A 72,089-nucleotide genomic window follows, 5' to 3' on the forward strand; every position below is an offset into this window, starting at 1 on the left:
AAAAAATGGTCACCCTGTGACGGTTTTTCATGTGCCGTGACTACAAATCTTAAGTTTTCTCATTTTTTCTTTTGTTACGGAACCTTGAATAACCCTGCTATCAAATGCATTCAAAAATTTTAACTCAGCTGCATCAGTTTTAAAGAAAATATTACTTTTTTTAGGTAATTTTTCCATATTATTAAGGTTCTGAAAGGGTACAAAACTTAAATGATATGGAAAAATTACCTCATAAACAAGTCGGATTTCTTAAGAAAAAAAAATTTATCTCGGTTATTTATGAAATATTCCCAACAATGTTATACCATTTTGAAAAGAGAATTGAACACACCAACTTTTGAGGCAACTTGCCGAAACATCGTAGTGCATTTTTTTTACACTACTTCTCATTGAATTAGAGTCATGTAAAATTTTTTAGTACTAAGTTGGGTAAAAAAGTACTAAAAATAAAAAGAAAGGTAGACCTAAAAACTCCTGGTACAAGCAAATGCAAAAACACCAGCATTCAGTTGGCCTTAGAAGCGGAACAATACAAAACCGGGAGGCTTGCCGCCGATTTCTGAGGTCAACCCGGCGAACCCCACAGGCGGATCACTAGTGTGAAGCAGTAACGTGGGAAGGCTATGATCCCCTCGACATCGAGATCATAACAGAGCCGAGAAAAAGGAAGAAGAAGAAGAAGTTGGGTAAAAAAGTAATATTTTCTTTAAAACTGATGCAGCTGAGTTAAAATTTTTGAATGCATTTAATAGCAGGGTTATTCAAGGTTCCGTAACAAAAGAAAAAAATGAGAAAAATTAAGATTTGTAGTCACGGCACATGAAAAACCGTCACAGGGTGACCATTTTTTTTTCAAATGCCCATAACTCTCAAAATATATGGCTGCGATTTTTTTTATTATTTTTCTGATAACTGTCACCACCTACCCTATCTACCGTTTTCGTTTCGACGTTAACTTTTGGGACACCCTGTATGTTTCGTTACTTCAGTACCCAGTAACGAAACATGCGAGTAACGATACTGTTTAGAAAGTAACGTTTCGTTACTCGTTACTGAAGCAAATACCCGCATTTTAGTAGCGAATACATACGATTTGCTACAGCTCTAATAGGCATCACCTTTCCTTCCTAAATGATTCACTCAATTTTGATTAGGTATCTTCAATACTCGAGACATTTCAAAGAAATATTTCAAGCAACTTTAACAAGAAACAACTCCATGCAACCATTTCTGATCCTTAATCTAGATTTTTTTTGTATTTTGATGGAGGATATCCTTTTCCCCCTTATGACCCGTCCATATCGCTAAAACCCGGTGAATTAAAATAAATTTGTTCATCTGGCATTCCTTACAACATCCGGCCAGTTTATTACTCAAGACATCAGCTACCAATAGATAAACCCAAACTCAAAGTAGACACAGGGTTTTTTTTTCGTATAGAGGGAATAAATGTCAGAAGCATTTTTCTTCTACTCAAAAAAAAACCCTAAGAAGAGTCGATATAAAAACGAAGAAATATGGAAGAGAAAAGGTGTGATAAGAGATGCCGAACAGGAAAAAGGGATTAGGTGAATTTTCGCTTGTGGATATCTATTTGTTATAACTGTAATTTTATTTTATGGACCATCGTCTTCAACGACCGATGAAACGAAGACCGTGGACCGAACAACCGACCGGTTGTTGTATCTCAAAAAGTGGATTTATAAAATAAAAAAAAAAATGACTACTAATAAAAGAACAGATCATGGCACAAAGTATAGCTGAAATTATGGCTATAAGCTTTTTTTTTAGTAGATAAGGGTGTGTTTTTTTTTCGTTTTGTTTTCTTGTCCAATAGCCTTAAGGATATTGTTTGTGCTTACCTGGGCTTAATTTGCTTATTTTTAAAAGTTCTTAGAAAAAAAGAAATTCTAAAAGCAATCGTGAGAAAAAAAAGCCTTTACTTTTTGCTGTGCAATCATGAGGAAATTCTGTTTTCTTTTTTTGAAATTTAATTCCAGGATCATGGATATTTATTTCATTTATGTTGGAAATGTTAAGAGCCAAGAGGGTTACATGAAAAGGTATTAAGATTGAGAATTTTGTAAAATGGGGAATGCATTACTAGCTTACAGAATGTCATTAAAATACCTAGCTAAAATTAGAATTCGGAAAATCTTTCGAAATAAAAAAAAAATGTTTTATTTGATTGTTTGAAATTCTATATCTTTTGTTAAACACAATAGCTTGTAACGTCATCAGATTATGGCTTAAAAGGGTAAACGGTCTTTGCAGGGATATCTACATCTGATACATTAAGACCAAACTAATCTAATTTCGTGTCTCACTCGATGAATTTGTAGAAAATTTCTGAAAAAGGTGTTCTTATTTGGCAAGGTTAAAAAAAAAAACAAAAAAAAAAAAAGAATTTTCTAAATTTTTTACATGAATGAATTATGAACTCATTTCCTTAATTAGAAACCTGTTTCGAGGTTTTTGTCAAAAGTTATCGGCTTCGGTATAAAAACAGACAAAAAAATGCTTTGTTGGAAATATTTCAGGAACCAGACCCCCAAAAGAATTGAGTGGAAGAAAATCTAGTTTAATCTGGTTGTGATACTGGTCTACAATCTTCTTGCATTTTTAACTGGTTTTAGTGGGAACATGGAGATAACAGACCACATAAAATTAAGCGGATCCTACCTTAAAGTAATCGGATTTCTGCATGGTGTTTTGCTAAGATGACTTCCACCATAAATTAAGATGACGTATTATCACATTAATTTCTTTAATGCGCAAAATAAAATAAGGCACTGGCAGCCACTGGGGATCGAACCTGCAACTATTGGGTCACTAGGCGAGTGCCTTACCATGTGCTATCTCACTGTTGGAAATAAGCATGATAAACTGTAACTTGAGCTTAAGTGTGACTATAATTTTAAAATTTTTATTTTTGGTCGGTTTTTTTAGGATGAACATTCACATTAAAATAAGATGAAGTTCACATTAAATTAAACTGAGTTTGAGTGGAATCAAATTATTTAAAGCGGATATCACCTTATTTTAAGGTGGTGAAATTTAATGTGCGCATCATTTTATTTTAAGGTGTCCTTTACCTTTTCTCCGTGAAAAAGCCCTCCGTTAGTACCAAAGTACGATGTCGGAACTCGGATATTTCATCAATATTGACAAGTGCGATAAGTGACAGTTTGTAAAATGAAAACCTAACCGCAATCGTAAATCGTGTTCCATAAAAAATTGTCAATTTTTTAGAATTTTTGGTGAATTTGTGATTAGTTTTTAAGATTTCAGATCATAAAACATTATCTTGCCAGTGAAATTTTGAAGAATTTTTTTTTTGAAAAACTGGGTGAAAACAGAAAAAAACTCTTCAACGAAAATACGTCTGTAAAATTTAATATTCATTTAATCATAAAAAATAAAGGAATATATCTATATTTGTTATTTAAAGGTTTTTATGTTTACCTACTCTAATAAAGCCTTTAAATGTTTGATCATCCTATAAATCTAGTTCACTTCAAATAAAAATTGAAAACAATTCATTCATCTTAAAGTTAATATACCATCTTTTTATCACCTGACCCATTTTAAGGATTTAGAGAAAAATCCTTTTCAAATATCCAAAGTTCTATTAATAAAAAAGAAAAAATTTACTTTGAAAAACATAAATATTTATTTACCTTTTCACCAATAAACCTTATAGCAAAATCATTAAAGAAAAAACTGAAAAAGAACAAACTTCTCCTGACAATATCAACTATTACTTTCTATCCTCCCCCTCTAAACTCTTAAAAAACTAAAAAAAAAAAAAAACTACTTTCAAAAACTCATTCAAAATGTATTTGAAGTATTTTCAAAGACTTTTACCCACAATACAAGTTCTGTTTGAATTGAAAACAAAAGTAAAAAAAAAAATATAGATACATTTTTATGTATAGTTAGATAGTTTTTAGGACGAATCGATTGGATAGCATAGTAGTTAGTTTGTTGCCAAGCTGGAAGCTGCTGCTAAAAGACTGAGAGAAGCGAAAAGCGATGAAAACAGGCATTTGAAGTGTGTTTCGACTGTGTTCGAGTGGGTTTTCGGTACACAATTTATTGTTAACAGTTCAATGGGTTTGCTGAGCAATTGAAAATACACTACTAAGGCGGGCTGCTTATTGAATTTCCTCCACAACTAAATTTTGTTTGGTATTAAATGTCTTTATTATATCTAAGAGGATGGTGTACCATTTAGTTTAAGAGTGTGAGGAAATAGACCCAAACTATTTTCTTCAACATAAAAAAGGAGAAAAAAAGAACTTTCATTTTTAATTTTTAAGCTGTTGCAGTTAGTAGGAAAAATGTTATGAAATAGTTCCTCCAAAAGTAAAACACATTTATCAGACATACCAAATTACATTTTTGGGACCAAAATTAATTGCACTTGCCATATGACTAAAATAATAAAAGTTATTTTTCTCTAAACGGCTCTAACGATTTTGATAGTACGTGAACTGTGGCAGATGAAGTACCTACTACTTCTTAAACAAAAAAAAAGTATATTTTGGACCCTTTCTTGATTACTGACGTTCTCACAAACGACTAAGCCGATTTCAACGAAAATTTGTATATAGATTCTAGATGACAAAATATTTTTTTTAACATTTAAAATTTTTTTTTTGAAATAATAATAATTTTTTTTTAGAGTTTTGTTTTTATGTGTGGAATATGTAGTATTTTATTCAGGAAAGCATACCAATTTTTTAAATTTTCATTATTAAGAAAAAAAAAGATGTTGTCTGTAAAGCCGGTTTACGGACGATGATTTTACATGATAACGTCGTAAGAAAACAGGTTGTAAAAAAATACCTTTTTTCTTTTCTCATTATATTAATTTTTTTATTTTAAAAGCTCACAAAAAAAATTATACCATTAAAAAGCCAAATATTTCTTCTAAATAATAAAACCATTTTTAAAGTTTTACAATGAGCAAAAAGTATTAAAATAATTTATTTAAAACAATCATTTTCATCAAAAAAAGCAAAGAAAACATGTAAATTTATCTTCTCACGCTATTAAATCCATTTTTTTTTTGTCTATTGTCTTAGCTTAAAATATATATATAGATCAAGTCTATAAGACATCTACAAAAAGAGCTAGAATTTTTTAAACTCGATGAAATTTCATCAAAAAAGCAAAAAAACATTTATTTTTATGTTCTCATGCTATTAAATGAATTTTTTCCCTAACAACCTATAAAAATTTTTATACCATGTGAAAGCTGATTGTTTCACCATTCAAATGACGTATCAATCTAATATCAAAGATGTCTACAAGAGAAGTTAGAATTTTTTAAAGTCAACCATGTGGAATTTCCAGACTGAGATTACGGTACTTCCCACACTGGTGGCTGTTCGTGTTCATGGCGCAATAGATCTCCACTGGTGGTGTGGCTTGTAGTTAGTCTAGCGTTATGTGTGATATACCAAATGAAAGGTAATTGTATCAGGATGCTCATAAATGTTTAATCAAATTTCTATCTGCTCTTGGTAAAAAGTTATAATCTGTTGAATTCTAAAATTTTATTTTACCGTTATCTTAAAATTGTGGTTACGAAAATGATTGAAATTTCGCACAAATATAGTCGTAGTCATGGTCTATCATTACTCCATATATAATATTCCTCTATCTATTAAAGAAAAAAAGAATAAAAAACGATGAATATCGGTTAACATTGCCAAAAAACGTGTTTTTTAAAAACTTATTTTTCTCCGTATCCGTATTCAGTCAAAACTCTTTTAACGATTCCAATTTTTTGCACATGTATGCGCATAAAACTTGTCCCATATAACGCCCTACATGTCCCATATAACTTGAGATTTTTTGAACGCTACAAAAAAAGCTAATAATCAAAAACTACTCAAAAATACCCCTAAAAAAGTAGGTATTTTTCAAAAATTCATATTTCGAAACGCAGAGTGTTGGTTCCTAAATGCAGTTATCCTTAAATCAGTCTCCTCTATCTATAACAAAAAGAATCAACTCTCTACGACCACGCGTTTAGATTTAAGTCCAAATTTCATCTTTCCGTTTTACCCCTGTTTACCCTATTAAATGACGGAATTTTTAAAAATCCTTCTTTTGGATTAGGCCTTAGATTAATAACTTTCAAATAAGCTTTAGGAGATATTTGTTTCTCTAATGGTTTATTTTTAATTTTGAATTTAAATTTTTTGCCGCACTGCGAAAGTGCGAGAGTGTAACGCTAGAAAATGGTGTCACTTTTTTTGTGGTGGCTGCCATGGTTCATCGATTTATAAGACGTTATCACGTCAAAAAGTTAAAGAAAAAAAAAACGTTTAAAAAAACGATTTAAAAAAAAAAAATCAAATGTACCTAAGTTTTAAGACAAGGTCTATTTTTAATAAAAAATTTTTCCATAGGTTCTTTTTTTATCCGATTTTCTCCGAAACTACTGCTTCGATTACAACGAATTTTCATGTAAAAAAGAATTTATGTAGATAATTTTAATATAAGCCAAAAATAAAATTTCTAAAAAAATAAGTTTTTGGATTTTAAAGAAAAATATGAAATTTAGTTTTTTGAAAAATCATATTCTCGAAAACCGGAAATTAATTTTTTTTGAAATTTTTATTTTAGATGTTTTTTTTAAATTGCATCCAAATTTGTATTAATTTTAAAATTAAATACAAAAAAAAAAAACGACTCTAACGATTTCAGATGTTGTATTTTTCCATAATCGAATTTTAAGTTTTTTTTTTTTCAAATAAGTTTTTTGCACTTTCCATTGATTTTTTTTTCAATGCAGAAAATTTTTTATTTGCAATAAAATTTATTTTTTTATGCAAAATATTTTTATTTCCAATAAATATTTTTATTTAATGCAAATATTTTTTAGTTGCAATAAAATTTTTTTTGAATGCAAATTTTTTTCAGTTTCAACAAATATTTTTTTATCCCTATGCAATTTTATTTTTATTTGTAATGGAAAACAAATACATTTTACAACCCTGATCCTGAGCAACTTTTACCTAAGAGCAAGTATTTTACTTTTTTAGGACATACATTATGCCTCTTAACAACAAGAACATTCGTTTAATTTCAAGTGGTTTAGGAAATTAAACAAAAATATATTTCAAAATTTCGAAACAGGTTAAAATGAACCATGAATATTTCATCGAGTAGCCTTGCTATTCCAGTATTCTTCATCTCAAGGCGTCACGGAAACTTAAAACATATATATCCATTTCAATTTAAATTGCATTGCTCTCAAATAAACACGTATACAACAATATGATGGCCGGCATACATAGATCTAATTCAAACTAAAGAACTCCTAAAGTTCTATAAATACACGAAGAGAGTTCGGACCTAGAGGATGATAAATATCTAAAAGTATGACCTGAAAAATTTTTATTTTTATAAAATTCTTCTTACTGTTGTCCATCGACCGAAAATTGCTCATTTTGAAGATAAAGTTTGATGTACTGTTGTCTGGTGTGAAGTTTATAGCGACAATTTAGTGCCCCAGGATATAGCTAGTCCTGGATATGCTGGTGACTGCACGTAGCTGGTCTGCAGGCGGCAATCTCGAAACTCTCGCTCACAGTATATGATCTGAAATTGAACGAAATGCATGGAATATTAACTACTTTGTTCTCTAGTACACATACACACACAAAGATATATCGTATATTATTCCTTGAGCCTTTGAAAAGACGTATACAATATGTAGATCGAGATCGGAAACGACAGGATATAGGATGGCGAGTTATGGGTGTCAGGATAACTATAGAGTGGAATGTGTTATGAGGGCAAAACTATATAACCAGTTCGCTATCTCTCTGACGATACTACGCCAAAGGAGGATGAAACAATAATAAATAAAAGTCTTCTTGTTGTTCATCGTCCTTTAACCCGCTTTTAACCGTCAAAGTGGGTGGTGGGTTGGGGCGCACAGTGCTATAGGGGTGATGTGTCATGAATGAACGATTTATTATTCTTCTCACAAAATAACTTAGTATTATGTTTGTCTGGCTGGAATAAGGGTTGGAGAGAAGCGCGCAGAACGAATCAAAGCCAAAAAGGGGTGGGTGTTGTGGGAGTAATATTTAATTTCATAAGTAGATACATAAATGATGGTATACATTAGGGTGGGTCAAAAAAAATCGAAATTCTTTTTTTTTTTTCGGTTTGTACTAGGAAAAATAGATTGCTAGACACCTTTAGAATACACACACCAAATATGAGCTCTTTATATTAATGGGAAGGTCCTCCGCTTTGCAATTTTCTATTTTTACATCAAACTTCTACTAAAAAAATCATTTTTTTATAAATCGACTTTTTTGCAAATTTCTTTACATATTCTTGTAGGAAATTGAACGCTCTACAAAAAAGGTCTCACATATTTTTTTCGTCCGAAAAACCGTTTAAAAGATATTTGAGGTCCAAAAATGCAGAAAATCTTTAAAAATTCGTTTATTGTTCTTAATTTTGTAACAAATTGAAAAATTATAATAAATAAAACGCGAAACACATATTTTTGTAGGAAATTGATTGTTCCATTTTTCATTAATCTAACCATTCTAAAGATATTTAAGGTCAAAGTTTAAAAAAATTACAAAAACGAATTTTTAAAGATTTTCTGGATTTTTGGACCTCAAATATCTTTTAAACGGTTTTTCGGAGTACAAACTCAAAAAAAAAAAAAGAATTTCGATTTTTTTTTACCCACCCTAATATACATGTTTATTCATATGTGTTGTATATCAGAACATATGTAAACAAACACCGATAAGTGCAAACGATATTTTCTTGTCTTTATCGTAAGTTAAAATAATGGCTAGCCATTTTGCTTACACACATGAAAGAATTTATCAATTTCGGGGATTTGATTGTATTTATTTTGTTTCGTTAACATTTTGCATTACAAGTGGGTATAGACTACAGGAATATGTTATGTTGAAAAGATTACTCTTCATAAAGCAGAATATGGCAATATGCGTGGAGAGGTGTCTTGAAAGACCAATTTATTTCAATCACTTCATTAGAATTGAAAAATCAAATACGTCTGTATATTCAGTTTTTAGAGGTAAGTTTGAGGTGTGAAATTGTTATTTTGCATATTTCATCAGGTGTTAGAATTTAGTAATTCATATAGGAATTCATTTGAAAGATTTACTGCTTTAATATTTTTTCAAATATAAAGCACAATGTCCTTATGCATAAATGATGAATGAAAAAAAATTAAGTTTTAGTTTTATTTTAATATCGCACACTCATGACGATCGAATTGTAAGAAAGAGCTGTAGTTATTTTTTAGCTTAAATTAGTCCTTTACATCAATAAGAAATGTGTACTTTCGTTGAGTATGCTCATGCCATACGTATTTTTATTATCTTGACTATTTTATGCTGTCCAAAAAATATTTTAGACTAGAAGTCGATGAGAAAAGTTCGATACTCGCTAGAATACAAGTCTAACGTTAATTTGTTCAATACTTGTTTAAACAAAAAAAAGTAGGTACACCAAATCGACAAAAAAGTGTATCAAATTATAGGTTTATTTTTGGTCTTGGGATGAAACCAAGACGATATTCTCAAAACTGCTGTCGCTGTACCGATTTAACTTGTATTCAGTATTATCAATAAAATTCCTACTTTATATTTGGCCATGTATAGAGTTCATAAAATGCAGGATATTAAGAGGATTACTAATCATTAATAATCTTTTTTATCAAAAAACAAAACCAATTACAGATTTTACTGTCTCTTCGAAAAAAACACCCTTTAACCAAAAGTTTTCTTATGAAAACTCTTTGTTCTTGCTTTCTATCCCAAATTCAATGTTTTCACTAAATTTCATTAGGGTGACCCATCATTTTTGTTTTCACTCAAAAAAACACACTCGCAACCATGATATTTTTATAGACACTTAAGATTCTTGTTTCTTATCTTAAAAGTAACATAATTGCTAAATTTCAATAGGGTACCACTAATATTACTCTAGTATTTCACACTTTTTCAAATATACCCATATTTTTTTTTACTTCTAAAAAAAACACCCTTTCACATAAAAAAAATTTATAGACTTACATTATTCGTAGTTCCCATGGGAAAGAGAAAATATTCAATGAATTTTGTAAGGGTACCATTTATAGAATTGATTTTATCGGACTTATCGCGGATTTTTCCCTATTTCCCAAAAAAACACCCTTTAACCTAAAATATTTGTATAGACTTTTTTAGTTCTTGCTTTCTGTTATAAATGAAACATTTTTACCAATTTTCATTGGTATAACAATTTTTTCCCAGTTTTTGTGGTACTAATTCAGAATTTCATTATTTCTTGAAAAAAAACACTCAAAATAATTTTTACTTTTTATAGATTCTTAATTCTTATACCAACCAAAATTATTTCATCAAGTTTTAAAAATTAATAAAATATAAGCTAGCTGTTAGATGCCATTCTCACACACAACTTAACCTATCAAAAAAACACCCTTTCACCCAAAATATTTTTAAAAACTTTATGAATCCTTTGTCCCTGTTTTATCTTAAAACTTCATCTCAAATTCTGTCAGTGTAGCATGTTTTTCACATGGGTTTCGGTTATATTTTACCTGTTGAGGTCAAAAAACAAGCACCCTGGTTTTTAATCGAAAATAACTTTTCTTAGAGCAATCGTATTGACTTTATTTTTATGTCATTAGATTCGGCATCAAAAAATACCTTGAAAACATGTGTCATAATATGATATTCAACAAACAATTTTTTTCAGTATATTTTTGACCTTCACCCCCTCCCTCTTGTCCGCGAAAAAACACCCTTCCACCCAACTTTTTTTTATAGACTTTTTTTGTACTTGGTTCTTATCCCAAAAGCAAACTTTTTAACAAGTTTCATGAGTGGAACAATTTTTTTTTTAATTTCTTGATTTTATGTACTATTTTACCTGTACTATATAGTACCTACATATATCGCAAGTAAAAATTGATATAATGAGAAAAAAAAGGTATTTTTGTTTAGCTTTTTCTTGTAAATGATGAATACAGTTATTCCGTTTTTCTACAAATCATAGGTATATAAATATGTAAGGTCTTAATCTTTAGCTTAAGTACTTTACTATAAACTTTATTATCTTATAAATTTTTTTACAACAAAGTTGATCATTATTGATCATCAGTAGATCATTTTGTTTTTTTAACAAAAGCACACAGCCTGTTTTCTTAAGAATGACTTTGTCATGTAAAATCATCGTCCGTAAACCGACTTTACAGACAACCATTTTGTTTTACTGAGAGTAATGTTAGCATCAAAAAGAAGATTTCATGAAAATATATTTATCCCGTCCACTTTTTATCAAGAGGAGTATTATTATACAGAATAAATGAAAACCATTTAGGCTTTTTTTCAGTCCAGCTGAGTCTCCATTCAAACATGATTTTCAAAACATGATTTTCTATTGTTTTCAACTTTTAATTCCAGCTTAAATTTGAAAGACCGTATTATAAAAAGTTCTGATTCCATTTCGCAATAAAAATCATGTGAAAATTGAATATGATAATATCCACAAATTATCACACTTGCATGGGTATAATCATTTCATTGAGTGAGAAAAGAAAAACATAAAATAAACGTAAAATACACACAGCATCGTATGACACTCAGCCTTGAATTTGAACTATTACGATTATTATTATATTTTATATATATTTCCATAAGCCATAACTCAAATTGGTAGTCATACTGTCAGTGAAAAACTTTCAAGCCAACTACGTTCTAACAATAAAGTTTATGTTCTCTCAACATCCTTCGTCGTCATCGTCTTCGTAGTACTCGAATCAGGATATAAAATATATATTTTCCCATCTATTTATATTTATAAATGCAAAATCCGTATCCCATTTTATGTTGGTATACACTTTTTGGGAGGTATACAATAGAGAGAGGGAAAAACTGTTCTTTCGAACAATTGGTAAAGTTTATTTTACCGCGACGTATGATGACTTAACAAAAACTTAACTTAGACAACTTAGACCATTCAACCGCCCCCTTTCTTTTTTTTTTCTTTCCTTTTCATCTTGTCCTTCTCTTGTTCTCTGACGTAGGTAAAAAACTTTTTTAATTTCACCAAATAAAAAAAGCAGAAAAGAAAGAATAAAATAAAATAACAAGTTTCCTTGAAGACAGGAATAAAAAAAAAAAAAAAACAGAAGAAAAAAAAGTCAGTAACGACATCAAACTTTAACCACACTACTTCAGAAATTCCGAGTTGAGAATAATTACACATAACACAACCACTACAGACAATAACAACAACAACAACAACAACAATACGAAGAGTACCACCCTCAACGTTCTTTATACAACTTATTTAAAGGAGATCTCCTCCAAAAAGGAACCACCACAACGATTTGTCATCCCTTTATTTGTCTTGAAATTTGTATACATTTGAATAATTAATGCGTTAGGGTGGGTCTGTAGAGAGAGAGGGTTTTTTTACAACAGGACGTCAAAGGACATTTCAATGTGAAAAACTAAGATATCATTCTTCAAAAAAAAAAAAAAACAAATAAGATATACAAAATGATGTCACAGTCCGCATAAATCAGTGATGCTATTGAATTGAAATAATGATTGTACGTATAATCCCTAACGACATCACTTCCAAAAAAAATATAAAAAAAAATCATTTTGTGAATAAGGACCCAAAGTCGAAGAAGTTATGTTTTCTTTATTATCATTTATCAAGAGAAGATTTATTTTTTTGTTCAAATTTTTTATTAAGTGAGGAATTTCTGTTATAAGAAACAGAGATAGAGAGAAAAAGGGGGGTGGGGGAGAAGATTACCCAAAAGTATAGAATAGACAATGATATTTGGAAAATTTTGGGTTAATTTATATGTCAACAACAAAGGGTTCGGTACGGATACCGGACTTACCCTTGAACAATTTCACCTCTTCTGTTGGGATAAAGCTCTGGATGTTGGCCATAGCGCAGGTTAACTTTTATTTGTTGATCAGCTCTGGAATAGAAGGCAAAGTAGGTCTGAAATTGTAAAAAAAAAATATAATAATATAAAGTTTTTGACAATAAAATATATAAGGGTGTGAGTTTTGAATTAATTCATAGAATAACGACAACATTTTGACAACAGGCTCGTATAACGTTCACACAAAAGCTTAAAAGCAGTTACTACTTAATTACTATAATCGACTTATCAACTTTAAGATTAACTCACAAGACCTATAAATATGATTTTATACATTACATATATTTTTCCTAAGAATACTGTATACGAATAAAAAGAGTTATGGCGCACAGAAAATGAAGAAAATTTACTACTATCTAAGTTAGAAGGAAAATAATGTGCAGAATACTGATATGAAAAAATGTTTGAATTGATTTAAGGACGTATAAGCTAAAATTGGTATTCAAGCTTTTTTTATTTATTTCGTCAAAATTCTTAGATAGTAACGAACAAGTGTCACGTTATTTTCAAAAAAAAAAAAAAAGTTTTTATGATTTCTACATTAATCGAAAGGTATTTTTCATTTGAAAAATTTCAAAAAAATTTAAAAAAAAGTTTGTGAAATTTGTTCTCTGTAATTTTTTATTCATTAATAATTCAAAAATTAACATATGCATAAATGCATTTTATTCAGAATAATTCTCATTTAGTTAAAGTCAAAAACATGATGGAATTAAACAAAAATACGGCTTGATACATTAAATCGAAACTTTGTAAGGCTTCTGTAGAGGTATATTAAATTGTATAAGAGTCACAACCAACATTAATCGATATTTTTAACTTTGCGTCCAATTATCTTAAAATCCACTGAAAAAAACTATTTTTATTTATTTTTACTGACTTCCAAAGAGGAGGAGGTATTCAATTCGTCTGCATTTTTTTTTGTGTTTGTTACCTCATAACTTTTAACTGAGTGAACCAATTTTGATAATTAATTTTGTATTGAAAAGCTGGTGACTGCAATGTGGTCCCATTTTAATTTCTTTTAGTTCTGGCCATAGGAACTATTAGAAAAACCATAAAACCATGGATTTAGCCATGGAAGGTTTAGTTTTTTGATAAAAATGATTATTCAAATTATTCTAAAGAATTTTTCATCGCAGCATCTCAAAACTAGAAAGTTAAAGCTATAATTTTTTTTTTTCATATTCTAGTAGGTACAGAATTTTTACCAATCACTAGAAAAACCTCAAATTGGAATTTTTTGTCATCAGTCATCCCTTAATTTCATAAATAAAATGCGCGAACTTGCTCTTATAGTTCAAAGAACCCATATATGTTAGCTTACCAAAGCTAATTTAAGCTTTAAGATATAAATAGGTACAACGGCCACATTTAGCAAAAAATGAAAATTTTTGAATTCATTTTGCTTGACAATTTTTTCGACCGTAAAATTTAAAACAATGCTAAATTAAAATCAAAATAAGACCTATATAACCAACGACGAATATAACATTTATTAAAAACAATGATGCAAAAAGCTTAGTTTTTTTGGTTTTAAAACAAATTTTGAAGTTTTTTCCAAAATTGCAATGCGATTGAAAGAAACAAATTTTTAACGTTTTTAAATTTGCCCCTTTTTACAAAAAGTGGCTATTTTTGTTATATCTTTATGCCAAATTTTCAAAAAAATCAGAATAAAAATATTTTTATTTTTTGCCGTAACTTTTTTTTGAATGTTTCAATAAATTTTAACTTAAAAAATGTTATGAAATACCGGTTTGTTCTGCAATAGTGAGGCGTTCAGAATTATTAAATGGGTCATGTCCACTTCTCTATAAGTCGGATGTTTTAAGATCTTTGTTCAATTATCTTTAGATAATTTGGAAGAACAAATAAATAGCGACGCTAGGTCACTTTGATCCCTTGCAAACATAACCGTAATTACTCAGAGATTGTGTTTTATGACACACATCTGTGAGCAATATGGCTGTAATAAAGGGATGTATCGTATCTTGCGTCGTTATCTATTTGTACACTTATTTTTAGTTTAGAATCCTAAGAAAACTAGTGATAAGATAATTTAAGTAGATGTAAATGTATTTGTAAAATAGAGATAAGATATAGTTATAGAGTAGAGTAGATTTAATTTGAATAAAAGAGAATACTTTTTACCACCAAGCTGTCCGGTTGTTTTTGCGTTTAATGCAGTTGTCGGTATTTTTCATGGTGACCCCTAGTGTTTTATCGAGCACACAATATTAATAAAAAAAAAAAAATGTTCTAAAGTGCGTGTAGTCGAAGTTTAATAAGGAACAAGTCCTTATAAGTTCGTGTTTTGTTTCTTTCTTGTCCAAGTGTTCCGCGTATAAATTAAAAATATGTCTCTTGTAAAACTCCAATATATTATCGGGCAACATATTTTAAGCTTAAAAAGGGAAATGCTTGAGGCCAGCCTTGAGGAGAGAGGGAATCAATTAACTGAATGGAAACTACAACTGGACCACTGGGATTGGCTGTTTGAGGAAACCGACTCAGATTTACGAGCCAGTGGTAACATGCAATACTTTAGGACGAACTGCGCTGCAAAGGTAAGAAACAATATACAATCGGGTAAGAACCTTTGGAGTAAATTAAATGAGGCTTCAAAAATAAGTAAGGTGTCGAGCAAAGTGATTAGTAGGTTCAAACGAGCCATTAAAAACTTTGAGGAAGTTTTGGAGGACTTCCTAACAGGCACTGAAGGCTTAAGTTCTCTTCTTAGGGCAAGAGATTGCGCCGAACAGTTATCTGATGAATATGTGTCAGAAACTGGATCGGAGGATGAGACAACAGAACACCTCAAATTTTTAATTAAAAAATCCGAAAGAATTCTTACTAATTCAGTTGGGGATTATTCTTCTTTTAGAAACATCCTAAGTATTTCAGATACATATCTCTCATATATGCGAGAAGAAAAAAGGAAACTAGTTCCTTTAGAGGAAATTTCACCTCAAGGGCCATTACTGAGAAACTGTACCTTTGGTAAAAGAAGCGGGAATTTTGCATCCAATTGCCCTTCTGTAGAAACTTCAGACACAGCTTCAAATGAAGAGTGTGAAAATACAAACTTTACGTTTGGTTCCAAAACGCAACTCTCGAATGTTCGAGAAGAGTGTATGTTGTGGAAACCCCTTGTAGAGTGTTCTTCTCAAGAGTCAGTAGAAAATGATTTTGACTTGAGAAATCCTGAAAAAGCTACAGAAGAAAAGCGTTTTGTTTTCGAAACCCGCCAAACCAAGCTCTCAAATATTGCAGAAGTTCAAAGGAAAAAGGTTCCTTTGGAGGATAGCTTATCTCAAGTTTTAAAAGCCCATCAAGAAAAAAAGCCTATTTTAAAGGCATCTTTACCTTCAATCGATAATTGCGCTATGGGATGTGATTCCTTTCATTTCACTCATCAATGTGCCAAATTTATTAAATTGAGCTACAAGAAAAAGTTGAAGAAGTTAATCGCAAATAAACTTTGTTTTAAATGTTTGAAAGGCAAACATTTAAGCAAAAGTTGTGGCGAAGGTTCTTGTGATATTTGCAATGGCAATCACAATACTTTGCTTCATGCAGAAAAAAAGGTTCCTAGTACGGAAACTGAGATTATCCTTAGTGATTCGTCATTTGAAGAAGAGCACTTACTTTCGAGCGAAGCATGTTCTTACGAAGAACAACATGACGTGAATCTTCAAACTAATAAAAAACTTGTATCTTCCAAAGCGGAGGAACATGATGTGACCCTTGATGGTCCTTTGGTGAATGAAAAGCCAATTTTCAGTAAAGAAGTAAACAGGATCCTTAGTGATCCAATCGAAATTAAAGTTCTACCGATTTCGAACTATGAAGATTCCGATAAGGAAGAAATTGAAAAGGTCGAAAGGGTAGATTCCCTATTGATTTGTTCTAAAACAAAACAAAGTATGATCTTTGGTAATCCAAGTGAGACTCAAGATCTACAAATTTCAGAATTAAATCTGATATATAATGAAAACGAACTTGATGGGATCGCTTACCCATCAGCAGTAGAAATAGGTTCTAGTTGCTTAAGTTCTGATGAACAAAATTGTATAGTTAAAGTTCCATTGGAAAATCAAACTCTAAAATTAATAGGAACATTTATTAATTCCCTGAGTAATTGTACGATCAAGGAATTCAAGGATTCCGAGGAACAAAAAGTGAAGAAAATCGTAAGTGTTCCAATTTCAAAAGTAAATGTACGCAAGGGATTATTTAAAAATAAACACAGTAAAATGCTGAAAACAAAATATGATGTTTTTAAAGATTATTTTTTTGATAATATTGATCAAAACCTTCAATTTTTATTTAAAATAAATGTAAAACATAAAATAAACATTGAAATCTCCAATTTTACAAGAGTTGGTGTTTTGAAATACTGCTTAAAAAGTATTTCTTACACTAACCTTTTTTATTCGAAAATAAATGAAGATCTTCCTACGTATTCTGTCAAGATTTCTAAACAATATTTTGGTATGTCCAAGGAAATCATTATGAAATGGATATTATTGTTGTACGATAATCGTTATTTGCTTGTTGTGATTTTAAATAAGAAATCTTTCCTTTATCTTAAAATTATAAAATGGCTTACTATACGTGGAAAATATTGTACTAATAAATCGAACAATAAAGTAGGAATACGAGTATGTCCTCAAAATAATTTTAATAATTTTATTAAAGGTGTTTTTCTAACTTTCAAAATACTTATTTTAATTTCAGGCTTCCAGAGAATGTTCATTGTTTATTTTAAATCATGTATTAATATACATTTCCACTTTTCAGGATCCCAAGCGCAGTGTAGAAGCATTGAACTTGAAACAGGAAAGTTCATAGTTACCTTGCATCCTCAAGGCAATTATTTAAATATGAACCATCACAAATCAAGATGGTTAAGTCTGATTCCAAAAGATTTAAAAGGAATCTTTAATTTTAATAAAATTAATGACACTTTGTCGTTTTATTTAAATGAAACTAATTCATTTCAAAAAATTATTTATACCTATGCCCTGGGAAAGTGGCAGGGAATCAAAGAATATCTTTGGCTAAATTGGCCTCTATCCCACACTAGACGCAAGGACAAGCAATGGGACTTCGACAAATTCAAGTACATTGCTCGTCCTTTTCCTAGGAAGGTTACAAAACAATTAGTATATCTATAACTGAAAAATATATCTCGCATTTATAAATAAATAAATAATAATAAAATAAATAAATTAACTGAACAATATAATATCCAATTAATTATAAAAAGTTGTATAGTTATTTGAAAAAGAAATTAAAATATGTCAAACAAAACATTTAAATTTGTATAACATATTATAATGTTTAAGAAAAATATCTTGTTTATGATTTCATTGATATAGTACATGTTAAGAACAATAAATTCATGTAGGTATTTCGTGTTTTTATAAAAATTTATAAGTATTTTGGTTTCCTAAGTTCATGTTCCAAACAGGTTCAAAATGTAAAAAAAATCGGTCTAATTCATTGTAATATCTTGAATAATTGAAGAATTTATAGACTTTACCTAAAAATTGCTTGAATTTAAATATTGTAAAAATTGTAAACTGGCATTATTTATTAAGTTTTATAGTAAGAAGAAATATAATAACATTATCTTAGAATTACACCTAAATTTACCGTCGAACCGAAGGAAGCATTGGACGGACCAAAAAACAACTACTATGGACTATGGAATTGGTATAACTACAAGAGTTAAATGGTTGATTCAGTGAAATTGTATGCTGATGTGATATCACCAGTGAGTGCAGTGGAGTATTTGATAGAATCATCTAGGATTTACATACTGATAAAATTCGAATCCAGTAAAGACGAATGTTCAAGAGATGATGACCTTGGTTTGCTCCCAATTTTCCAGTAATACCACACTTGCTTAAAAGACTTAATCACCCTTGATCGATATAATGACGAGTTTAAATGGTTAATAAACGACGATGAAGAATGTTGGATATAAATATTGACAAGGGTCTTATTTATCGACTATTCAAATCCCGATCGATGTACCATTGGCAACCAGATGTTAGCACTTGCATATCCTAGCAATCGGATTGAGTTCTGAAAGAAGAAAATGGTGACACCGTTTTTAGCATATGAAGTCAAGGACTCTCGCAAAAACGGCATATGAAGACATCACGGTGCCTCCTTGAAGTAAAATTAAAATAGGATGAAACAACTCTTGAAGATACTGGTGAACAATCTCAAATCGTTGTATCCAGTTGATATATCCTGCAGAAGCACCACTTGCGGCATACAGCATCGTCATAAAAGCGAATCCTACCACAATAATTCTACCAATTTCCAACGACGACGTTTCTGAAGATCAGCATAACCCTAACACCATTAAATTGCCACATTTTCAATGATGCCAATGGCGGGAGTATGTTCAATTATCTTTAGATAATTTGGAAGAACAAATAAATAGCGACGCTAGGTCACTTTGATCCCTTGCAAACATAACCGTAATTACTCAGAGATTGTGTTTTATGACACACATCTGTGAGCAATATGGCTGTAATAAAGGGATGTATCGTATCTTGCGTCGTTATCTATTTGTACACTTATTTTTAGTTTAGAATCCTAAGAAAACTAGTGATAAGATAATTTAAGTAGATGTAAATGTATTTGTAAAATAGAGATAAGATATAGTTATAGAGTAGAGTAGATTTAATTTGAATAAAAGAGAATACTTTTTACCACCAAGCTGTCCGGTTGTTTTTGCGTTTAATGCAGTTGTCGGTATTTTTCAATCTTAAAAGTGTCTAGTCCGTAGATTTATCTTCGGATTAGATTAATATGTAATGTAATGTAAGATCTTAAAAATTATATGTTTGTTTTTTTTTTTTTTTTTGTTATTCTGAACGCCTCATATGTATAAGCGATTGACCAAAATATATGGCAATTTTCGCAAAAAACGAGAACGATATAATGAAGACCAAATTTAATCGAAATTGGTGGAGCCGTTTCTAAAAAGCCTATTGTAAAAAACTTCAAGCGAACACATTCAGGCTTTAGATCAATGATGGACGCACATACTTTTTTTTGAAAAAAGCAATAAGGATTGTGATGAAAAAAATTTAAATAATTTTTAGGAAGTTAAACTTTTTGATTTTTTTCTTTCGAAAATCATTTTACTCCCCAAAGAATCTATCTTACTATTTGCTATAGAACCGTATTTTTATAATCTGAATTCCAAAACGAATAGTTCAGTTACAATAAAAATTTTAATACAAATGTTGGGGTGCTTCTTAAAAATCAATTTTCGAAATTTTAATGGGATACCCTTTCATTTTGTTCTTCCTGCCTTAAATATAAATTGAGTAAAATTCGGTCCAGTTTAAACACGTTCTAGGGGTCGCTACCACAACTCAAAGTTTTGAAAAATACACTAAATTTTGTTTTTTTTTTTCTCAGAAAATTTAAAAATTTGTAATCAGAATTAAGTACTTTATATTAAATCTTTAACTGTTTTGAAAGAAGTTTTGATAAAAATACAGCGGAATAAAAATGAAGTTTAATTTTGAATATTTTTGAATTTGACATTTTTTTGTGTTATTCTGTTGAATAGCCTAATTGAAAAATTCAATGATTTTATCTGATTGTTTATGAGCCTAATATCTTTATTCGACAGACAGTTAACTGACTGTTTATTAGAAGATTGAAAAATCGGGTCTTAAACGTACTTTGTATTGTAACAAAAAAAAATTTGTTGAAATTGATCTTTTTTTTTTAATTAAATCTTTAGTGAATGGTAGCGACCCCCAAATTTTAATATTAAAATCGGAAAAAAATACCATACACTATGCTTATATGGTAGAACATAATGCAGGGGTGTCCCATTAAAAAATCTAAAAAAAGATTTTTTCAACCATATAAGAAGCACCCTAACAAATATATTTCTATTATGTTTAAAATTAATCAAAAAAAAAATTGGAATTTTTTTTTTTGGAAAAATTTATTTTTTAATTAAACAGTTCAATATATTTAAGTTGGGCCCTTCGCATACTACTAAATTGTTTTAGATCCTTTTTCTGTCACCAAAAAATCAAGGTGCCTGTACAAAAGAAGAATCCTAGAATCCTCTAGGACACCTAGAGTTTTTGGTCGCAGGACCTCAGGTAACGTTTCTCTATTTTTGAACACCAGAGTATTTCACTTCACCAGAAACAAGCGCTTAACTTTGGAACTATTCTATTTTTAATTTTAACCAAATACAAAAGATGAAAAACCAGAGTTAGAAGTTTTTGTCAAGAAATCAATAACTAAACTAAAAAAAGAAAAAAAAAAGAGAGATGGTCCCAAAAAGGAGACATAAGGCAACCCAAAATATATATGATTTATGCTGCCAAAAAAAAAAAAAACTAATTTCCTAAGCCAAATAACAAACATTTAAAAAAATATCTATGTACGTTAGGGTGTCCGTTATTTCCCAAAGTGATGTTTTCGGGGGAGACACCCCCCAGATCGAAAGCTTAGGGCCTAAATAAGGGGAATTTAGCACAAAAAATTTTTTTGGAGGTCATTAACCCTTGCCTCTAAGGTCATACTTTCCCCATACAAATTTGTATGGGAAATTTTTAACTCATACATAAATTTTTTTTTTCTCTCGAGTTAAATCATCTATTTTTAAAATGTTTGTTGATTCTGGTTGGAAAATAGTTCCTTTAAAAGATTACATTCAAAATTTCCCGTTAAAAATTTTTTTTATATTTTATTTCGGTTTTTGAAATTATTAGCTGTTTTCGTAGTTTTTGCTTTAACCTATCACATAATTTTAAATGCAGTTTTATTGGTTTTTAATTCTTTTCAAATATTGCATTCAAAAATTTGTGTATAAATCAAAAATTTTAATTTTTTTAAATTTCTATTAGAAATTTTTGCCGTTTTTATATTAAATAAACATTATTAAATACTTTACCCTTTCTTGTTTGCAACTTTTTTGATGTCATTTTTTAGGTGAATAATTTTTAAACAAAATTCAATAAAAATATTGTAAACATATCTTTTGTAGTTTGAGAAAAATAAATTTAAACGTATATAAAAATTAAAATTTTTGATTTATACACAAATTTTTGAATGCAATATTTGAAAAGAATTAAAAACCAATAAAACTGCATTTAAAATTATGTGATAGGTTAAAGCAAAAACTACGAAAACAGCTAATAATTTCAAAAACCGAAATAAAATATAAAAAAAATTTTTAACGGGAAATTTTGAATGTAATCTTTTAAAGGAACTATTTTCCAACCAGAATCAACAAACATTTTAAAAATAGTTGATTTAACTCGAGAGAAAAAAAATTTATGTATGAGTTAAAAATTTCCCATATAAATTTGTATGGGGAAAGTATGACCTTAGAGGCACGGGTTAATGACCTCCAAAAAATTTGTTTTTGCTAAATTCCCCGTATTTAGGCCCTAAACCTTTGATCTGGGGGGTGTCAACCCCGAAAACATCACTTTGGGAAATAAGGACACCCTAGTGTACAATGTACAATATCCTATGAATATCTTTTACACAAAAAACAAAAAAAAAAACAAAACAAAATCATTCAAAGCAATAGTTCATCTAATATTTACACTTCCCACATTGTGAGCATAGATGCATGAAGCATCAGTAGCAACAAAAACAACAAAAACAAGAACTATTTATGAAAAGTTTATCTTTATCTTTAGCTTTGTCGTTGTTGTTTTTGCTTTTAACCTAAGACTAACAAGTTTATTTTTGTGAAAATATATATTTAAAAAATACACACATAAACAGAGAGAAATAGAGAATAGAGTAGAAGATTGTATGAGTAGGTATATCCTCAAAAGGTAGATAGATACGTTTGTGGACCTCTATATCATCAACATCATCATCATATGAGTAAGTCCAAGGGCGGATCCAGGATTTTTTTCTGGGGAGGGCACAAGGGACGGATTGGCAAAAAAATCAGCAATAACAGTTAGAAATAAAGTGAAGTATCATACGACTGACTGACAAGCAGCGAATTTTAACGACGCACAGTGCGGTATTTTAGTCTAAAACCTGGCCAAACATATTTGGGCACATTTTCCACATCAAATAGGTACCAAATTACAAAAAAAATATTCGGAAGGAAAAATTTTCATTTTCTTGGTACAGTAAAAGCCACTTAAGTGCTTACCCACTTACCTCCCGATTAGCCGGGAGAAAAAAAATATTAAAAATCATAAAATGCACGTATAACCCTGTACTATAACTTTTCTTAAAGTTCGTTATTTATTTTATTTTTTGAGTCAAGTTGTTTCATTAAGGCCCATTTGCTGAAACGAAACTTAAATAGTTAAGTAAAACCTAAAGAGCTAAGTTTCACATAACGGTTTGATCGAATTTAAAACTAACATAACTTAGCGGGAAGAAATTTAAGAACGTAAGCAGTTAGTGTTCTACTTAAGTATTTTTATTAAATAAAAAAGAAAAGAATGCGGCTTAAGAAATGGATGTATGTAGTCAAAAATTACATCAATTACACTGGTTTACAAAATTAAACTTTTTTTTTGTTGCCGGAACAAAAATATACTTTTCTGAAGGTTTTTGGTGTGCTGAACTCGAATCCGAAGTCAAAAAAATTCTAGCAGCTCCCGTTTTTGAGATATTACCGTTAGAAAATGCAGCACTTCGGACCTAATTCTTTTATATAAGGAAAATTGTTTGAGCATATTTAATGATGGTTTTTATAAGAACTATTTTCCACCTTTTTAAATCTGTTTAAATCTTTCCGATATCTTTTTTACTGTACGAGATATCCTCAGTTGTTTGGTATTTTTATAACGTCATTATCTACTTTATGATATATGAAGCCAAACCCACTTACTTCATTTTAAGATATCTCGGGCAATACAAAAGATATTGAAAAGATTTAAACAGGCATCGAAAGATGGGAAATAGTTCTTATAGAAACCGCTACTAAATATGCTCAAACAATTTTCATTATACAATAGAATAAGGTCCGAAAAACTCAAAAAAACGTTTTTTTGCATTTTCTAACGGTAATATCTCAAAAACGAGAGCTGCTAGAATTTTTTTGACTTCGGATTCGAGTTCAGCACACCGAAAACCTTCAGAAAAGTATATTTTTGTTCCGGCAACAGAACCCTTGTTAACCAATGTTATCAATTTAATAGAAATTTTTTCACTTTCATTAGCATTTACCATCTACAGATGGAAAAACTTTCAACACAAATTTTTGAAACACTGTTTACTTTATGTTATCATAATTTTCATTCTTAGTTTTGTCAATCGCACACATTTAAAAATTAAATTCTTTCAAATGAATATTTTTTCAAAATTAAATTTAACATATATTTTTGGTCACTTTCACTGTTGAATCTTTTTTTTCTGTAATAAAAAGACACACACTTTTCTTAACAACAAATTTGTTGCATTCTAACTGCTTAATTTTCTCAAAAACAATTCGAATTTTTTGACTTTTCTATCGATTTGACATTTGGATTTGAAGTTCTCAGCGATTTATATCATGAAAGAAAATCATTGCTGAGTTCCATATAAATATTTTTTAGCAACGTAGAATAAAATAAGAAGAACTTAAGAACTATGTTGGACCTATGTAGTTAGGATTCAAATTTATGACCCGTATGAGCAAATGGGCCTACATAAATAGTTTTTGAGAAATTAAGTTTTAAAGATGAAATGTAGAAAAAAAAATGTTTTCGTTTTTTAATTGATTTTGTATAAAATTTTGCAATATTATGGACATATTTATACCATTTTTTAATGACCTCGTAGTTTTTAGTCAAATACTAGAGACTTCATTCTAATAAAAAATATTAAAGTTCCTAAGATTAAAAAAAAAAAACTGAAACATAGGTAGGTACTTTTTTTCTGGGAAAAGTTTTGTTGTTTTTATTTGCAATACATTTTTTTATATCTCAAGAATATTGGGTTCAAATTGTAGGTCTATTGGAGCCAAATTGACCAAGTTATGAGTATTTTAATACTTCGCTTACGAACGTTTTAGTCCAGGGTTCAAAACTTATTAAATCGTTCTCCCCACAACTAATGTTTTCAAGCCGGTGCCCTTTATAACTTCAAAACTACTGCACCGATTCTTTTGAAATTTGTGGCGGGTTGCGCTATTTTAAAAACACTAACGTGAGAAAAAAATAACGAAAAAAGTGCAAATTTTTTAAGTGTGTATTTCAACCCCTTCGTATGGAAAAATAGAGTTGCATATACAATTAAATTTTTTTTAGAATACAATTCATACCTTAATTGTCAATGTCCATATCAAAATTTTTCACCAAAATCACTTTGAAGTTAAAAAAAAAAAACACTTAGAAAATTCACTTTTTTTTAAATCGAAAAAAAAATTCGTGTTTACCCAACAAATAGTAGTTTATTTATTTGTGAGGTGGATCAACAAACAATAAAATTCGCATTTTTAGCCAGAAATAGACAAGAGTTTCACTTAAGTTCTTTCTGTTATTATTCATATATTTTAACAACTCTTATAATTTGATTTGCTTTAAGTATGAACCAGTTCTGGGGGGGGGCACGTGCCCCCGTGCCCCCCCCCCCCTGGATCCGCCGGTGAGTAAGTCTACACTCTTGAAGAAAATTGCTTTATCCAAAGACCTCTTGAAACAATACTCTTTTCTATTCTGCATCTCAATCTACTTTTTTCTTTTATAAATTTTTTTTTTTTTTTCATTTTTTGTTATTTCAAAGGACAAAAAGCAGAAAAAGCAATGCATATAAAAGATGGAATAAAATAAAAATAAATTTGATGAAGCTGTCTTTCATGGAAAATGCAGATGCGCTACACACAAGAGACAAGAACATAAAAATTAAATAATAACATGCATTCTATAACTCCTTCTTTGTCTCCATATACACACAACCGGTGTGGATGTGGGGTAGTCTTGTTGACAGAATAGCATGTTATCTTCATGTGATCCTGACCGCATAAACACACACCCACCATTCCACCCACCCAGCCAACACACAAAGAGAGAGGGCATCATCGCTTCGTTTCGTTTGAATGAAGCTCGAAAGATATGGAGAAAGTACATAAAGACGTTTATTTACTCCACTTGATATAGCTACTCAAAAATATTAATGAAATTCTTATGAGTCTTGGCGGCATACGTGGCGTATGAGTATTATTTTTCTCAACCGCTATTAATGACATTCTCCTTCTCTTTCGCTTTTGTATTTATCAATCTTCATGATGAGTTCAGCTGGTGGAAAAACCAGAAAGTAGCAGATCGATTTGAAACTCACCTTCGTCCTTAAAAGATGAGAAGGTGTATATTTTTGATTATTTAGTTCCACTTCCGGCCAATTTGTCAAATTAATTTACATAATTATTTCTCGTATATTTAATTCAAAAGTCTTACATCACCCAACAGTGCCAAAGCCAGTGTCAGTGATCAATAATAATTGGCAATTAAATAAATTTGATATTATTATCTTTGACTGAAGTAGATTTGCATGAATCCTGCACACACACAATGAGAGTGTGATGATTATAATTATGCTAATTAACTGCGGCATATTATAATGAAAAGCCTGTGGAGTCAATTGCTACAAATTGACTCACAATCAGGTAAATTTTTTTATGTATTTGTTGTTGTTTGAATAAAATGGTAGTAGAATTAACACACAGTAAACAAACCTTTTGAACTTACCAACACAATGAAAAAGATGTTTCAGGGACACATCAAACCGCCAACGCGCGTGAGAATGAATCCCTAAGGTGAAACTTGAAGCTTCACGCGCAAATACCCAAAGCACTTATTTCGCTGTCGAACCTTTTCAGTGATTTGTATACTCGCTTTTCAACAAGCCGCCAACGCGCTACAGCCGCCACCGCCAACGACTCTATATGTCCTCAAGGATCTTAACCTCTTTCTCTGTGAAGTTCACTCCCTTTGACGTTGAAAAATGTTTTAAAAATACCTTGAAAAGACACAAAAAACCAAGCCAACAAAAAAAAAAAAAAAAGAAAATTCACGACAGACATTTTGACGTGGTGTTATAGTTTAAGGGTATGTTCTTTTCAACAGCCTGCTAATATCGCATTGGCATAAAATTCTGCACCTGATGGATTCCCAAAGTGACAGCAGCAATAAAAGGGTCTGTTATATAGCTGCAGGACACATTATGAAGCTTATGCTTTTGCTTGCTGCTGCTCTCTGTCAACGACACGGGGCTGTGAAAAGATTTTTCATATATTTTTTCTACATCTCTTTCTCTTAAAGCTATTTCTATTTTTGTATTCATTCTTTTATTTTATGACAACGACTAAGGTATAACGGTATATTATGATGATGTGTCTAGAGTTAGTCTGATGATGGGAAAATTGTGCGGAATATGCATGAGCATAACACAAGTTAAAAATAAATCTTCTTTGTGTGTGTGTGTGGGTGTGTTTTTGGTTTTAGCGCGTTGGAGGAAGAATTGGGATAAAAACGGAAGTGTTTTGTGTTCTTGTGTGGACTATGTAATACATAATTTAACAGGTTCATTACTTAAATGACTTACAATAAATTTTAATGCGGAAGTGGTGATCCAAAGTTATTATGGTATAGATACCCATGGGGGTATGTTGGTGTGGTACCATGTTGCTTATTTTAATCTTGTGATGAAATATGTACTAAGAATCAATCATATAAAAAACTGGTGTATGGCTGAGATATTCGATGAAAGCATAAAGTATATAGAAGATAAATAGGAACAGTTTTATATGAAATATAGGTAGTGTTATCATATTCTGTCACATTTTAGAGTTATTTTTTTTTTTTTTGATAAATTCTAGTCTCCACAATTTTTTTCAGATTTATTTCCCCACTTTGCATATTTAATTCACTTCACTAATTTACAAAAAAAATTCATCGTTTGTACTTAAAAAAAAATATATTAGTAGAGTTAGTAAGGCAAATTATTAGGGAACACGGCCGAACAGCTTTGACTTTCACGATTTTTAAAGTGAAAACTTCTTTAGTATCGTAGTGATTTGAAACAAGATGAAACGAACAGCTTTGACTTTCACGATTTTTAAAGTGAAAACTTCTTTAGTATCGTAGTGATTTGAAACAAGATGAAACGAAAACGCGACACGACTTCAACTTGTTATAACTTTTTTTTTAATAGATAGATGAATGAAATTTGTACTGCAGATAGGTAATTAAATAAATTATAATTGTACAAAATTTCAATTAATTTCATATTCAAAATTCGGAGATAACGGTAAAAAGATGTTCTTTTCCAACACACTTTATATCTTTTGATCTAGTGCACATACACATTTTATTTAACTTTAATACGCATGCTGATAACATTACCTTTTATTTGATATATCACACATAACGGTACGTGCTCTACAAGTTACACAATCTTAAATTGAAAAATACCTCAAAACACCTGTGGAGATCTGTTGGCGATGACCAGCTACCAGTGTAGGAAATTCGACATGGTTGACTTTAAAAAATTCTAACTTCTCTTTTAGACTTCTTTGAAATTAGATTTATGCATCATTATACAAGGTAAAACAATGATCTTTCACACGGTATAAATTTTTTTATAGGTTGTCAAACAAAAAAATTGAATTAATAGCATGAGAACATAAAAATAAATTTTTTTTTTTGCTTTTTTGATGAAATTTCATCGAGTTTAAAAAATTCTAGCTCTTTTTGTAGATGTCTCATAGACCTGATCGATATATATATTTTGAGCTTAGACAATAAGCTTTAAGATGATATAAAATTTATATAGGTTGTCATATAAAAAACAAGGTGATAGAATAAAAATAGGTAGATTTTTTCTATTTTTTTTTTTTGCAAAAAAATGATTTTTTAATTTTTCACTTCTACCACGTGTGAATTGCACACATGATTTTTTTTTTTTTTTTTTTGCTTAAATTTCATAAAACAAATGATAGCAAAAGATGCTCTTGGTAATTTAAGAAAAAAAAAAATATAAGGGAGTAAGGGACAACCTTCCATCGTTTCAGCGATAAATGCACTTTTCTCATAATCTGACTTCAAACACAAAAAAAAAAAATATTTTGAAAACAACGGCAACACCTACAATATTTTAAAACACATTTTTAAAATGTTGGCCATAAATATTATCAGTTGAATTCCGAAGCAGAAAGGGTAATATATATCACACTTTTGAAAACAAAATTAAAAATTACTATAATTTCAATGGTTTTTTTTTTTTTTGATAAAAACTGAGTTTTTGCATTGAAATAATTAATTTTCTCAAAGATTTTGGTAAATAAGAACTTTAAATCAAAACGGAAACACCGGCAATTTTTAATCTATAGACTTTAAAGTATTTTTAATTACCGACGTTTGAAAAAAAAGATCATCACAATCTAAGCTGTTCGGCCGGGTTCCCTAATATTGCCAATTTTTGAGCTTTAGTTACTCGATTATATTTGTTGATTTATTTTCAAGTTATTCTGTTTGACTTGCAAAGGGGTGAATTTGGTTTGCAAATTAATGATTTTAATAAAAATAAATTGCACGACTGGGGTCGCACGTACTTGCTCTTAGAGTTAAAGTTGCTTAAATTTTTAAGACTTTTTATATTAAATTTGGAAAAAAAAAAATAAAATTCGTTTAAAAAAAAAATAAAATAAAATCTGAAATTGAATTGCCCTCCAAAACATGATTGATATATTAACATGCATTTTTAGAAAAAAAATTTTCAAAATCGTTAGAGCCGTTTTTTCTTCACAAAAAGTTTCGTTGAAATCGAATAAGCAGTTTCCGAAATAATCGGATTTGAAAAAAAACGGTTCTATGGCAGGTACCGTTAATAATGATTTTCAAAAATTTTTTTTTTTCATTGAAAGATAGACCTTAGCTTAAAACTAACACTTGAATTTTTTAAACAAAATCGTTGGAGCCGTTTTTGAGATATTTTAATTTTACTAAAATCGGTATATGACAAGTACCGTTATTTTTGGTCCAAAAAAATTAATTCCAAAAACCCCTCTGGAGAGTCGCCAAATAACGCTACATACCAAGTTTGACATTAATCGGTTTATCCGTTTAGGCTGTAGCTTCTTATACAGACAGACAGACAGACAGACGGACTTCCGGGACCCACTTTTTTGGCATTGTCTACCATCGTAATGTCATGGAAAAATGTTATCTCAACTTTTTTTTTTGTACGAATGCATAACTTGATATATAGTACCGTATCGCAAGTAAAAATTGTTGAAATAAATTGGCAAAATTATTACGTTAATTCTTAAAAGCGTGCACTAAATGTATTTGTTGATTTATTTCCAAGATTTACAAAGAGGTAAATTTCGTTCGCAAATTATTGAGTTTAATAAGAAAATTGTGGAAATAAGTTGGAAAAATCTGACGATTGCATCTACGGTCTGGCCAAGAAGTCTTATTACCTACTAAGAGTTATTAAGGCGGGAATTAACAGGAACGGTGTAATTTTAAACCAACTTAGAAATAAAAACCTGAATTCTTTTATTGAAGCTGCAGGACACGCGTTGGAGTATAAAGACTTATTTTTTGAAAACAATTAGCAAGTGGCGCCATCTTGCGCTTATAATAATTGAATAGTTTATTTCAGAAACAGCATGTCCATTTTTCCCAAAATTTTTTTTTGGAGATTTCTCATTTAGGTATAGTTATTCATCTTCTGGAAAAAAATTAATTATGTCAGACCCCCCCAAATACGAAAACTGAAAGAAAAGGGTTCAAAATATATGGAAATATTTCACCCGGTGACAACATTTTTGACTGCTAAATACTTGACTTTTTATCAGTTTTAAGTTATTTTGGCAGCAATCTTGACACACACACCCTTTTGTTATACATCTTTAAAAAGGTAAGGAATTACTCTATCTATATCTATTTAATTCATTAAAATTTAACTCAGGGTTCAAAAGTTATAGCCAGATTTCCTCGCGGTGTCAGCGTGTTTTACTCTTGAATATATGACATTTTACCAGTTTTTAATTATTTTGCCAGCCATCATGACAAGCAAGCTTTAAAATTATACATCAATAAAGAGGTAAAGATAATCTATCTACTGCTATTTGATTCATTAAAATCAGACGCAGGGTTCAAAAGCTATAGCTAGATGAAAACAAAAGTTTTACCAACAAAAAGTAGTTTTGAGCAGAAACGACATAAGTCCAGCGACTTTAAAGGCTTAAAAACCCGCTAAGACTTGAAAAAAAAGGTTTATATTTTAAAGGTTTTTAAATTTGTCTTTAGCTAGATTATAACTCGGCATACTCTAAATTTGAAGTGTTGTGGAGTTCTAACATAAAAAACAGTTTTTTACCGACTTCAAAAGGAGGAGGTATTCAATTCGTCTGTATTTTTTTTTTTACCGCATAACTTTGGACTGAGTGAACCAATTTTGATAATTTTTTTGTATTTTAAAGCTGGTGGCTGCAGTGTGGTCCCATTTCAATTTCGTTCACTTTTAGCCATATTAACTATTTTAAAAACCATAAAACCCAGTTTTGATCCATGGAAGTCGGTTTTGTTTTTTTGCTAAAAATGATTATTGTTGCTCCTGAAAAGTTAGTGCTCATGGACTTATGCTGTTTCTGAAATAAACGATTCAATTGTAAAACAGTTTTCTTATGGTATGAACTATGAACCTATCTAATGGCTTCCATTTTCTTTTACGTTTTTAATACAGTTTGATTAAAAATTAATTTTCTTGTATAGCCCAGTAATTTTAGGCATTTTTTACCCCAATCTGCGGAAAAATTCCTACTGGGCTCGATTTTGCTATAGAACTTCGTTACGGCGTTTTTATGAAGATGTGAAAAATCGACATTGATATCGCGTCAATTCAATACTGTCTAATTTTAGGTATATCAAGTTTAATTTAGTTCACAAATTCTTAAAACTAAATCCATAGCACTTATATCGCAAACACAAATTGGATACTTTTAAATTAGAGGGAATTGACAGTTTCAGGGAATTGTTTTGTTCGCTAATTTCATTATATAACAATTTTTAAATAAATTTTATCATAAAAACAAATTATAATTTAAATTAATTTTATATTAATTGAATTTTCATTGGAAATTATTTTCATACTGTTAGTCATTTTTGTGTAATAATAAATTTTCAAAAGAGAACAAAAAAAAACTGAATTTTGCCAATATAAAAAGCTTAAAAATTAACAGCATACAAACTAGCACATATAGCTAATTATAATTTAATCAAAATATTAACCAAACGCATATTATAATTTTTATTTTTTCAAAAACAGAATTCTAAGAAATAATTACTATTACAAATCCAATTAATTTTAAACTTTGCTTTGTTACCAAATCAAAATTACTGTAATGTGACATTTATTTTTAACCAAAGGACCGCAATTAAAAAGGGTAAATATTCACCCAAATGACATTTCTATATTACACAAAATGCAATTAAATAATGGCCCTGAGGTTATAACACAACATAAACGCTGAAATATTCAAATGCAACTATACACAAATATTTAAGGAAACCAACAGACCAGATAATGGGTCTCGTCATATACTCATACCAATCTCGTACCCGTACAAACCCGAAACGTAGCAACTTTTGTTTCGATTAACCCATTTCGTGTTTATGTTGGACATTTCAACTGTTTCAGATTTGATCATAGTATTTTGTAGATAAACAAACCACACAGCATAGCCTTGTTCAAACGATTAATTTAGCCGAAAACGTTGCTCGCTGGGAATGTTTAGATCAAATCATACAAAGAGGACAACCTGATATCTCTGGGACTCATTTTGGCAGCGTACGGGTACGAGATTAGCATAGAGCAAAATTATTCTCAGGTATTGAAATCTCCTTTCAAAAAGACCATTTCGTCAACACAATTTCTGTTTAGAGACTATTTGAAGAGCAGCAGCTGGGGTTTTGGCCAAAAAGGCTTTGAGGTAAAATAAAGCCTTATTATCCAAAGGCTTTATACATGTTTAACAAGCAAACGATATGTTTGTGTACAAGTAAACCGTGAAAGGGTGTTTCCTGTTAAATATTTGACATCCTCACAAACACACTAATAGATACCACAGCTTGGAACAGCAACAGTCATAGCACCAATGTTATAGAAATGTGAACTTACCTGATCCGTGAAAATATCGGTATGGAAGAGGACTTTGACATAGCTCGTTTCACTAATGAACGTTTGTGGTTGTTCGGCTCCACCGCAAAACATTTCCGGTTCTCGTCGATTCGATACGTCCGTTTTGGCATTACCATCAACAATCTGTAAACACACACAAAAAGGGATACTTTCAATTTTTATTTTTGTTTTTTTTTTCTTGGACTTTGTAAAAGGAAAAGGTGAAAAGTGGCTCATCAAAGTCTTAATAGTGCTGTAAAGTTGTTTATTTTTTTTTTTTTGTGCACTGAGAAAACTGAAAGAGAACTCTGATTAGGACTAATAGCTTTGGTGTTGGTAAACAATGATTTTGTTCAAAATTTGTTTTACTAATTCTACTCTATTTTTTTTTTTTTTTTTTTTTGAAAAAGTTATGTTTTTGTTGAATGTGGAAATGTGAGACGTTTTTAGTAGTGATGGGAATTCTCGAATAATTTGAATTATCGATATTTAGTAACTGTATAGTTTGAACTATCGAATAGTTCATTCATTCATTTATTCATTCGAATAAAAACTATCGAATAAAACTATCGAACAAACTATCAAATAAACTATCGAATGAAAACTATAGTATAAAAAAAACTATTCAAATGAAAAAAACTATCGTTTAAGAAAATTATTTGAATGAAAAAACTAAGGTTTAGAAAACTATTTAAATGAATAAACTATCGTAAAAAATTTTTCATTCGATAGTTTAGTTACTATTTTCATTCGAATAGTTTTTTCATTCGATAGTTTTGTTATTAAAATAGTTTTTTTTATTTGATAGTATTTTCTTTTGAACATTATTCTTATTCGGTAGTTTTTTCATTTGAATAGTTTTTTATACGATTGTTTTTATTCGATAGTTTGTTCGATAGTTTTTATTCGATAGTTTTATTCGATAGTTTTTATTCGAATGAAAAAATGAATGAATGAATGAATGAATGAATGAATGAATGAACTTTTCGATAGTTCAAATCATTCGATAGTTCCCATCATTAATCACAGTATTGTCTGTATCTGCATCTAAAGGATTTTCTTAGAAAATTCTCTTTTAGAATTGCCTTCCAGGTTCTTCGAAAGTTCATTAGGGGAGAAGGGGGTACATTTGACATTTAGTTTTTAAAGGTCTGTATTTTCGAAAACTGTTGATGTTTTCCAATGTTGTGTTTTTTTTTTATTTATTGACTATTCAATTAAAAAAATAATGTTTTCTAAAAAAAGTCATTTTGTCAAAAGTGCCCCGGGACCGGGGCACATTTGACTTTAAAAGGGGTACATTTGACAATGATGGATTCAACCCCACATGGTGTGCATTATTTTTTAAAAACTATCATCGGATCTTGCTCGTCTATTGTTTGATTAGAAAAAAAATACATTTTTGGTTTTAAACAATCTACTAAACAATATAACGAAAAATATAAATCAAAAAATTTATTTTCTAAAAAGAAGAAGAAAAAACAAAAAACCATAAAATATTTCAAAAAATCCATCCATTTAAATCTTAATCAAAATTAATCGATGTCGATTTAGATTAGATCAGATCAGAAATACAGAAAACACGAAAACACGTGGTACTCCGTGAAAAGTTAATGAAAGACTGAGAAATTTCACAAAATTTCTTTAAATCAAATTAAGCTTCTTTCTTCATCCAAAATATTCTTTATTAAGGGCACGATCATACCGAAAAACGCAAAGTCAAATGTGCCCCGGTGTCAAATGTACCCCCGCTTACCCTAATCTGACGAAGGAAAATTTGTGAGAAATCGCAAAGATTCTCAATTCCAACCTTTTACAGTCAGTCACGTAAACCATGTTAAAATAAAAGTATAACGGTTTTCCAAAACACAAAAAATTGTTCTTTCACGTAAAACTCATTTTTCAAAAACCCTTTTTGTTCTTTATATATCCTTTAGTGTTCTTTTTCGTCAAAACACGATTTCCATTTGTCAATAAATTGAACATTATGCCAAGAATTTTCTCATTAAACACACAAAAAATAGAGCAAAACCAACCCATTCAAGTATCCATTATTACCTGTAAAAATCCTCCATCACAGTGGTGGCATTGATGATAGTGGCCAACTTTGATTTTTTTAAAACGTAGCTGAAGGACAAAATCTCTTGGCGAACCATGTAGACTACGAAAACGGTACCAACATGCTAAAGGACGTCCGATATTCTGATTGGTGACATCCGATGAAGTAACGTCCTCGAATATGTCTACAGTTTTGTTGCAATGGTCTTTGGATGTAACAGAAGATCCTAGTAAAAAAAGAAGAAAATAGAAAGAAAGAAGAATGTATTATTAACACTTTTAATTATTCGCAATTTGAGTTTGACGGAAATTAAATGCAAATTTTCACAAAAAAAAAAAAAAAAAAATAACAGAAAGAAAAAAAATCAAAGGCTTCTGGGAAAGAATGTGACAAGAATTGGAGAGATACCAAACAGAAAATTAAATGATGCAAAAACTAAATTGGTTGCATGAATTTACTCTTGTGACTCAAGGCTGAAAATGGCTGCTTGGTTTTTATTTTCTTAAATTCTTTAAGGACTAAATCCCAATTTTTCAAAAGAGGCTAGCAAAAATATTTAAATATCAATATTCTATTACAATTTCATATTCCTACACACACATATTTGCATAAAATATTGTGGTCGATAAATAATATGCACATGCACACATATAAATATATGAATACATTATTCTTCTACTTCTTGGAAGTTCTTCACTTTCCCATTCAAACATAATGACTATTCTTAAAAGCACTTTGAGTGTACCCTGTATATGCCTGTGCAACATCAAGAGTTGAGTGAAAAGTTTGAAAAATGTTTTTCCTGTTCTTGAGATGTTGGGTACTTATAAGAAGGTTTTAAAGTCTTACATACTTCGTGCATCTGGTCGAAAAGTGCTTATGGAATGGAGAAGAAAACCATTGAAGATGTTGACAAGTTAGTATGCAATATGCGTACATTAAAGTTAACTGCAAGTTTCAGAAATGTAGGTACTCAAAGCTTCTCATTAGTGCATCAGTTAACTTTTAAGACGAAAAATCTAAAGTGTATAGGAGATAAAATGTAATTAGACAAGAACATGTGGGGGTTTCAAAAATTGTACGTGAATCTATACTGGAAGCTGAATTGTTGCTGAAGAAGTTGTTTTATTTCTACTTTCTTGTCTACACTCCACGTTATTTAATAATAAGGTTAGTAAGGAAAACATGTTTTATGTTTAAGAGCTTTAAATATTTAAAGCATTTATTATGTGTCAGAGTTATTTAAAACCTCTTTCAGAAACCCCAAATATAGCTTTTTTTTTAGATATTATTATTCTTGGGCAATGATTAATGTTCGTACTTTATTCGAAAAAAAACCACCCTTAATATGAAACTTGTTCAAAGCAGCGTCCAGTTGAAAATTTTAAAACCGTAGAAAAATGTTAAAAATATCAGATAGCCACCATTTTTTTTAACAATAATTCCAGTTTATTTTTATTTCTGAATATGAAATACTTATACACTACTCTTTTAAACAATGCATCAATCATTTCCATACCTACCAGGAATCGTACCATAAAAAAAAAAAATTTTGGTGATTTTGAATTTTTGGTACTGCAAATATTTTAACACAACATATTGACATATTTGTTGATGTCATATTGAATGCCAAATTTGAGAAAAATTCTTCCATCCGTTTAGACTGTAGATTAGTGATGGGAACTATCGAATAAAAACTATCAAACTATCGATAGTTGTAAAATATTCATTCATTCGAATAGTTTTTTCGTTCGATAGTTTTTTATTCAATAGTTTTTTCATTCGAATAGTTTTTTCAAACGATATTTTTTTCATTTGAATTTTTTTATATTCAGTTACTGTTGTTTTCTTTCAGTCTATTAGATTGTTTTTTTTTTTATTCAGTCATAATTTTATTTCTCTACTATTTTCTTTTTTCTCTTGACTTCACAATTTAATTGTAAATGATTTTTGTATCTGTATTTGAAGGAAGGACTGAAAAGGAAGATGAATGATGATACACATATTGTGTGATCTTCCAAATGATATCTGAAAGTTTTTCAGGACTGAATTTATGTGTTTTATGTTGGAGTGCCCATATTTTCAAAACAAAGGCGGTAAGGAAGAAAAAGAAAGGCGACACGGTGCATGAAAAGAATAGAAGTTATCTGTCGTACAGTGCGGTGTCATAAAAAAGTGACAAGAGAGAAAAAAATAACTCTTTGACCTGGAAAGCGGAACATGTTCATTGTTTAGCCAGTGTATAGTTTATGATCCTAATTAGTGGGAAAACCCATTTTTCATTCACTTGACGAGGCATGGCACTGGAAGAAGCAAAACATTCGCGCACGCACAAACAGCAGGTATCTGTGTCAACAAATAGATTTTGTAAATTGTTGTTAATGGGTTAGACAAAAATATGATGCAACTGTGTGGTTGGTTTGAATTATTATATATACTTTTGATATTTGCAATTTTGCATGTGGACGAGCAAAAAAAGAAAGTGTAAGAAAAGGAAACAAATCCTTTCCAGTGGTCATTTCTCGACTATTTTTTTTCCTTTTTTTACTGAATATTTGATAGTATTTATTCTATAGTTTATTCGATAGTTTTTATTCGATAGTTTTATTCGATTGTTTTTATTCGAATGAATGAATGAATGAACTATTCGATAGTTCAAATCATTCAGTTACTAACTATCGATAGTTCAAATCATTCGATAGTTCCCATCACTACTGTAGATATATGAGCATATGGATCCACAGACTCTCAACCAACCACACAACTGACTTTTTAAATTAAGTTTATCCATGTATAATATTTATCTATATTTTATAACTTAGTCTTTGTATAAGGTTAGGCCCCCTCTGTGCCAACAAAATTTTGTATCTATCAATGTATCTTAGATATAAATAATTTTAAGTCAATTGTAGGTAAATAACAAGTTCAATAAACAAAATTGAATTGAATTGGATCCACAGACTCAAAGACCGGCGCGGACCAACACTTCTCCGTTATCGTCATGTTGGTTTTGATTAAAACCTCGAATTTTTTTTGACACAAAATCAATATGTACTATTTTTGTTTATTTACTATTTTGACTATTTTCATTTAATATTTGTGTAGTGAGTCCATAAAATCGTACACAAAAACCATTCAACATTTTTTCAGAAGACACTCGAAAAAAATCGAATGCATGCAAATCCTAAAGTACACTTTTCTACGTGTACTCAGTACAAAAGGAAATGATTGTATTCCTTGTAAAAAATTAAAAAAAAAAATTAGAATTTTGTTTTTAAAAATTGCTAAAATAGTTTTTATAAATTAAAAAAAAAATATATATAAACTACAAATAGGTAGGTTAGTCACTCTTAAAAAATTATTATTCGATAAATAAAAACAACATTTCAAAAATTTTCATCAACTCGTTTTCAAAACATTGATTTTTCAAAAAAAAAAGAAAAAAAAAATATTATTTTTCAAAAACTATAAACTTTTTTTTTTAATTTGAAATTTTAAAAATTTTATTGCATAGGTACAAATTACCGTTATAAGTCAAAAATAAAAAAATATATATATTCAAACGATATTATGTTGAAAGCGATAGCGTCGAATTGTAAAAAAAATATGCATAAATACACCGAAAAAAAAACCAATATCAATTTAACATTTTTTAAATATCAAATTAACATTTTTTAAATATCAGCCAAAAATGCTCTATAAAATGTGTTTTATGATATTTAAAATGTTAAAACAACATTTTTACTATCAGGATGATATTTAAATGTCACATTTTGGAAATTTTTTTTGATATTTTATTATCATTTTTTCATATCAATTTCTCATTCCAAATTATTGAAAAATATTAAATAAAAAATTCTTAATGTGTACTAACTTAAAGGCGCTTTGTGTTTTTTCGAAGTAAAATGTATGATTTACTGAGAAAATTTGATCGGCACTAAGATTTTACTTCACATAGTTTGGGAGAAAATAACAAAACAACTATATCACCTATAATAGAAAAAATAATATCACCATTATTTTGTAAAGAATATTCCCTTTCAGTAATGTTTTGAAAAAAGAAAGAAAATTCTTAAAATAATAAAAATAATAAAAATGAAAAGGAAAGAAATAGGTTTCCTTATAATAAACTAAAGCGTAAAATCTAGTCAACATTGATATTTTAATTGTCAAAGTGAAATTTTCACTATCCCACCTGAAATTAAAAAATGTCAAAATGATATGATAAAATATCAAAATTGATATTTTAATTGTTGGACGACTTTTGTCACTGAAAAATGTTAATTTGATAGCTGTTATTATCAAATTTTTTTTTCGGTGTAAGACTCAGATCGCGTTTAAGATGAAAACGCAAATTTGAAGAGATATCATCGAAAGAATAATGAATCGTGAGAAGAGAGCAATATTTAATATATTAAATTTAGTATAAAAATTTCAAAATTCTATAAAATTCAACTTTATTAAACTCTATCATTTATGGTAGATAGCCAAAATACTATTTTCTCAGGAATCACCAAAAGTCATGTACAGTGCTGCTAAAAACATTCCGGATTTTTTTGTGATTTTCATCAATTGAAATGTTATAATACAAAACTTCTACAAAATATTGTTTTAATATTTTTTCTACGTCGTTAATACATATATTAGTTAAGCAATTTCAACAGAAAAAAATGATCTTTAATATGTACATACAAAAAATTTAAAAATTGAAAAATGAAGTAGAGTCAGAATTTCAGCTGTGAAAAACTAACCGGATTTTTTAGAGTTAATTTTCAAAGTTAATATTTTGCTCAGTAACCTTTCTTTTTGAAGACTGCTTGGCACCAACGAGACTTGGACTAGGCCAAATAAAATAAAATAGAACTAGGAATATGCTCCCAGTCATTTTTCAAAGCTACAAGTACGTTAGTTGCTGAAATGGGCTTTTTCTTTTCTACCCGTCACTTAAAGATGGCCCACAAATTTTTAATCGGGTCGGCTAATTTTTACGGCTATTCTAAGCAAGAAGTATTGTCTGCCCCAAACTTCTGTTCAATGGGCTTTTTAGAATTTTTGGCATCATAACTTGCAGAAAGAGGCGACGTAAAGGCATTTATTTCTCCTTTAATGGAGCCATTATCGACTCCAACATCTCTCTATTTTGGAAATGATCCATAATTCCGTTGAATTATGAAATTATGAAAAAACCTAAACCATCACTGATCCTCTGCTGTGCTTCACGATAGGGAGCATATTTTTTTGGTTTCAAACATGTCCATGTTTGAACCATTTCACAATCGGAATAAAACAAGCTAAAAATGCTTTTATCACTGAAAAGCATATTTTTGCGTTTTGTTATCGAGCAACTCAGATGTTTTTTTGGAAATACAACCATGATGAAGTATTTTTATTTTCAAATTTAAAGTGTTCCTTAACATCCTTTCTACCTTTTTTGACAATGCTTAGTATAAAGAAATGGTCTTTTTCCAAGCCGAAAGACATAAAGACCAAATCTCTCAAATCTTTCTAACTGTACTTGATGTTGAAAGCAGATTAAGCTCCTCACAAATCGTTTTAGAAGCCGCAAAAGGATTTTTTATCAAAAAACTCTTTATTCGCCTATCAGTTTTTAGGGATATTTTGTGATGGCATCCACCCAATTGATCTACTTCAACTAATTTTTCGCTTTTTTACTTTTTGACGATATCAAACTCACTTGACGTTGCAATTTTCAACATCCCAAAGGGATAATATTTTGTTTTATTTCGGCTTGAAAATGTTCTACAATTCAATAACGAATTTGATGACTATAATGCGTTTTTTTCCGTTATTCCAATAAATAATTTATACAATTCACAAAGCTAACAACTTTGTTTGTCACTGCAAACAAAAATTGTATTGAAGTGACGCTTAAAACCGTTACCTCAAGAATGGGAATCGAAATCCTTGAAAAATCCGGTTAGTTTTTCACAGCTGAAATTCTGACTCTACTTCATTTTTCAATTTTTAAATTTTTTGTATGTATTAAAGATCATTTTTTTCTGTTGAAATTGCTTAACTGATATATTAACGACCTAGAAAAAATATTAAAACAATATTTTGTACCAGTTTTGTGTTATAACATTTCAATTGATGAAAATCACAAAAAACTCCGGAATGTTTTTAGCAGCACTGTATATACATTATATATGTAATATAATATTTCCATTAAAAATACTTTCCACCAACAATGTTGGAAAGTACCATCTGCAAAATACAAACCCTACAAAAAAAAAATCCATCCCTTCTACTTCATCCGAAAAATAAACCTTTTGAAGGTTTTTTGTTTTCATTTGCATCGCTACAAAAAAGTAGACAAAATAACAAAAAACAAAACAAAAATAAAAATGGTAGTGGTATAGTAGCGGTGGCGGCAGTGTAGCGGAAATCTATTTCACAAAAAACATATTATCCTACAATTTCATAATATTTCCTTACTACATTACACTATTTGAAACAAAACAAAAAAAGCAACAACAAATATATAAAAAAACCCTTACAAAAAAAAAAAAGAGAATAAAAATGATTTCCATCCTTATGCTGATGTAATGACGATATTTTCCATGAATTTGAGCTTGACAGTCATTTTTATGTTACTCCTGCAGAGCAGAAATAATGTAGCTCAAAGAATCCATACCCTCCAGCAGGAAGCTAAAAAAAAACACACAAAAATATGACTGAAAACTGGAAACCTGAACGTGAATCACTTTTGTTCTTTCCGAAAGCAATTTCAATGCATAAACATTGTAAATGAATATGCGACGGAAAACAAAAAGCGGATACATTTTCAACTAACGTGATACCCAAACTACTAACGTGTGTATCCTGTTCCTCCTGCATCATGAGTAGGTACCGGTACCATGTTGAAGGGTGTAGGAACCTCTTTCTCTGAGGGTTCCTTCTCCGGACTTTAGAGTCGAAGTCGTACTTTTTTGCATATTTTTTTTGTTTTGGACAGAAAAACATTTGAAACGAGTTCTATGTCGCAACATAATGAGTTGCATATCCTTTTTTTTTTTCTTATTTAGATGTATTTTTTTAAAGTTATTTAACTAATGGATTCACTACTTATACAAAGTATATTGCTGCTACTCGTGATGACATGATGATGATGATGATGCTTTTGAAAAAATTTCAGCAAGCTGAAATTGCTATCTATCTTGAGGCAGTTTAAGTGATAACACGCTGGTGAATCTCAAACAAATTAATGAAATTCCGTGCCAAAGGGTTATGCACTTGCAACACTTGAGTATTTTGTTTTTCTCTTTTTTCAAATATTTTTTGTACAACACTCTAAACAATCTTTTGGCAAAAATAACTAAAAACTAACTCTATATCTATACACACCCATACAACATTCTGTTTCCGTGATTTATATCTCGACTTTATACTTCTGTATAGTATAAGGTCGGATGTGCTCTATGCTGCTTGCAATTACAGAGAGAGAGAGAGAGAGAGAGTGAGAGGAGTAGGAAGGAGGTAGTATGTCTTCTCTCGGTTTGCGTTAGCTTTGTGCAATTTTGAGTCGCTTCGCTATCACGATATGGCGAGTTGTTGAAATTGTACACCATTGCGTGCTTAAGTGTGACTTTTCTTCAAGTACATACTGTTGTTGGAGTTCGAGACAATTATCTCAAAAGCATGCCGGATGTTTCGTGCCATGCAAAAGGGTGCAATAAAGCACCAAGATTGCTGTTGGAATTTTTCAAATTATATGCTCTTGATGATGGTTGTTATTTTTTTTTTGTTTTTTGTTAATTTTACTCACCACCATTAATTTTCGTAAAACTTAATTTCTGCACAGTTTGTGAGGTCCACAGAACACTTATTGCAAAAAACTAATTTGCTAATAAAAGATTGACATTTAATCTAAAATATGGTCTAGCCACATTTTTATTTTTTAAATTTTGTTCATACCTTATTTTAATATTTCAGTAACAGTTTTTATCAAAAAGTCGTTACTTTCTGTTAACGGCTTATTTTAATTCATCGATTTACCACCAGGGTTGTTTTTTCGAAGATACTTCTTTTTTTGTTGGAAGTTGGAACATAAACAAGTTTGAAGTAAGAAGATACAAAAAAAGAAGTATGACGATAGAAAAATGTAGAATGCAAAAAGTGAAAGGATAAAAGGGTTATTTTTGTTATGAAATTTTGAGTTTTTTCTGAAATTTTTGTTTTCGATGTTGATTAGTATTTACTGAAAAAAAAATCGTCTCTTAATTTGGCCGACACTTTTAAGCGGATTAAAAAAAAAATTAATGTAATTAATTCTACCTAATTAAATTCTAATTTGTTGCGCAAACCAAAAATTTGTAGCCCTATGGTTTTTTAACTATTGAATTTTCCGCCAAAATAAGTCTGAATTACAAAATTTTTAGTGATTTAAACTAGTGATGGGAACTATCGAAAAAAAAACTATCCAAACTATCGATAGTTGTAAAACATTCATTCATTCGATAGTTTTAAATCATTCATTCATTCATTTAGTTACTATTTTCATTCGAATAGTTTTTTCAATCGATTGTTTTTTATTCGATAGTTTTTTATTCGATAGTTTTATTCGAATGTTTTTATTCGAATGAATAAATGAATAAATGAATGAATGAACTATTCTATACTTCAAATCATTCAGTTACTAATTATCGATAGTTCAAATCATTCGATGGTTCCCATCACTAATTTAAACAATAGGTTTGGCTGACCTTCAAATTTGTAAATAAGACTGACGTTCGTTCGAAAATAGGAAAATTATGATTTTTTTTTTTATTGTTTTTAAATTTTAAAAGATCAGTTGCTGTTTAATCAGTTTTTTTTTTTGTTTTTAAATAAGATTGCAGACAAGCCTTCGAGGTCAGGCCTGTAGTTGCCCTTAAACTAACTAAACTTATTATTTAACATATATTTATTTTGACTTTCAATAGAAATATTTGAATACATCCTTGCAAATAGCTGACTTAAAAAAAAATTGTCCCATATTAAAATTAACCAATTCATGTCAATCCATTGATTGATCGACATTTTTGTTTTTTTAATTACCTAACTTTTTTTTGACACGTTTGAAATCTAACATTTAAAAAAAAGTCTTTATTATGCCGACTTTTCACAAGTCGATTTTAGTCGACTAAGATTCTTCTATTCAGATTGTCACTTTAGTCACCTGCGGCTTACGTTCACAGGAGTTGACTTATGTCGAAAAGCTACGCCGCACAGAAAAAATCGACTCGTGAAAAGTCTTTTTATTAAATATTAAATGAAAAACATTCCTTAGTGATTTTTACAAACAAAAAATTATTCAACCTATTTATAGTGACTTTATTTTTTTATTTGCATATAAAACAGATTAAACTTAAAATAACTACATAATATGCATTGCACGAATTTAAATAAAAAATATTAAAAAATATTGTTCACTGTGGTGTATACGTACTTTTTTGTATTTTTATTTAATTTTTTTTTAATCAGGTAAAACCTTCAAATCGAAAGTCATATGAACTTTCAAAACAAAGATCCAGTATGCAAACCTCGTAATTCATGTCCAAGAAGTTACATAGCTAGTATAAATCAAATTAAAAGCTTCGTAAGACCCCAACACATTTATTATACACACCAACTTGAAAGTGCCACTAACACTTTTATAGGGATTCCATTTTGTTGATGTGCCATTCCAAGCATTTTACTATCCTCTACTTGCCTTCGTCCTTGCAGTCATGGAAGTCAATTATACCTCCATTTAAATGGTAGTAACATGTTTCATCAACAAATTCTTCCAACCCCCCTCGCCACTCGCTATTTTCCTCTTAAATTCTTTATATATACATTTTTTTTGTTCATTCCTTTAGTATAATTCGTCCTGTCTGATGATGGTTCTCTTCAGTGGGTATAGTGTTTTTGTCCTCAGTCATGTAAAAAAGGATAATATGATTCAGGGCTCAACTCTACTCGACTCGACTCGACTTTCGAAACGAAATGAATTGCGTTGAATGGTTTTTGTTTTTGTTTTTGAAGTTATACTTCTTATGGGAGGGTGGGTATGAAAATTTACTTTTTGACAAGAATGTCAAAGGGATTATGACGCGATCACCCTGGGTAGCAGGGCTGTCGTTTCACCTTTAGAGTAGGCAGTACTTTAGTATTTAAAAATGCAGTACGCCGCAGTACGGCAAACATAAAACACACAACACGTTGCAAGTTACATGTTTCATGTGGCAAGTTGCATGTGGCAAGTCGTATGTGGCAAGTTGCATGTGGCAAGTTGTATGTGGCAAGTTGCGTGTGGCAAGTTGCATGTGGCAAGTTGCGTGTGGCAAGTTGCATGTGGTAATTTCCATGTGGCAAGTTGCCAGGGTTGCAAAAAGCTCACATTTCAGCTCAGCTCACAGCTCAGCTCAAATTTTAGCTAGGTACCATAGCTTAGCTCATTTGAGCTGAGCTGAAAGTGAGCTGAGCTGAAAGTGAGCGCCCCAACTTCCAACGCCTATATCTCGGAATTTTGAAAAAAATGAAAAAAAATTTTTTGATGCCAAAAGGTAGCGAGGACTCTAACCTACATTTGGGTACAACTCCCATCCCTGTAGGTGCACGCGTTCTCAAACCGGGTGAACTTAAAGGTAAAAAAAAAGTTAAGCCCGATTCTGAAAAAATAGGTATGATGTGGCGGTTTAACATGGAAGATGATTTTTTTAAAATCTGAGAATGTGCAAAGCGTAGGCCCATGACACAAGCTATCATTGGGTATCACTCCCAAAAATTGCTCTCAAGCGGTTTAGCTTGTAGGAGCATTCAAAGATTCGGGGATTTTTCGAAAAAAAATTTAACCCCAACTTTCAAACGCGATTTTCTCGGAATTTTGAAAAAAATCGAAAAACCGGATTATACCACTATCGGCTAGCTGAGAATATAAGCTTTCACATGGCACCACTCCCCTGTCTCTAGATCAAAGCGTTCCAACGCCTATATCGCGGAATTTTGAAGAAAATGAAAATAAAATTTTTTGATGCCAAAAGGTAGCGGGGACTTTAACCTACATTTGGGTGCAATTCCCATCCCTGTAGGTCCACGCGCTCTCAAACCGGGAGAACTTAAAAGTAAAAAAAAAATAGGCACGATTCTGAAAAAATAGGCATGATGTGGCGGTTTAACATGGAAGGCGATTTTTTAAAAATCTGACAATGTGCAAAGCGTAGGCCCATGACACAAGCTATCATTTGGCATCACTCCCAAAAATTGCTCTCAAGCGGTTTAGCTTTCAGGAGCGTTCAAAGATTCGGGGATTTTTCGAAAAAAAATTTTACCCCAACTTTCAAACGCGATTTTCTCGGAATTTTGAAAAAAATCGAAAAACCGGATTATACCACTATCGGCTAGCTGAGAATATAAGCTTTCATATGGCACCACTCCCCTGTCTCTAGATCAAAGCGTTCCAACGCCTATATCGCGGAATTTTGAAGAAAATGAAAATAAAATTTTTGATGCCAAAAGATAGCGGGGACTCTAACCTACATTTGGGTACAACTCCCATTCCTGTAGGTCCACGCGTTCTCAAACCGGGAGAACTTAAAAGTAAAAAAAAATAGGCGCGATTCTGAAAAAAAGGCATGATGTGGTGGTTTAACATGGAAGGCGATTTTTTAAAAATCTGATAATGTGCAAAGCGTAGGCCCATGACACAAGCTATCATTTAGCATCACTCCCAAAAATTGCTCTAAAGTGGTTTAGCTTCCAGGAGCGTTTAAAGATTCGGGGATTTTTCGAAAAAAAAATTTACCCCAACTTTCAAACGCGATTTTCTCGGAATTTTGAAAAAAGTCGAAAAACCGGATTGTACCGGAATTTTTTTTGTATGATAAAAAAAGAAATATTTTACTAAAAAAAATAGAAATATATTTACTATCAAAAACACCAAGAGAAAAGATCACGAAAAATTATCTGTCTTATTTATAAAAATATCTATGTGTTAAAATAATTCCATTAATAACTAGAACCAAACATCTTAAGCTATGGTGTTATATAAAAGTTTAAAATATCTTCATATTTCATTATACTTTCCAAATAAAAATCAATGTGTCCTCTCACCCATCACAGCTCAGCTTAGCTCACTTTACCTTATCTCACCCAACAGCTCAGCTCAGCTCAGCTCACCGACAGCTCAGCTCACCCAACAGCTCAGCTCAACCATCAGCTCAGCTCACTTTCAGCTCAGCTCAAATGACCTGAGCTATGGTACATATCTCAAAAGTGAGCTAGCTCAAAATTTGAGCTGAGCTGCGAGCTGAGCTCAGCTCACTTTTGAGCTTTGTAGCAACCCTGCAGGTTCCATATTGCTACTACTAGTGCTGAAGCACACACAATTCTCATAAAATTACCATATCGCACATTTTATGCACAATCATTTACTTTCGTTAACCATATATAGTACGTTCTGAACCGCACAACATGAGTAAAGTTCACAGATTAAATTGAAAACTACATGGACGCAAGGAGGATGAAAGAATTAATTTATTGTTCACTTGATAAAAATGTAAAGAACGAAGTGTGGATTAATTAATTTAATAATAGAAATTAAAACTATCAAATGAAATTCATTTATATATGTATACTGAATGAGAAGTATAACTTCAGTCGAGTGTACATGTGTACACACACTCTTTTTTTTTTTCTTTTGTTCTTTTTTTTAAATCAAACGAGTAAGCGAGATAGATAGTTGTAAGAGATCCTTACAAAATTAGATGAACAAAAAGAAAAAAAAAACAAGAAACCACTAAGCAGATTGGGGTTTTGAAGTGAATTCACCAAACAAAAGCATGGAGCCAATTCACGATGACTTGGGGCGGCATCCTACGGTACTGTTTTTTTTTTTTTTTTTTTTCTTAACCATTTTTTTTATTGTCCAAGTGAAATGAGGCTTTGCCACCCGCTACCTACCTTTTTTACCCATCCACCGTATACGTAACGTAACAACTGACAGATGCAATTTTAAGGAATTCCACGTCATCCGGTTTTTTTTTTGTAAACTATCCCTAAAATGATTCAGATAAGGCAATGTGAAGTATTTCGGAGAAAAGAGAGGGTAACGACCTGGGAAAAATTCAGATTGCATTTTGGGTTGTGAGAGAGAATAAGGGGGGGGCGGGGGATGGAAGATAGGATAGTTAGTGTATGGGGCAGAAGTTTCATCATTTGACGTATTAAGTTGTTTCCACATCTAGAGCTAAGGGATTTCGGTTAACCACTACTGCATAATGTCGGGTCGGTCTATATATTATATAGATCTTCTTCCGGGGAATCACACACAGGAACCATAGAAAAGAGATGATATAGATATTCGTTTGGCTGTAGATGGAAGCCATATTCGGTCTCGTCGTGTCGTTGTCGTTCTATAAAACGGTGTGGATTACAGCATGGATTTGTAGCTACTATGTTTCAACTGAAAACTATTTCATTCATTCATCCACCGCACCGTGGGAATTTTTGGCCAAAGCTGAGAAGGATTTGATTAAAAATTAAAACATTTTTATGGTGTTTTTTTCTCTCTCTCTGTATTTTTTTTTGTTTTTATTTTTATTTCCACCTAGGGAATGAGATAGAGATTTGGTTTTTTTATGGGGCATTGAGGATACAAAATTCAATGTGCTGGGAGGATATTTTTTTTATATGAAGGATGTGTTGAATGCGGAGGGAGTTGGTATCTATAGTCGGTTGTTGTGATGTTGTATACCAGATCCTTTATAATACGTATCTGATGAGTGTGAAAGGTGATTCCAGGAAAGAGATTATACTATTAAGAGGTTTCGATCTCGAAATTCTATGAATAAGTTATTTTACACTTTGCGCAACATTCACAAATGATGAACCAGTTTATCGGTTTCTTTTATAGTTTTTTCGTGTGTGTATCAGAGAATGAAATGATACGCTTAATCAAACACTTTTTTAAATTTATCTAGGTGAAAAGTTTAATGAAAAGAGAAAATGATTTTCGTCGAGGGTTCATTGGTCCCTGGCGATAAAAGAAGGTTTAAAACTAAATCGTTTTAAAGTCAATAAATTTATTTTGGGTGAGTAAGTTAAGTTGCATGTTTAACAAATTTTAGGTTGTTATCAAAAATCTTAAAATAAGTATTTTTTAAAAGTTTAAAGTTATTAGGTACAATAATCTTTCAAATGTCTTGGCACCGGAAATGTGTTTTAGGATTTTTTGGCAAATTTATTAAATTTCTATCATATTTTGCCCTAATAATGCAGCAGGTATGAGACCTATTAAAGTCATATTACAAATTATTCAACCGTCGTTTCCGTAAGACCCCTAACCAATTCTGCGAAGATATTAGAAAAAAAAAAAACTTCTCAAGCCTATTTCGGGCTCTTGCCCCACAGCAGCGGCGCAATAACTGTGTAAAATAAGAATTTGTATTTTGAAAGCGTTAAGTTTTTTTCTGAAATAAAATAAAAAACCTATATTTGACGTGATAACTTCTTATAAATCAATCAACTCTGGCAGCATGCAAAATAAAATGCACGACTGGGTCGCACGAACTTCCTCTTGGAGTTAAAATTGCTTACACTTTTAAGACTTTTTATATAGAAATTTGGAAAAAGAATAAAATTCGTTAAAAAAAAAAAAATAAAATAAAATCTGAAATCAAATTGCCCTCCAAAACAAGTATGCAGTTTTGATTGATATATTAAGATGCATTTTTAAAAAAAAATTTTCAAAATCTTTAGAGCCGTTTTTTAAAAAACTAATTTTTTATAAATAACACTGGTCAACAAGCTTTTTGCCACAAGAACCAAAATATACTTTTCTATATGTTTTTGATATGCTGAACTCGAATCTGAAGACAGAAAATGTTTATTGGCCTCCGTTTTTGAAATATTACCGTTAGAAAATACCGAAAAACGTCATTTTGGCTGTTTTCGAGGTTATGTTTTTATGTGGGGTAGTTCCTTATGAAAAAATTTGTAACGGTTCCTATAAGAACTGGTTTTATTCTTTCAAAAAATGTTTAAATCTTTCCGATATCTTTTTTACTTCCCGAGATGTTTAAAATTTAAGGAGTGGTCTTTGACTCAGAAATAGCACTGGCCAAACAAATTAAACTTTTTTTGCCACAAAAACCAAAATATACTTTTTTAAAGGTTTTTGAGTTGCTGAACTCGAATCCGCAATCAGAAAAATGCTATTGGCCTCCGGTCTTGAAATATTACCGTTATAAAATGCAAAAAAAAGGTTTTTTTAACGGTTATATTTCAAGAAGGGAAGCTAATAGAATTTTTCTGATTGCGGATTCGAGTTTAGCGACCCAAAAACCTCTAGAAAAGTATGTTTTGGTTCTTGTGGCAAAAATATTATGACCAGGGACTTAAACTTTAGATTAAATTTAGTTTCTCCTTGGCTTTACTAACTGAAACTTAAGATATCTCGAGCAATAAAAGAGATATCGGGAAAATTTAAACAGTTTCTGGAAGAAGAATATCTGTTCTTATAATCACCGGTACAAATTTGTTTATAATGAATTACCCCACATAAAAACAGAAGCTAGAAAAGAGCCAAAATGACGTTTTTCAGCATTTTATAACGGTTATATCTCAAAAACGGAGGCCAATCAAATTTTTTTGACTTCAGATTCGAGTTCAGCATATCAAAAACCTATAGAAAAGTATATCTTGGTTCTTGTGGCAAAAAAAAAGTTCAATTTTGTTGACCAGTGTAATTTTTTGGAAAAAAAGTTTTAAAATAAAATTGGTATACCATTTCGTAGAAATCACTAATCAGCATCTTAAAACAAAATTTCAAAAAAATTCAATGTCCCGTTTTCGAAAATTTCAATTTTCAAAAAAAAATTTTCAAAAATCCAAAAATTATGTTTTTGAAAATTTTATTTTTGGTTTATATTGAAATTATAGAAATGCGTCTTCATAAAAAGGACAAGGACAAGCCATATACTTACAGCGAAGTCCAGCTTACGACAGTCCAACTTAAAGGTGTTAAGCCATCGAACGATTTTTCTTTTTACTTGCGATATACCTAGGTACTATAGGGCAAGTTTAGGATTCGTAAAAAAAATCGAACTCGAGATAACAATTTTACATGACATTACGATGATGGAGAATGCCAAAAAAGTGGGTCCAGCAATTCTGTCTGTCTGTCTGTCTGTCTGTCTGTCTGTCCGTCTGTCTGTCCGTCTGTCTGTCCGTCTGTAAGTACCTCGAGCTGCAGCCTAAACTAATGGAGCGATTTTCTTCAAACTTGGTGGTTAGCAGTTTTTGGTGATTCCCTAGAGGAGAAATTGAAATTTTTTTTTATGACCAAAACTAACGGTACCTGCCATATAACGGAAATAGAAAAGTAAATTTTTTTCGAAAACGGCTCTAACGATTTTGATTAAAATTTTTGTGTATAGTATAACACATAAGATACAACTTTTTAAATAAAAAAAATATTTTTTGTACCGTTATTAACGGTACCTGTCATAGAACGGTTTTTTTGATTTATGAATATCTCGTACAAGACTAACCCGATTTTAACTAAAATTTTTAAACAAAAGCGTTCAAGTGAAGGTAATATTAAAATTTTAGAAAATTTCCCAAAAACACATTTTTGGATTTTTTAAAAATATTTGAAAATTTTTTTTTTGAAAAATCAATTTTTTGAAATCGGGTTTGTGAAAAATTTTTAAATTTCGTTTTTATGTGTAAATTAATTATTTCTTCATAATGACATACCAACTTTTTTTTTGAAAAATGTTAGAAAATTTTTATATATAAAAAATAATTTTTTTAAAAAACGGCACTAACGATTTAGGAAAATTTTTTTCTAAAAATTCCTTTCTATACAAGACATAAACTGGCATACTTGTTTTTTTGTAAAAGATTATTTAAAACGGTGTTTAATTAATTATAAAAACAGATTTTATTTTATTTTTATTTTCCCAAATATTCTTGAATAAAAAGCTGTAACATTAAAGTCACTTTAAGCATAAGAGCAAGTACGTGCGACCCCAGTCGTGCAATTTATTTACCAGAGGTCTGGGGTTCAAATTCCAATACCTTTTATTTTTACTTTTTTTAGCTTACAAATTATTTTAAAAGATTTTAATTTTTTCACTATACCTACATCCTAAATTAGATAAATTCGCAAGTTATCTCATGTTGAATGTAAGATGAACGAACTTCCTTACGATTTGACATTCTAGTGAAAAAAGACTACTAAGTACACAACCTGTTTTTTGATGATGTTATCACGTAAAATTATCGTGTGTAATAATAGTTTAAAAAATTTAATCATAAAATCATACAATACCTCAAGAACAAATTACTTTACAGAAAATTTTAAGAAAGATTGAAAATTTCCATTCCATTCTCTACAATAGAAAAGTTGTATTTTACATTTGAAATCAGTGTAGAAAAGTCTTCAAAATAGGACGAAAGGATTAAAATAAGACTTAATTTTATTAGCTTAATATATCAAAAAAATTTACAGATTTAGTCATAAAACTTTTTTATTTTTAAGGAATCGGACATTTGAGACCCCATTTTTGTAATTGTAAATGATTTTTTCTAATCACTTTTACACGAAAAGTGTCTTAAAATAATTAGATTTCTTGTAAAAATAAATGGAATCCCTTTAAACTTTGTCAAAATTTCATTTCACTTTTAATGGGCAGGTTCAGAAACGTAAAGGACTAAAAATATTTAGGTAATTTTTCGGTCTCTGATTGGTCAACTGTCAAAAAAAAAATCCTTCCAATTTAGGTAATTGTATTGGAAAGCTGCATATTTTTCAATAATTTTATGTGCATTCTTGTTGAAATAAAAAAAAATAAACAAAAATATTTCAGGCATTTGTTTTGCACCGTAAATGGTTTGTTTAATTGCAAGAAATTATGAAGATCGTTCCACTTATTTTAAGACGCAGGTTTTCTTGGAAAAAATAGCACGATTTTAGCATCTTCAGAAACAAGTTTTAAAAAAATATTTTTGTCACAAACATAAATTTTTAGTTTTAAGTGATTAAAGCCCTTACGGACTTTTAATTGACAAAATCGATGTATACCTGCTCTTAATTTTAGACTAAAATCTCTATAAGTTTAACTTAACTTTTAAATTTTTCTACATCGAAAAGCCCGAGCTCGAATTCACAATTTTTAACTAAAAATGCACAAAAGCGCAGTAAATGAAATAACTCGAAAACAGTCGTTTTAACGGCAAAAGAGCTTTTTGAATACCAAATAAATATTATGAGACCAAAACTGAGTTTCAAATAGTATCAAGTAATAGTTGGTAGTAAAATTAATGTTTCATTTTGTTACAATTACGAGAGTTCATGATAAGTTGCACTTTTATAAGTTGGTGAAATTCACCTTTTCAATCTTAATGATATAAAAACATTCACCCATTTATTTGATACCAAAACAAAACAAAAACAAAATAATTCCATTAAGCTTCTGACTCACACACACAACAAAAGGACTTGATGGACTCCACTCTAACTTGTGTCCTCGATATGTTCTACAGAATTAAAAAAAAAAAAATAAAAATTTACACAATTTTTTATTTGTACACATTCCAAAAAAAATTACTATCCACACAGGAATAGCACAAATGACATAGTAGATAGTATATTTTGTACATCTTTTGCCATTTTCAATTTGCTATGTGGTATATTGTTGTTGTTGTTGTTATTATTGCAGTATTCTCATTTTGTTGGGGACTTTGTGTTGTACGATTATAATGAACATACATCAAAACGAGTTCACTAATCCACAACATGGCAAAATGGCAAAAAAGAGGCATGATAAAGGCTAACACAAAAAAGCAACCGGAACTTAACCTAATTAGATGAGATAGGACTTTCCCTTGTACACAGCCATTCAAACAGAAAAAAAATGGAGTAAAAAAACTCGAAGAATATCAAAGGAAACGTGTACCGTTTCTTTTCTCTTTTTGTTCGTTTCGTCTTCAAATTTTTACCTTTATATGCAGATTTTCGGATAAAGGTTTTGCTTCTGTGTGGATTTGTATTCTTGCCAGCGATTGCATAGCACGAATAAAAAAGTTGACCCTTTGTTAAAAAAAAGGAAGGACTTGGACTTGGAAAATGATGATGGTAAAGAATAATATAAAAAAAAGAGGAAAGAGAGAAATGCAGATGACCGTCTTCTTAATCTTACTTTGACTTTATACTTCTACTTTACGTCTTAGTGTAAGTGACTACTTCGTTTGGATTAAGGTAACGTAGTTTAACTTGTTCGTTTTCAGTTGATCATTACGTTATCGTCATGTCATTTGTGATGTCATTTTGATAAAAAATCTAGTAAAGTGGAGAAAGTAAAAAAAAAGTTGTTGTATAGTGAAGATAAGTGAAGAGCTCGTTTTAAGAATTTTCTTTTACTGTGTTATTGGGTCCTAAAAAAAGGACACAATTTAGATAAGTGCGGACAAGGCCAAAGCTAACTCAATCGATTTTGAATATGAGCCAAATTTATGAAAAATGTATAAAGAAATATAAGTAGGATTGTGTCAACCTCAGAATTTAACCTTTTTTACAGCTACTAAGGCAAAAGATAAATTTAAGAAATGAAATTTAAATATGAGCGTTTCTAGGAAGGGAAACAACTTGAAAGTGGTACAAATAAACTTAAGGCCAGTACCTACATTATTTGAGTTGATTGAGGTTCTCCGCAGGGTTTTTTAAAGACAGATGAATAATGGTGGAATAGGCATTAGGTTGATGAACACAGTCAAGTTAAAGGGTGGGTTACTTGAACATGTCCCTGAATTTTTAACTTCAAAAAGAATTCAGAGCTCTATTTTAAAATACGAATTTCTGGAAAATTTACTTTTCTATACATTTACCTAATGTTATTCAATTGAAGTATGTTGAAAATTGCAGTTCTGACATTCTATTTTCAGTTTTGTTTTTTGGAAACAAGTTTACCCTGGCATAATGTTTGAGTGTTACCAGGAACTCTTAAAGCTTAATTCAGTGAAAATAACTGCAGTTGGCCTCCCAGGAATTGATATAGTAAAATAATCTTTAAAGTTTAAACCTTTCTGTATACAGAAAACTCTTGATTAGCAATCAACCAGAAAAAATGTTCGACACAAGACAAAGCAAAAAAAGAAAAAGCTGTTATGCCAAAGGATACGTTTAAATGGAATCAGATATTTAAGAAAATTTAAAACTAAATGTAAATATACAAACAAAAGAAAAATTAAGTAAATGCTAGAGTCGTATGTTGGTGCCAGTAAAAACCAATTGAAAAAAATAGTAAGTTAAAAAATATTACCTAAAGATACTTAAATTTTCTAAACTTTTTTAAACGAATTTGGCAATTGAAAGCAAACGAAATTATTAAATTGCATGACTTTTTTTCAGAATAGCTGATTAAAAAAAAAAACATAGAATTAATACCTACTGCAGGACTGGGCTGCACAAACTTGTTCCTTTAATTTGCTTTTAATTTTTAAAATTGTTAAATTAATAAAAAAAAAACACAATTTTCAAATTCAAAGAAAAGAAACTTTAATGGAATATAATCAAAAAAAAAATTCGTAATTTGCTTTCATAGAAAAAAAATTTTAAAGTCGTTGGATCAATAATTTTAAAAATAGCTATTATTATTTTTTTAAGTTTTTGATATAAAATTTTGTAGCAATTTATCAACACTTTAAAACTAAATCTTAAAAATGAAAAACAATGTCCCTTTTCTAAAACTGATTTTTCTGATTTACTTACGTATGGTTATCTAAAGATGTAGGTACTTAGCTTCATATGATTTTGTCTCTAAGATGCAATTGTAATGTATACCAATCAACTAAGAGGCTCCCAGATGGAACTTCAGCATGAGTCATGCAGCCAGTGTTCATATATTTATAAGATGAATCACATTTAAAAAAAAACTTCCAGAATTTTATGAAAATCTTCTCTGCTAATGTTGATGAAAATCCTAATCTTTATTCTAGGCAGTAATTAATATGTGATGTACAGGTGCAAATGCAGATCTACAGCTGCAAAGACTGGCAGACAGCATAACGAAACACACTATATTAGACATCTTCATTTTCAAAGTGTCAGTTTTGGTTCAAACTTGAATTTAATAAATAAATAAATAAAGTTTTTAAACATTTTTCAAAAAATGTTGGTATGTCATTTTCAGCCAAAATATTAACCAACACTTAAAAACTAGGTAAATTCCGCAAAAATTAGCATCCCGTTTTAAAAATGCTTGTTGATTTTTTTAAAAATTTAATTTTTCTTATAAACATCGAATTTAATAAGAATATTGTGGCTTTCGACACGCTTCTGTACTTTCCTTAGTAATCTTACTCGTTTACAAGAAAAGAAAATTTAAAAAATCTATTATTTGGCAGCAGGAAGTTATCACTTATAGTGTTTTAAAAATGTTTCGCATTTTAATTCCAAAAAAAGGACTTATTTACAACTTTAGATACAAAAATGTGACCAAATTTTATATAACCGTTTCAGAAAAAAATTTAAAAATTTCGTTTAGTGGCAGGTTACTTATTTTTGACCCTAAAATACTAAATTTCCTCTCTTGTGTGTCATCCAAAACTTTTAACCTACAATGTTTGGAGAAAATCATTCCAGCGGTTAAGGCTGTAGGCTAGGTTTATACAGATATACCCAAGTCAAAATGGAATTCCACATGCGGTTTCATTTTTAGATTTGTGTCTCGAGGTCCATTTTTACAACCAATTAAGACCGATATATTTGACAAAAACTAAATCCAATCCTAAAAAGTGCGAAAGGCTTTTTGTTTTCAACCAAATATCAATCGTATGAAGTTCGAGGGTTCAGACGTTATCTATAAATCACTCCCAATATATGAACAATTTTTTAAATCCAAAAATTTTTCATCTCGTCTTTTGTGTTTTTTTTTTTATAGATCGAAAGCTAATATTTGGCACCTGTGGTCTATATTGACAAGTGACTAGTTTACTACTATAGGAATGGCTTTCTTAAAAACGTTTTTCATGTTTTTTTTTTCAAATTTTTTTAAACTACAAAATGGGAAGAACACATAACTTGCCCTTAAAACAACTCTTCATTGTGAGTTGAAGAAAAAAAACTTTTCATCATGATGTTTATTATAAGATATAGAAAGAATGGCTGATTTGTTTTTATTTTTTTTTCATTATTTTTAATTTATAAACTCGCGAGAACTTTCACATCACGTTCACGCTTCACTATGTGCTGTCCAAAGTTATGTTTAAAAAGGAAGAAGGACGATAAAGATGGCTAGGATGATGGTGGAAATCGGTGTAAGTTGTTTGTGTTACCCGTTCCTTTGGATGATTTTGTTTCTTTTCTTTTCTTTTGTTTTATTCTTCTTCTTTTTATTTTTTTCGTTTTTTGTTAATTTTTACTTATTACGATTTTCAACTTTGTGGCCAGAGTTATATGTCTGGGAATAACGTGCTGCTTCTACGAGAAAGTTGCAAGAAGAGAAAACCAAAAACTTTTTGAATTTTAGATATAACATTATTTTTTTTTTTCATCGTTCTTATATCCTTTGTTTGGTTTTCTTCGCTGATAGTTAAGCTGGTGTGTGTTTACAAAATGAATTTTTGTTTGAATTTATACCCACCTACCAATCTACCTACAGTATAAATGTACAATTTACTGCTGCTATATTAGAGTACATTTCTTCTTGGAACTTAAATAAAGTATAGATGTAATTTTGTACCAGTACACGTTACACGTATTGTTACATAAATAAATTTACTCAAGCTACAACGATTCGAAGAGACGTGTTTAAAGAACAGAGAGAGAGAGAGAAAAAGAATGAATATAATTTGGAATTCAAAATGTTTCGTTGGCTTTTTTGGTTATTGTAATCTGATTTCCTCAAAAAGAGAGGTGTATGAATCGCATTACAAAAAGCCAAACCACAAATTGTGTAAGCGAGATTATGCTTAAATAACTTTTGATATCCTTTGACGTTGTTGGGCAAAAGTATAATGTTTTTTCGGTGTTGGTAATGCTCGCGCATAGCAACCTGATGTTTTAAACTTTTCAACTTAATTATAATAAATATACTCGTAAAATACTTTGATGAATCTTTTTAAGTTAACGGTTGGTGGAAAGAGAAAAAGGAAACAAAAGGATTATGTGTCTACTTTTAAATAAAGCTGCATTATCTAATCGATAACTTTAATTAAGGAAAAGTGGTAAAGTTTTCTTGCAGTAGCAAAAGAACCATTTATTCAATTCTTAGAAGGGCACCGTAAACATATTTGCGGAAAATGGAGAAAAAGGATACAACCCATCCAAAGAAATTATTTTTACTGAAATCCTTGGAAAAGATATTTGACATCTTCATAAAATTAAAAAAAAGCCTATTTAACTTCGGCTGCATGCTTTCGAACAGTTTACAAAAGGTTGTAGATGTTCATCGTTCATTGTTCATTGTTCATTGTTCATTGTTCATTGTTCATTGTTCATTGTTCATTGTTCATTGTTCATTGTTCATTGTTCATTGTTCATTGTTCATTGTTCATTGTTCATTGTTCATTGTTCATTGTTCATTGTTCATTGTTCATTGTTCATAGTTCATTATCCTCAATAAAGGATCACTGCATCAACTCCAATAAAAGAGCAATAAGGTTGAATTCTGCATCGATACCAATCATACAAACTGGGTTGTAAAAATATCAACAACAAAAAACTACATTAGAAAAAAATATTTATTATTTATACGTAAAAATAACGCACGTGAAAATTTTTTGCATTAAAAAAAAAATTATTGCAATAAAAATTGCATTAGAAAAATGAATGTAAAAACTGAAACTGAGAAATATTTGCATTGAAATTAAAAATTATGTTGCAAATAAAAATATTTTGCATTAAAAGAAAAATTATTGCTGATAAAATATTTTCTGAATTAAAAAAAAAAAAAAAACAATATAAAACTTATGCATCAAATGATTTTTTTTTTAATTCGTCGATTTTCTTACAATTATAGAGCTATTTGACCATACAAAAGGATCAACATTATTGTTGAAATAGCAAATCTATGGTCAAATAGTCAAAATTGTAAGAAATTCGACGAATATAAAAAAAATAAAAAAAAAATATTTAATGAAAACATTAGCATTAATTTTTTTTTTAAATGCACAAATTTTTTTTTTTTTGCAATACAAAATTTTTTTAATGCAAAATATTTTAATTTGCAATAAAAATTTAATTTTTGAATGCAAATATTTTTCAGTTGCAATAAAAATTTTTTTATTAATGCAAATTTTTTTTCAGTTGCAGTACCTAAATATATATTTTTTTTTTTTAATGCTAAAAATTAAAATTATAATTAAAAAAATATAAATATTTTTTTAATGCAAAAAATTATAATTACAAATTAAAAAAAAAAAATAAATATTTTGTTATTTGGTAATGGAAAAAAATGCATTTAAAAAAAAATGATTTTTTATGACCCTGTGCATTAGGGTGTCCGTTATTTCCCAAAGCAAAAATTTCAAATAGAAATTTTAAAAAAATTAAAATTTTTGATTTATACACAAATTTTTGAATGCAATATTTGAAAAGAATTAAAAACCAATAAAACTGCATTTAAAATTTTGTGATAGGTGAAAGCAAAAACTACGAAAACAGCTAATAATTTCAAAAAACGAAATAAAATATAAAAAAAATTTTTAACGGGAAATTTTGAATGTGATCTTTTAAAGTACCAGTTTTCCAACCAGAATTATCAAACATTTTAAAAATAGATGATTTAACTCGACAGAAAAAAAATTTTATGGATCAGTTAAAAATTTCAAATACAAATTTGTATGGGGAAAGTATGACCCTAGAGGCACGGGTTAATGACCTCCAAAAAATTTTTTTTTGCTAAATTCCCCTTATTTAGGCCCTAAACTTTCGATCTAGGGGGTGTCTCCGGAGAAAACATCACTTTGGGAAATAACGGACACCCTACTGTGCATACAAATTTATTATTGCATTTTTCTGACTCTATATCTTTTACCTCTCTTGACCTATGTAGAAAAAAGCTAATCATTTGAAAAATCATATATAGGTAAATTTTAAGGATTTCTTATCATAAAGATCGTTAGGTATCGAATTGGGTCACTATGGCGGTTGAGTAACATTTTTTTCTATTATAAAATTTAATCGGTGAATCAAGCACACCAATTAGATTTGTACCTACCTATGAAATTTTGTTTATTTTTGTTATTTAAAGAACTGTTTGCCAAAAAAGGATCAATTTTCATAAAAATTCATAAAATATCAACACAAATAATCTTTTTTAACTTTAAAACTAGAGCAAATTTTATAGCTTTTAGCACCATAATATCATCCAAAATTTGATTGAATCTAAAGGTGGTTGCTCTATTTCTTGAAAATTTCAAAATAACATCGCATAACCTCCTCCAGCATATATAGTACATCAGTTTAATGCTCCCAGCTAGAAGCAATGACGGGAAACAAATATTATTATCCTCTGGATAGATGACGATACAATTATCGCATTAGTTATTCCCTCTTGAGTGCGAGTGGAAGCTTGAAGAGAATTTTCCCTTAAACAAAATATTGTTGCCTATATTTGTTTAAGCTAAAGATTCTACCTACATTCACAACATATATTCGTATAGAAGAGCAAACTCAAGTCCACAGACAGAGATTACCCAATGGAATTGTTTGCAAACACAGACAGTTTGTACAAAATTATTATTACCTATATGATGTACGAGTAGGTTGTAGTAGAGGTGTGTTTGTGCTCATAAAGTCAATTAATTAAATTACAACAAGGCCCCAGACCATAGTATGGCTCTTCATCGACCAATCACCCTCTTTTCGACCCCATTTCTATCTCCATCGTCATCATCGTCGTCATGCTATGGATTTTGTATAGATATGATGTGAATGCACGAAATATGGAACGCGAGAAGTGATACATCGTACGTGATGTATTCTGATACAATTCAAGTGCGGTGAATTGCCATCCTTATTCGAAAATTCAGTCGAGGGGTTGTAATTCTCCCTTTTCGTCTCTGATCTGTGCTCCTGTTTGGTGGCTGATGGCATTCCCCAAATATAACCAGAGCGTCAGATGAGATGTTTTCGATTCCAACATTACTACGCTTTTCCCCTCCACCACTCCCGCTTGTATCGTGGTGTATATGATATTCAGTTTTCCGTCAACCAACACAACACACGCTTCTGTCAGAAGTCACTTGTCGTCGTCAACCAACATCCACATTTTATACATACATATATTTACCAAATGCGAAATTGGCATGATTTTGATTGAATTGTGTTTTGCTTTAATGAGCGCACACTATTACGCATTCAAATTTTCAAAATTGGATATAAAAATGAGGTTATTTTCAGTGTGAAGGTATAACGAGGCGACTGTTTCTCATCACTCTCTCTCGTTTGTGTGTTATTATATTGATCCTGTTCAAAAAATATTATTATTATTATTATTATTATTATACCGTCACCTATCTACCATCAACTGCGTGATGATGACTTTAAATTATGCAAATTTGATTTTAATCAGTTTAAATTTATTGTTATTATTATTTAACATTTAACACTTGACAGGAAAAATTTATCAATATAAGTTGAAAATAAAAGAATTTTATTTTTTAAACAGGATTCAGGGTTATTATGTAGGTAGTAAACATTATTGGAAGGTGGAAGATTACGTTCAACAGTACACTTGAACTGATAAGACACAAATTTGTTTAAGGTTTCTTTTTTAATTTATCAGCATGTCGCACAAACTTACTCTTTGAACGCAAGTTGCTTACATTTTTAAGATACAAATTTGGTTGAAGTATACGAAAAAAATAAAAAATATAATAAAATTTTTTCTTAAAACAGAGTTCGGTATTTAAGAGCCGATTTATTCAATAACCAGATAAATTGAGCTCCAAAAAAAGTATGGAGTTGTTTTTTGAAATAAGAAATTTTTGTTTAATGCATATTTTTTTGAAAAAAAAAAATAATAAATATTTTTTTGAAAAAAGAAATAATAAATATTTTTTTGAAAAAAAAATAAATATTTTTTTGAAAAAAAAATAATAATAAATATATTTTTGAAAAAAAAAATTATAATTAATATTTTTTTGAAAAAAAAAATAATAATAATAATAAAAATAAAGTTGGTATGTCATTTTTTAGCAGCTAATCAATAAATAAAACTAAAACTTTACAAAAATTCCATGTCACGTTTTCCAAAATTCGATTCCTCAAAAAAAAAAAAACCAATTAAAAATTTTTTTTTAATCTAAAAATTTTGTTTTTGGTTCATAATAAGCCAATATAAAATGGTTTTGTATTGATTGATTGATTGATATATGAGGCTATGAGAACAATAGTGGCGTAAGCCACAAAGAGGAAGTTTTGAGCTACGAGTGATTTAAGATACAGGGTTTTTCAAAACAACACTTTTTTGAGTGCCATCTAGTTCTGAGTGTATCTAGCACCATAAATCTATTTTTGTAATAAAGTAGATATATTAAGAGACCAAGTTTTTATGAAAAACTCATTTTTGAAAAAAAAAACTGGTTATGCCACTATTGCTCTCATAGCCTCATATGGGATGTACTGCGACCTGTAAGATCTATTGTACCCCCCTATTAAGCTAAATGAGTTAGTACCTCATTTTATAGCTCCTCCTCTAACCTAATTCCTTTCATGAAATTGATTATTTGGGGTATTTTCAAAGAGTGCAATTTATCCTCTTCGATGGTTTTGTATGAAAAATTCTTTAAAAATGGACCAGTTATTTGCATAAATTTTAAAACGGTTTTATAGGAGGTACCGTTAGTAACGATTTTTGAAAAAAAAAAATGTTTTCATTACAAGAAAGATTTTGTTTAAAAACTACTAGGTATTTGAATTTTTTAACCAAAGAAAATTTAACTTTTCCAAAATTGGTAAATGACAGGTAGGTAAATAATGATATTTTTGGTCTAAAAAAGTTAATTCCAAAAAATATTCTGTAAAGAATCGAAAAACTGCTAGATACCAAGTTTTAGTCTGTCGGTCGACCCACATATAGACAGACAGACCGATATTTTGTAGTTTTTATCCGTTTGTTTTCATGCCAATTTGAAACTTAATAAGTGCACTTTCGGTTCGTTGCACCAAGCACCAATGCAGAAAAGTAAAAAATAATTATGGCAAATCACGCCCCTGGCGATTTCTATACTTTTTTCAAACATCGGTTCACTTTTACAGCGTGTCTTTGAACACTTTTTGAGGGTATATAGAAAAACTGACGTGAGTAAAATGGACGTGAGATTCGGTTTCAGCGACAAAAAAAAAAACAGTATAATTAACATAGTCTCACCACCAAGTCAAAATTTTTGTTGGCTTTCCGTGAAATTTTGCGCTTAAGGATTTTTAACAAACTAAAAGGCAATTATAAATTTCATAAACGGCTCACAATTACATTATAGTGATCATAAAACTTTTCAAGATAAGTATAAAAAGTCATAACACCCCATTTGTACAATATCGAAGCTGACGTCACTTTTTTTAAAGTCTGTTGATATCAAAAATTCAGAATTTCTTACTAAGGTGAAGTTGAAATTTTATAAAACCACTAACGATAAGAATTTCATTGACTTTTTAAATCAAATCCAAAAAAAAATAACAAAATTTAGCATGTGCTCTTAATATTTCCAATCGAGACTTATTTCAATTTTCTAAAAATGGATGGTCTTGAAAGAACGGAATACAATCACCCCTCAGTACTAGTGATGGGAATTATCGAATAAAAACTATCAAACTATCGATAGTTGTAAAATATTCATTCATTCGATAGTTTGAAATCATTCATTCATTCATTTATTTAGTTACTATTTTCATTCGAATAGTTTTTTCATTCGAATAGTTTATTTTTATTCGATATTTTTTTTTATTCGAATAGTTTTTTTATACGATAGTTTCCTCATTCGAATAGTATTTTTATTCGATAGTTTATTCGATAGTTTTTATTCAATAGTTTATTCGATAGTTTGTATCCGATAGTTCATTCGATAGTTTTTATTCGATAGTTTTATTCGATAGTTTTTATTCGAATGAATAAATGAATGAATGAATGAATAAACTATTCGATAGTTCAAATCATTCAGTTACTAACTATCGATAGTTCAAATCATTCAATAGTTTCCATCACTACTCAGTACTCTCTTTGTATAAAAATTTATTTTTTCAAACTCATGCTATCTCATCCCAACCGAAAAGCCATCATTAAATTTGCATTAAATCTTCAAGCTATAAATATTTTTCAATTGCCTCATTTTGGTCTGAATATATTAATTCAATTAGGTATGCAAAAAAAAAAAAACAAGAAAACTCTTTATAACCTTTCATCTCGTATAAACATAAAACATCAACATTGGATTTTCAAGACTAAAGAACGTAGACGAAAAAAATTTCATTTTGTTATTATTTTTGTTTATTTTGTTTTTTTTTTTTTAACTTTTCTTCTTGAGATGAAAATTTTATTGAAGGAAACCATTTGAGGTTTTGAATTCATCCCATAATAATCATAAATCATCCTTGGGCGCAAGGAAGCCAAAAATTCACAACACAGACAAAAAAAAAAAAAAAAACAAGACAGCAGCAAGTCATCCTTCACTTTCTCAATTCACGTTGTGGGTAACCGGGTACCTATATAGTAGTTTGCTGTGAAAGTAGTATGCCTCCCATCATTGTAAGAAGGAGAGTAGGAGAAAGGGTGATACGGCAATTGTAAAAAAAAAGTAGATGATGCAAAGAATGTACTATCTACTAACAAAAAAAATTTGATAGAGTTTTGCCTTTTTTTTATTAAATAATTTTTTTTTTTCATTTTTTGTGTCCTTTTTTCGCAGTAATTCAAAAAGAGGAAAATGTATACAAAAGGAAGACAAAAAAGTTCACCAATGATACCTATAGTTTTATTTTTTTCATTTCATTCTTAACCTTTTTTTATTTTTTTATATTTTGTTCATTTTTTTCATCATCATTTTAAGGTTCTAATGCAAATTTCCACATTGAATTAAAGTGAGTTTGAAAAATTATTATGATTGTTGTATCAAAACACTTAAACAGTGGGGGGTTTGAAAGATTCTTATTGACAAAATTCTGGCATAGATAAAATGTTGAGGAAAAAAGGATACTTTTCCACTACTGAAAATTATTTGTATGCCAATATGTTTGTTCAACTTTCCCACTGTACGATGATAATGGGACAGTCTTTGCTTGTTGTCACATTCTTTTTGTGTCTGTCTCTTTGGACAATAAAGATAGACGATATTATAACATTTTTTGTGGGGCTCCGTATAACATTTTGTGTATTTTTGTTTTATTTTTTGTTTACGTTTGGTAAAGAGACTTCATTATTTTCAGTTCCATCTCAACGTTATTATTTTTTTTTAATACAAATATATTTGAATTAAATTACTCAAAATGATGATCTGACTTTGGCGCAGTTTTTAAATTGAAAAGTTAGCTTTTTTGTATTTATTTGATATCCCTTAAGGCATTGTCCTTTTGTTTAGAATGAAAATAATAAAGACGTATTTTGTTTTCATAAAAATATTTTGCCAATTGCATTAACACCTTTAAATTCGTATCTAGGCAAGTCTACGAAACATAAAGAGAGTTTTTAGAATTTAAAGAAAAAGCTGAAGTGCCACAAGATAGTGTTCTAGGTCCTATTTTTTAAATAATTTTTGAATCTTACTTAAATTTTTACCAAAGTTTTTGTGTGCTGATGAAACAGCAATACGAAATAGCAGTTTGGCTAAAATTATATAACGATTTTTAAAAGTTCTGAAAAATATCAATGAGTTAGAGCATGGTTTAAAATTAAATTAGACAAGGCGATAATCATAAAAAAAAAGAAATAGGTTTGAAATCAAGTGCAATAAGTTTGAAGGAAGTGAGATTATCAGAAATTTTGACGTCCCTTACTTGGGGGACACTTTGAGGAGGAATACAAAAAACCTAATCTTTGTGATATTAGATAGTATTTAGTACTAATTTGTTGCACAAACTTTTCTGAAGTCAACTTATAATAATTGTGTCCAACAATGTTTGAAAGATAAGTTTATATTTTATTGCGAAAAAAATTAAAAACAATGACAAGTAAGTAAAATTTGTTTAATATTTTTTTTTTTTTTTTTCAAAATTCTAAGTTTGAGGACTCCCTCACTCTCATATAACTTTTTTCTTTAAATAATGAAGATAATCATCTAATATCATTTAATTTATGAAATTCAAAAAAATGTTAAGTTTAAAAAAATAGAACGGCAACACCCGCAATTCTTAACCAATAGAGGTTCATTTTTTTTAATTACCGACGTTTTAAAATAAAAATCATCAAAATCGGAGCTGTTATTTGTTTGAATTATTCCACCTAAACACAATAAAACGATAACAATGCAAAAAATATCGAAATTTGTTGATTTAAAAAATATATATATATATAAAATATAAAAAAAAAAATTATAATGTTTGAGCAGAATTGATACCAATAGAAACATTGTTTTTGGATGAGAAATTACTTTAAACCGTGCAAAATGCTCAAAATTATTTAAAAAAAAACTAATAATTGTAAATTGAAAACAAATTTTTTAGTGCAAACCCCAATTTTGTTGCTCAAACACTTTTTCAAATATTCAAGTTTTGTTTAAAAAAGTAAGCTCAAAAAAAGCTTTCAAAATAAAAAAAAAATGGTTATCACAAATGCTAAAACTTCAACTTTTTAGTTCGATTAGTTATTTTGTTATTCAAGATTCCGCTAAAATAAGACAAAACTTTATAATATAATGTAATGATCAAAATTTTCTAAAAAGTTTTATTTATAATTTTTTTTTTTATTTTGTAGAAATTAAATGTACCTTTAAAGAACAAAATTTGATACTCAAAAATTAATTTTGTAGCTTCCCTCAATCATTTTCTATTTCAATTTGAAGTGACTTCTCCCAAACTTTAATTAAATTGAAGTTTATTGGTAGGTATTTTCATGGTTTTGTTTAAGTTTCTATTTTCTTGTACAATTAAAGCACCATACTAAACCGACTTTTACTGATTCCAAAGAAAACATGTATTCGACATTTTTAACCAATAAACAGTTTACTATTTTTACAACCATAAGATTAATTTTACAATTTAACATTCCCAACAATTTACTCCAGCAAAAAAGGCAGAACATAAAAAGTCTTTCAAAATAAAAAATCCTTTCAAAAGTCAAATGTCAAGTCGTAATGCCAATTCATTTAACCTTCAACCCTTAAATAGAAAAAAATAACAATCAATCTTCTTTAAACAAAATATCAGGTCAAAATGGTTTGGGTTATTTTGGCAAACAAAATTAAATAATCTATCCCAAAAACACTTACCCTCTTGAATAACAACAACAACAACAAAATAACCAACCCTTCAAAAAAAAAAAAACTTTACAAAAAAAAAAAAATAATGTTTCATTCTCCATATCAATCAATCAAGCTAAAGTCAAATCAATGAATGCGAAGCAAAAAACGAAAAGGATATAGAATATCCATAAAATCAAAGTATTCATTCGACATGCATTACAAATATATTCTCCTTCAGAATAAATCACAGAGAAGATATCCCCAGATGATACCAGCCAACAACCTACAAATCAATTTGACTACGAATATCTCGGGTATGTAAATCTATTTTTTGTACATCATACGAGAATGAAATTATACGAAAGTAGAGAGAGAGAGAGAGAGAGAGAAAGGATATTATGGAAAAGAAAAAAAAAATTGGGACTCGACCCGAACACATATAAAGTTGTTATTCAATGAAAATAATATAATGCATAGTTGCGCATAGCATACAAATACGCCTCCATATCGTTTCTATATGCATACATATGAGGAGCTCAGAACTAAAACGGCCTAACCCACATTTTCAAAAAAATCAAACTGAGTACACAGATCGAACCGCAATAAAACAATTTATAATATAAAAATACATCCCCATTAAATTACATTAAATAGAGTTAAAATTAGAGCCAAAAACTTTTGTCACTCTAGTGGACGCCATTTTGGCTTCGGCGACAAAATTGCCTAAATCATTTATAGCAAATGTAGTTTCGGAATAAAAAAAATATCAGACCTTAGCCCAAAAGTGTAGCCAACACTCCTAACTAAAAAAAATTACAAACTAAGTATTGAATAATATTTTTTTTATAACTTTTACAAGCCAACAAAAAAGAAACCCTGAAAATATGATTTTCTTTAAACTCGTTTTTCTCAAAACGAAATTTTGTGGGTTAGGCCGTTTTGGCGCTGAGCGCCTCATATATCCTAGCTATTCCATATCCTTTTTATATTTTATATTATTTTTCTTTCGTTTTTACCTACAAGTTTCTATAACCTCCTACAAGACCTTATAGGTTTGAGATTTTTCAATAATAATACAGAATTATCTCCTTTTTTTTGCTTTGTTTTTGCTTTTTTGTCTAACGATTTGTTATATGTATTTCCCTTTAAGATGACGTGTACCAGCTAACCTTTCTTGGGTAAAATGAATGTGATTTCTCAGTTTTGATTCAGTTTGTGTTTCATGAATAATTTACAAGAATTAGATGAACAAATTCGATTCCTTGTATCTACACAAAAAAAAAAAAAATGAAGAAAGACTTTGAATAATTCACAAGGTCCTAGAAAAAGGAAGGTGAAAAAAATACATACTTGTGGAGGCCCTTTAAAAATAATACAGTAACCCTAAACAATTCTAGTCATGGATTTTAAACCTTGCCAAAAATTCATCAAGAAATTTCAGAACAACAAAATCTCCACTAAAAAGCTCTATAATGAAGTTAAAACTGCAATTATTCTGAAAAATTGTAGAAACACCTCCTGAAATTCTATGCCTACATCACAGAGAACCATTTTCAGCACCTGCCAATCCAAAACTTGTTAGCTAAAACAGTATCATAAAGTCAAAAAACTTTTATCGATACCCATCGATCCCATCTGTCTCCAATTTTTTTTAAGAGCCTTCAACATAAAAATGTGTTGACATTTTTTAGACTTCAACTAAATTGTTTTTTTGCACTTTCCCATAAATTGGAAGTTTAAACATTATTTGAGCTTGGGTTGTATATTTTTTTAAAGATCCTTGAAAGAAGATGAAAAAAGAATTACAGTGTTGAAGGATTTATATTTATATTGTATATTGGAGACATTTTTCGGTATAACCAGTTTTCAATGACAAGGGGTGACAAGGGACTAAATAATGTGTGAATTGTATAGTGTTGTGGGAGTTCACAGAGGGTGAATTGTGTTTTTCTGTCATTCTCCAAAGGGATTTAGTTAAATTTATAATAAACATAGATTAAAGAGGCCACACCAAAGTGCTGACATTGTGGAATTTTTTTTTTGTGGTCTGAGTTCTCATAGGAATTTTCTATTTTTCAAATGAATATTTATGTCAAGTAGATTTTGATTAAGCAGGATTAAAAAAATTGGAATGTTGTTGGTAACATTTTTGTTATAAGGATTTTATGTAAATAAATCAGACTTTCATATTTTACGTGACTATTTTTTGAGAAATCGTTTTTGTATAGAGGAAAATGTACCCAGGACAGAGATAAAGCATACAATTTTACTTGTTCTTGGCCTGGTTTTTTAGCTTTGTTCTGAATCACTACATTTTTTTTTTTATATACTTTAGCTTTAATATGCTACAAGCCTATTATTGACAATATTTTAAATTTGTTTTCATCAAGTCCCTGCCTTTTCTTTTCCATTAAGTCCAGTTTGCAGTTGAAGGCTCTTAATTCCGAATGTCTTCATAAATTCTGTGTACTTTCTGAATTAGCTATTTTTTGTTTCCATGAACTCCTATTCAATGTGAAGACTTTAAATTTCCAAAGTCTTCATTAATTTTGTGTACTTTTTGAAATATTATTCTTCCATGAAGTCGAGTTTGAAAGATAAAGAATTTTAATTCCGAAAATCTTTATAAATTCTGTGTACTTTCTGAAGTAATTTTTTCTCCGTGAAGACCAGTTTCAAGATGAACTCTTTTAATTCTTCAAATTTTTATAAAGTTGTTGTCTTCAATAAAGATTGTAATTTTGTGAAATCTATTGTTATGGTGAAAAATTTTATTTCCTAAATTTTATTTCCTCGAGTAATTTCGAGTTCAAACGACCCGTGCCAAAACATCACAAAAATAGTGTTTTTGGAAGTTCAAAATTCAATATCTAAAAATTGTTGCACGTTAGAGCCAAGCTAATCTAATGCTAGATTCAAATTCAAGGTCAAAAGTCATTAGAAAAGTATTATTTGGTTTCTATGGAATAATATTTCTAGCCAAAATTGCCATCATTTACCTACGGAAAAATCGATCTTAGAAATCGTTTTTTTTTTTTCAATTTTTCTCAATATCTATTGTTTTCTAAAACAAAAGTACCTATAGTTTTTCTACATATGTAATCTAAAACAAAAAGTTTTAAGTTTTTCGGTAACTTTTTTGACTGAAAATTTGGCTATTTTTTCAAATTAAATTCGTCAAAAATCCAAAAAATAACTTTTTAAACTTTTAAAACAGAAAAAATATAACAAAGTAATTTTTAAACAGGTTTTGTCCAAATCCAACCACTTTTGTAAAAGATAAAAATAAAAACCCAAAAAATCGTAGTTTTGCATTTTTCTTAATATTTTTTTGCTGTTATATAAAAAATGACTTGAGTAAAAATTGTAGATATTTTTACTATCTACTCCTTACAACTTTTGTAGGTATTTGAATTTTTTCGATAGGAGGTTTACTTTTGCCAGAAATAGTAAAAAAAAACACCAATTTTTTCCCAATTTGTTTGTGGGCAATTTATGTTTCCCCTTTCATATACCATTTATCCTAAATTTCCCAACCACCCATATGCTGGTCGAAAAATCTATTTTATGCACAAGACTAATTGCAAAATTTTGAGAAATTAAAATCTCCTAGTTTCAAATTTAATGTTTCAAAATACTGTAAACATTTTGTCAAAAAAGAAAAAAAAACAATTACTCAAGAAGACTGCTAATCACAAGCTATTAACATAGTTTATATAAGAATAAGAATTTCAGTCGAAAGAACTTCTGTGTGTGTCCTTGAAATATGATAATCTCACTCACATACAAACATAAAATGCCTAAAAATTTATCAGTGTTAAAGCTCCTTTTTGGAGGATAATATCACATAAAAGTGGAATCCAAATAGGATGTTTGTATAATGTGCACAAAGTTTAATTAATGATCCACCTACTTAAGAAAAGATTACTAAGTAAAAAAAAGAAGATATACATTTTGTGCGATAATGTAGAAAGCCTCCCAAAGCTACAGTTGTTTATATTCACAAAACACAAATGAAAAAAAAAAAATACAAGACAAGACACAAACATGTGTGTTTTGTTGTGTATTAGCCAATAAGAGTATTAGTGGGAGCTTTATTTTTATGATTATGTGCAATGTTGCTTCCCCAAAACAGTGCCTTAATTCCTTAAGTGCCCTAATAGTCTTATTTCGGAGATATTAAAAAAAAGAAAGAAGAGACAAAAAAGTTTTATTTTATTGCGACATTTGTAATAAAGACATTTATTTGCTGTAGAATTAATTATTTTATTATTCTTTGACTAACATGTGTTATATAGGGTCCTTTTGTACCGAACCGATTTAGCAGAGAACAGAGAGGGAATCTTTTAACTTGAGTTATATTATAATTAAAATATATCCTTTTTAATGTGCTGTTGAGCTGCAGGATTGAGGATAGGAATATGAAACTGGCAAATATATAATTACAATTTAAATGAATGTTTAAAGCATTATTCCGGGGTATTTTTTTTATCTTAATAG

The 72,089-nt window shown here is 29.7% G+C and overlaps 1 protein-coding gene and 1 long non-coding RNA gene across 2 annotated transcripts in view; both read right to left on the bottom strand.

The window, feature by feature from the left end:
• The window catches only part of LOC129917922 (uncharacterized), a 23,900-nt gene extending 16,303 nt beyond the window's left edge, over positions 1-7,597 (bottom strand). Inside the window, exon 1 of the long non-coding RNA XR_008772900.1 lies at positions 7,441-7,597. This is a non-coding gene — a long non-coding RNA (uncharacterized LOC129917922). The remainder of the gene's footprint in view (positions 1-7,440) is intronic.
• A 19,597-nt stretch (positions 7,598-27,194) lies between these two features.
• On the bottom strand, positions 27,195-35,923 carry LOC129919250 (uncharacterized). The gene is made up of 4 exons (XM_056000104.1): positions 35,890-35,923; positions 35,210-35,436; positions 33,152-33,295; positions 27,195-27,236 (listed from the first exon to the last, which is right to left on the bottom strand). The coding sequence occupies exons 1-4, from the start codon at positions 35,921-35,923 to the stop codon at positions 27,195-27,197; spliced, it is 447 nt and encodes a 148-aa protein (XP_055856079.1).
• Positions 35,924-72,089: the final 36,166 nt, after the last annotated feature.

The sequence above is a fragment of the Episyrphus balteatus genome, chromosome 4 (genome assembly GCF_945859705.1).
Source record: "Episyrphus balteatus chromosome 4, idEpiBalt1.1, whole genome shotgun sequence".
Lineage (NCBI taxonomy): Eukaryota > Metazoa > Arthropoda > Insecta > Diptera > Syrphidae > Episyrphus > Episyrphus balteatus.

Coding starts and splice junctions, on each gene's coding strand:
- LOC129919250 (XM_056000104.1), bottom strand. CDS start 35,923: ATGTTTGAATGGGAAAGTGAAGAACTTCCAAGAA. Junction 35,437..35,889: donor AAGTGAAGAACTTCCAAGAA/GTAGAAGAATAA, acceptor TTTTTTTACTAG/GATCTTCTGTTACATCCAAA. Junction 33,296..35,209: donor GTGATGGAGGATTTTTACAG/GTAATAATGGAT, acceptor GTGTGTTTACAG/ATTGTTGATGGTAATGCCAA.